At 39.9% G+C, this 72,089-nt stretch overlaps 1 protein-coding gene and 1 pseudogene across 7 annotated transcripts; both read right to left on the bottom strand.

Moving 5' to 3' along the window:
* Positions 1–8,082: 8,082 nt before the first annotated feature.
* Positions 8,083–10,002, bottom strand: LOC113832925 (annotated as a pseudogene).
* A 17,639-nt stretch (positions 10,003–27,641) lies between these two features.
* On the bottom strand, positions 27,642–59,076 carry Cpsf6 (cleavage and polyadenylation specific factor 6). Of its 7 annotated transcripts, none has more exons than XR_004772193.1 (12): positions 58,920–59,076; positions 49,694–49,903; positions 47,642–47,745; positions 45,453–45,598; positions 44,477–44,650; positions 44,241–44,351; positions 43,327–43,831; positions 42,887–43,002; positions 41,707–41,860; positions 39,055–39,247; positions 38,898–38,968; positions 27,642–32,430 (listed from the first exon to the last, which is right to left on the bottom strand). XR_004772193.1 is itself a non-coding variant. In XM_027392342.2 (11 exons), exons 1-10 carry the CDS (start codon positions 58,977–58,979, stop codon positions 39,058–39,060), a joined length of 1,770 nt encoding a protein of 589 aa, XP_027248143.1. In that variant the 5' UTR covers positions 58,980–59,076; the 3' UTR covers positions 27,642–32,430; positions 39,055–39,057. The 7 variants fall into 7 exon arrangements, 4 of the variants coding, with proteins under 4 accessions (XP_027248143.1, XP_027248145.1, XP_027248146.1 ...); XR_004772194.1 differs by lacking the exon at positions 27,642–32,430 and adding an exon at positions 34,195–38,821; XR_004772195.1 differs by lacking the exon at positions 27,642–32,430 and adding an exon at positions 34,195–38,200.
* Positions 59,077–72,089: the final 13,013 nt, after the last annotated feature.

The following is a 72,089-nucleotide window of genomic DNA, read 5'->3' as shown; positions in this document are numbered from 1 at the left end:
TCTCCTTCACAGGACCAGGGTTCAATTCCCAGCACCCATGGTGGCTCACAACTGTCCATAACTCCAGTCCCAGGGAATCCAGACACACTCTTCTGACCTCCAAGGGTAGCAGGCATGCACATAGCATACAGATATATGTGCAGGCATGCACATGGTGTACAGACATATGTGCAGGCATGCACAAGGTGTACAGACATAAGTGCAGGCATGTACATGGTGTGCAGACAAACGTGCAAGCATGTACATGGTGTGCAGACATATGTGCAGGCATGTACATGGTGTGCAGACATATGTACAGGCATGTACATGGTGTGCAGACATATGTGCAGGCATGTACATGGCATACAGACATACATGCAGCCATGCATATGGTGTACAGACATATGTGCAGGCAAAGCACCCACGCACAAAATAAAAATAAGCCTTAAAAATTTTAAATCTAAGATGTGAGTTTCCTTTTCAGATGACTGTCCAATGCGTGAGAATGCAACTAAGAATCTGCACAGCGTTTATGAACAGACGTCTGTGTTGATAGACTGATTAGTTATGTAGCCTGTCTTTACGAACACTTTCTCAGTTCTCCATTGTTTCTGCTCTTGGGACCAAAGCAAATAGAACTTTGGCTAAAAGTCTTCCTCTTTGCACATTATAAACAGATGTTTCCTTCCTATTTTAGTTATAAAATCCCTTTCTGGATTTACACAAGGGTTGGGTAATCCACATTAAGAAATATAATTAGGAAATTTTAGTGCAATCTCTAAGTAAATTTTCAAACATGTTATGAAATCCAGTCTTATTTGCAAATATCTGAAATGTTCCCATTTTTTGCTTCCTGTTTTCAAGATTTCGATTTCTGTATTAAGTGTGATCTTTGCATCTGAGGTTCCAAAAACTCTTTCCCTTCATACCTATGCAACAGAATACTCACTAAATTCTCTCATTGAGCTAGAAATTGTTTATTTCAACTTCTGAGCTGTAATAACAGTACAAACTGCTGGGAAAGTTGAGAAACTGCCACAAACTTAACAAGTAAGATGAAACGTTTTAACTTCTTTCCTTTCTCCTTTCCTTGGGCCTGGGGATCAATACCACGGTTTTGTACATTCTGGACCCCTGTTCAGCCCAAATATGTATGCATTCTTATAACAGGAGATGGTCCCCCTCCTCCCTTTACACAACACTTTTAAGTTATTTTGAACAATGATAATCATGGTAATTTAAGGTTGTTTTTGTTTTCAATTTCCCACATCTGCAGGCAAGCAATCTGCCATAGCGCTCCACCCTCAGTCCTAAGCTATGCAGATGCTCACTCTAGACCCTCTTACACTTCTCTCCCTCTCTCCTCCAGCTCTTGGAGGTGTCTAGTTGCTGGGACAGTCTACTTCTTAGTCAAGAGCAAATTGAACACACACATACACACACATATGAGGTCAAAATGGTTTTTTATTACGGGTGAGAAAACACATTCAGCAGGCACACAGAAAGAAAAGACCTTCTGCAAAACAAAGTGAAGACTTGGGAAGCAGAAGCCTACCTGCTTCTTAAGGGTTGTTTGTTTGCTTTGTTTTGTTTTAAGTCTTTGAAGGGGTTTCCTCCCCTAATTCAGGGTTAGTTTTAAGGTCTTTGTTTTAAGCTGCTGGCTTTCGTCTTGAGCCAGGAAAGTGAGGAAGAAGCCAGCCATCTTGGAAGTTCACCATCATTATTACCAAGTCATGGCCTCTTTCTCTGTGTGTCTATCAGGGATTTGAACTCATTTTCCCCTCTCAGAGGGCAACCTAACTGTTAAAGGTTGGGGGGCAGCTCAAACTGCTTCCAAGCTGGCATAGATGGTGATACATAAGGGGAAAGTCAGAGTGCCTCACAGGAGCCATGATAAAACTTAACAGATGCAAAGATCCAGGATATAAGAACATCCTGTGATGGCAGCATAGACCCTTGAAGTAGGCTATGTGAGGGAGGTAGTGTGAGGCACTTAGCATTTCTACAATCTCTACTGAGTGTAGTTAGGATGGGAAGCATGATAAGCACTCCTGGTCATTTCTTTTTTCTTTAAAGAGGGCACTCTAGATAGGAAGCTGTCTCTACAATTCACTACTTGTAGATTGGGTTTAAATCCCTGTAATCTAGATAATAATAGATACAGAAAACAACATCTAAACTTCCCTGTGTAGTTGGATTTTTTTTTTTTTTACTTTTTGCTCTTTGTGAGGCCTTCCACTCAGCTCCAAAAGTAAACACACAGAGACTTATTATTACTTACAAATGCCCAGTCTAGCTGTTGCTAGACAGCTTTCAAAAATGATCCCATCTAGCAGCGTGGTGGTGGCACACACCTTTAATCCCAGCACTCAGGAGCAGACCTCTGTCTCTGCCTGCCAGCCCCACCCAGTTCTCTCTCCTGCTTTGCTATTGGCCATTCATCTCTTTATTAGACCAATCAGGTGTTTCAGGAAGGCACAGTAACACAGCTCTACAGAGTTAAGCAAATGCATAAAAGAATGCAGCACACCTTTGAATCATTAAACAAATATTCCACAGCATCAACAACTATAACACATCTTCAACTAATATTCCACAACATCCCTCTGTTCCTGTAACCGAAAGGCAAAAGCAAGGACACCCAGAGTTCCATGGGACTGGAGCAAAAGCAGACAAGTGTGGGACAAAGGAGTATGGGGATGAGGATGATGTTCTTTTTCAGGTGGAGGCACCAGGTAGAGAGAATGGGTATTAAGACCCAACAGAACCTACATCTTTAGCCTCTTACCCAAGCAGACTGATCCTGCCTTGGCTACAGCAGCAGTTTATCTTGAGTTCCCATTGGGATCTATGGTTTACCAAGAGTCACCTCTAGACCACCACAGATCTCAAAGTGTTAGTTCCCTTTGTTATTAGGCCAGCGCTGGGGGCACATGACTAAGAAAAACCTTAGGTCTGTCCCCTCTAGAAACCAACAAATATTCTATATAAAACAATGTGTCAGAATTAAAACACAACTAAAAATAAAAAATAGAAAAAGGTGGGGGTCAGGAGAAGGGGAGGGAGGGGAACTAGGGTTAGTATGTAAAATAAAAAAGATTATAAATAAAAAGCATTTCAAAAAAGGACACCTTGGATATCTTGTGTTGCCTCCACAGTCTAATATAAAAAGAGGGCACAACAATCCCTAGTAGGCTTGGTGGAATCTGGAAGGTTTTGTTTGGTTTTGTTCTTTTGGTTTTTCAAGACAGGGTTTCTCTGTGCAACAGTCCTGGAACTTGCTCTGTAGACCAGGCTGTTATATTTTTGTTTAAATTAGATATAAAGAAAAAGAGGAAGTGCAAGATGAGACATATTAACCAGTTTATTATAAGCCCGGCAGAATAGGGAGACTAAGAGAGAAGAGGAACAGGGGTAATGGCTGACCGCCATGGCCGGTCACCATGGAGAGAGAGAAGAGAAGCAAACAGAGGGAGGAGAAGAGTGGAGAGAGAGCGAAGAAGAAGCAGAGAGAAGAGCGAGGCAGGGAAGTTGGAACTTTTAAAGGGAAGACTGTGCATGTGCACCGAGGTTCCACGCATGCCCAGAGTCCTCACGCAGGCTGTAAATGCATGGTGGGTGATGTGGTGATGGCACGTCCTTGTGCGTGCCCTGACTGTTGTCGGGGGTGAGGTCTGTCTCTTAAAGAGGTAGAGCCAATCAGCATTAAAGCCTGAACCTTTCACAGGCTGGCCTCAAACTCACAGAGTTCCACTTGCCTTTGCCTCCCAAGTACTGGGATTATAGGTGTGCACAACACACCTGGCTTTTATTTGTTTGTTTTTTGTTTTTGTTTGTTGGGTTTTGGTTTGGGGGACCTAGAAGTTTTATGAGAGGCATCATTTTGTTTTATAGCATATGGTTGCATTAATCAAGATTGTGGTGAATTCACTTGGTATTTTCTGTCTTTATAATATCATTAGCTAGTAAAGATGGTGGTCAAGTCACATGGTTGCCTCCATCTTACTGAGATCTCCAGCCAAGATGGTAGCAAACCATATGGTTGCTTTCTGATCACAGTGCGCTCCTCTCCATAGTAAAGTGATATCAGGGCCCAAGTGCCTATGGGTCACACATCTTGAATATTAAATGTGGACCACTACACCCCTTTTCTTAAAAAGACACTGAAATAGATTATTGTGGATAAAAGAGGCAGCACCTGTGGCCTGGTAGGCTGACCAAAAAAAAAAAAAAAAGCAAAGTAAGAAACAGAGGGAGCGCCGGGCAGTGGTGGCACATGCCTTTAATCTCAGCACTCGGGAGGCCGAGGCAGGTGGATCTCTGTGAGTTTGAGACCAGCTTGGTCTCCAGAGCGAGTGCCAGGATAGGCTCCAAAGCTACACAGAGAAACCCTGTCTCGAAAAACCAAAAAAAAAAAAAAAAAGAAAAAGAAAAAAAGAAAAGAAACAGAGGGAGGAACTCCATGGTCTCAGGCCAAACAAAGCAGAATCCATAGGCAACTGTTAGAGAAGCTAGAGTCAGTGTGAGGTTTCTTTCAGACATCTTCTAGAAAGAGAGAGAGAGAGAAGAAATTTAGCCACCATCCAATTTTTAGGTCAAAACTGAAAGGGGTAAACTAAACTAAAAGGCTTCACTTCTAGGAATGAAGGGACCAGTGCCTCACTCAGCCCCTACTTTAGCAGCCATAACAGGCTACAGAAAAGACACATAAGCCTCTGACACAAGCAAACTCCAGATACTCTGTCCTCCTGGAGCCTAGGGCCAAAACTGAACACAAAGAAACTCCAGACCCACCCCCTCCAAGCCTCCTAGGTACTTGGTTCCTGGGAACTGTTTGGCCACAAAAGAAACTCCAGGGGAGACCAAAACCTCCCCTATAGTCTCCAGGATATAGTTCTGAAAACTATTCTTATCTATGAACAACAGGCCACCTGCAAGAAACAAGACAAAGCCATAGAAACCACAGAATGTTCCCTGTCAGCACTGACCAGTGAGAATACCTGGTACACAGGTATTTCGTGCCAAAATATGACTTTGAGAAATTCTCCTGATTGTTCCCAAATGTCAACCAATCAGAAACCAACCCGTACCTATTGATGTAATCCTGTAACTTTTGTCTTTAAAACCTAGCAGTAGACAGGGAATTTCACCCCCTCTGGAGGCTGCTGTATCAGCTTGCTAGATGGGGTCTCTCCCAAGGTAGGATAAAACAACTAATACACCTTGTGCATTTGCATTGGTTTTCTGTCTCCCTGGTCTCTTTGGGGATCCTTGTGACATGGGCACAACAAAAACAATAATGGGTTTGTCTCCCTCTCAGAATTGGAGAAGGAACAGGGAAGGACAGGAGGTATGAACGCTTGAAAAGTCCCAAGGTTTGTCTTCACATAGAGGGACTTCCAATTCATCCTAAAGAATATGCCTGCTTCTAGCATCTGGTGTGAGGTAACATCACTGTGGAGCCAAACCTTAGGTTAATAGTGCATGTTCGTTTATGTTACCAAACAGTTTAACTTGATTCCTATGATACACAGACATTAGGGTTAGAAGGAGAGGTGTCTAAGTGGACCTTCCTCATAGAGTGAAGAAAATAAAATTACCATCCCGTTAAAACTGCCATGGTGCACACTGTGTGTTTAATCCAGCACTCGGGAGGCAGAGACAGGTGAGTTTGAGGCCACCCTGGTCTACAGAGTGAGTTCCAGAACAACCACAGTCACACAGTGAGACCCTGTCTTGGAAGGAAGAAAGAAAGAAAGAAAGAAAGAAAGAAAGAAAGAAAGAAAGAAAGAAAGAAAGAAAGAAAGAAAGAATTACCAAATTACCATCCTATTCCAGGACCGGGGCAAGGTAGCAGTAGCTCAATAGCCACACCTTCCTATCCTTTCAGGGTTTGGCGTGGTTTACACTCACCTTATGAGTCGGTGGTCCTCAGAAGAAATCCCAAGACCCCAAAAGATGTTACCATCTAGAGGTCTTGATTGAGGTCATTTTCTCTGCCAGTTAAAGAATTAAAAAGCAGGAAAATTTTCAAATCCAGCAAACAGGAGCAGACAAAATCAGGTGGTCAAAAAAAGTCTTTATTGGGGTGAGGAAACACACATGCAATAAGTACACAGAGAGAAAAGACCCTCGGCAAAGCAGAGGCGAGACCTGGGATGTCAAAGCCCTAAACGTGGATCTTTGGATAAGGGTTAGCAATCTATAGATGAGGGTTGCTATCAGAGTCTCACACAATTCTGGAAGATAGTGTGAACTAAAATCCCTGAAAAGAAGATGTTCTGCAGAGGTTGACTGAGTCGAATTTCAGCACCGTGGAGAGGTTGGAATGTTACAGGTCCAGATGATAATTACTTTCTCTTGGACTACTGCTAGCCCCAAGAGCAGCCATTTCTTGGCCACTCTGTGTTGGAACTAACATCCTGTGATGAATAGATTAAAAACCTTTGGAATCTATTAACTCAGCAGACCCGCTGGCTTCCACCATCCTCCAAACTAAGATTGTCATCAGACAGAATCTTAGGCTTATAGAAAGGCTGCCTCTATCTTGCCGTAACCACCTGATGTCTCCACCAATGTAATTTAAACTAACCTTGATTTATGACTTTCTTTTTATAAAACTATAAAAATGTAATGAAACTGCTGCATCCACATTGGAACATGGAGTTTGGGTAACCTAACCCTGTGGTCTAAATCTGAATTTAGGGAAGCTATAATTAAAAACAAGAATTGGGCTGAGACTGAAGCTCACTGGAGAGTGTGTGCTTGCTCAGTATGCCCAAGGCCCCGGCTTAGTCCTCACCACCAAACACACAGAACAGCAGGACCTGAAAACCATGAAGGTTAGGCTAATTCCTACCACAGTTATGCAATAACGCTGCATTCAGCCAAGCTTCTTTATAGGATGCTAGTTCAGAGAAACACAAGCTTTCATATTAACACACAACATCGATCTACTAACACTTGTCAGCAACCCCTGGCAAATCACGCAGGGGCTCATCAGCAATTATTCCTGTTGTAGACAAAATGAAACTAAATATAACTTTGCATCACAAGATCATTAAAATGGAAATAGAATGTTCGTGGTTTTTAAAGACTTATTCTATTTTTCAGTGTGTGTGTGGGGGGGGTATGTGCATGTGAATAGTGGTGTCCATGGAAGTCAAAAGAGGGTGTTGGACACCCCCCCCCGCCCCTCCAGCTACCATGACAGGCTGTTGTGAGCTGCCTGACATGGTGCCTGACATGGAGACTCAAACTCAAGGTCCTCTCCAGTGCTGTTATCTGCTGAGCCATCTCTCCAGCCTAAACTTTATTTTTGGTTGATTCATGGGCTCCTAGAGGGACGATGGACTGGGAATCATTCTTTGAGAAATGACAGCTAAAATCTAAAGAAAAACCATAAATAAACTTTACTAAGCATAAATACGGTTTTGTAATAATGAGGTCCGGTGACAAGGATAAGAGAAGCTGGGAGTGCAGAGTCAACAGATTAGTTTTATTGCTTCTCTGGGAAGGTAGAAAGTGGAAGGAAAATCTAACTTGAAGTTTCCATTTTTGTTGGGCAACAATGGGTAGTGGAGGATGTCCCACCAGCTGACCTGAATGAAGAGAGGGTGGTAGGAGACCCCCCTTCAACTCTGATACAACATGCTTAAGTACAGTGGGTATGTATGGTTGATAAGCAGCTAGATCCTGGGGCCCTTCAGGTAGGAGCTAGAGCTAAGTTTAGAAAAGGAAAACATTCATTTTGTAATTTAATTTCTTTAGCATTTACAACGGTAAATAGGAATTCTGATTTTAAGAAAAGAATCCACTCGGGAGGCAGAGGCAGGTGGATCTCTGTGAGTTCGAGACCAGCCTTGTCTACAAGAGCTAGTTCCAAGACAGTCTCCAAAGCCACAGAGAAACCCTGTCTCAAAAAAAAAAAAAAAAAGAAAAAGAAAAAGAAAAAAACAAACAAACAAAAAAACCCAAAAACGAAAAGAAGAGAATCCATCAATCCCTCTGCTAGAACTGCAAACATCTAAGCTTTAAACAGTAGAAGTCAGAGCTAAGCAGCAAGTGCAATTCCATATTTATAATGAGAGATTCTGGGCAAAGGAATCATAGGTAAGTCAACACTTTGACATGGGTTTCATGTAAAGTGTTGGTGATAAGGATAACTGAAAAACAGTCATGAAAAATAAAACTGAAGAAAAGAAGCTCTGTGGATATTTATGACCTGCTCATTGAACTGAGCGGATTCACTCTCACAGTTTCTCGTCCAGGGTCTCGACAAAATCCTCACTCCACCTTTTTTTTCATAGACCCGAGTACAGGTCACGTTGCTCATGACACAATCCACCACCAGCTTCCCATCCTTGACTCTTGTTATTGTGCTTTCCTTCCCATCCCAGTTCTGGTGCGGAGCCAGGGCACTGTCAGTGAAGGTGCAGAACGGCTGAGTTTTTCTGCCATCGACTGTAGTTTCATCAAACGTCCTCCCCAGGGAACAAGAAAACTGCGTCTTCTTCAAAGTGCTCTCAGTTTTAATGGTGATACTGTTGCCGTCACAAGTAAAGATGCAATCTGGTTTGGCCATGCACCCATTTTCCTAAGAGCCAGTCCTACTCCTAGCTCCTTCATGTATTCCTCAAAGCCTTGGCTCTCGGTCAGGCGCCACTTCCCCTCGAGGTCCTTAATGCTGGCCATGGCGGGCAAGCACGAAAGCAGCAGCCAGGAGACGCGGTGGCGGGGGCGCTGTCAGAATATGCTTAATTTTTAAAGAAACTGCTAGCCCATTTTCCAAATTTGTTTTAACTGCTTCTCATTTCCACCACCAGCTTGTAAAAGTGGTTCTGCAGCATCCTTGGAATCACGTGCTGTGGGCAGCCTGCTTCATTCTAGCCATTTTAACAGGTGTGCAGTGACGCGTCATGCTTTGAATTTTCATTTCTGTAATAGCTAATGATGTTGGACTCATGTGCCATTCATACATTTGTTGGCGGTGTCTATAGAAATACTCTGCCCCTTCAAATGAGGTAATTTTTTCTTATTGATGAATTTTTACTTTCACAGGCACTCGCATTGTAAATAAGCCATTTATGTGGTGTGACTCCTCTCTCCAACATCAGCTTTGGAAGAGTGGCAGTTTTTAATTACCACTAAGTCTAATTTATAGTATTCTTTTATGGGTTATGTTGACTTTAAGTCCAATGATTTTTCTGCTGTTTTCTTTCAGAAATTTTAGTTTTATGTTTCACATTTAGGTTTGTGATCTATTTTAATTGTATGCATATATGAATCCAAACCCACTTTTCCCATCTGTGTACACATGACTACATACAATTTAAGCTTGGTGTGTAACCAGAAATCAATTGTAATCTTGAATGAAATAGCAACTTCTCTGTGGTGACTGCACTGAAGTAGTTTCCAGATGCATCTACTCTTCTCTGGCAGGGTTACTGGGATGAACTAAAACAGTTTGAAATATGGTTGAGCTGTGGCTGGCTGTGTTGTGGGTTTGTTTGCTCATTTTGTTAACATTGTTTTCTACCTCCTCACTATCGTAAGGCATGAGGGACCTTCCTTCCACAGACCCTGCAATCTCAGAACTAGCAATATCCCGAGCTCTGTCTACTTGGGCTCCAGGCCCTGTTACTTTTCAGAACTGGAGGTGACAGAGTGCTACTGTAGGGATACAGTGCCAGCCTAATGAGTTGTTGGCTGTTGTCTCTGTTCTTCAGTTTAGCCTCTGCTTCTATCAGGGAAGTCTCTTGCATACACACTGCCCACCCATCCTCTGGCCTTTGGAGAGAGCAGTTTTCCTAGGCCTGCACGAAAGGTTTTCACAGAACATTGAAAATATTTGTTATAAGTGACAATTTTGTACTATTTTTCACTTTGACAAAGTTTTGATGTAGTATGCATTCACTCGTGTAGGAGAAATAATTTTTAGATTGTTTTTTCTAATCAAGGTTTCTCTCTCCCTAGAGTGTATGGAGAAAACTAAAGAGGTTCCAGAATTTTATACTGGTGGGACTTTTCTTTATTATACATTGTCATTTTTACTAAAGAGATGTGGAGCTGGGCATGGTGGCACGTACCTTTAACCCCAGCACTCAAGTGGCAAAGGCAGGTGAAGCTCTGTGAGTTAGAGGGTTACATAGTGAGTTCCAGGACAGCCAGGGCTATGGAGAGAGACCCTGTCACAAACAAGCAAACAAGCAAACAAACAAGCAAACGAAGTTGCTGTGGTGATGGACTTTCCCACGTCCTATGTTTAGAGATTCTCTCTCTTGTGAATCCTTTTTTTTTTTTTTTTTTTTTTTTTAAGGGAACCAGGACAAGTAAATGCTTTCCTATACTGTTTTCACACCTATGATTTTTCTCCATTGCGAACCTTTCATGGCATCTAAGGCAACTGTGATAAAGATGTCACATTGCTTACAGGCATGCAGTTCCTTCTTTTACACAGCTATCTGAGCAAAACTCTGTAATGAAGGGTTCCTAGATGGCTTAAATTCATTGAGTTTCCCAGATCATCACAGGCTTCAGAAACCATTAAGAGATGAAGGCGTCCCCACACTCCTTCATGAATATGGATTCTCTGCTTACTCCTCACACTCATCATTTGTGTCCTGTCTGAACTGCTACCGTCAGGTTTTTTCCTGGAATTTTAATAGACATCTTCAGTGTTCTAGTCTTCCTTGTTCTTTTTTATTGGTTTTGTTTGGGGGAACAGCCAGGTTCCTGGCATCACCCTCTTGTAACATTTCTTCTGGGAAGGACCCAGCCCATTCCTCCAGGATGAAGTTCACAGCCACCTTTTCAAAAGTCACATACTCCTTTCAGTAGTAATCCGTAATGAAGAATTGTTTGTTTGACGTGTATGGGTGCTTTGCCTGCATGTATATCTGTGCACTACGTGCATGCCTGATGTTCATGGTGGTCAGAACAGGCCAGAAGAGGATGTTGTATCCCTTAGAGCTGGAGTTACAGATGGTTGTGAGCTGCCTGAACAGCCAGTGCTCTTAAACACTGAGCAATTTCTCTAGTCCAGTGCATACATCCTTAATTCTCCAACTTAAAGGCACTGGCTGGCTGAGTGGATTACAAATCAAGGCTCCAGTCTCCTGTTGTCCTCACGATTGTTCCTGAGTTCACTGGCTACAAAGCAACGGAGGCTGAACTACCCAGGGCTATTCTCAGCAGTTAAGTCAACTAGTAGGTTTTTAAAAACTTTCCCGCCCTCTTCCCTTTGCCTTCAGAAAGTCCTTTGAACTTACAGGAATGACCACATGCCTCAAGAGGGCTCCCTCTCAACTTTTCTTTTTCCAATGTTGTTGCCCACTACCCTTGAGTAAGTAACTTTTTCTTATTTGCTTGTTTGCTTTTTCAAGACAGGGTTTCTCTGCATTGCTTTGGAGCCTGTCCTGGAACTCACTGTGTAGACCAGGCTGGCCTCGAATTCACGAAGATCCACCTCTGCCTCCCGAGTGCTGGGATCAAAGGTGCGTGCCACCAATGACCGGCAGTGAGTAACTTTTATTCTAACAAAGTGGACTATGTGTGTAGACTTCTTCTGCCAATGAATGTCTCTACCACTAAATGACCATTAAATTTCAATGAGAAAAGGCCAACTTCTCTTTACACCAATCTATAATGAGATATTCCTTCTGCTTCAGTGGTGGGTGCAGCTGTGGCCTCTTCCTTCTTCCCCAAAAGGACTCATTAACCCTCTATAGTCTGTATGTCTTTTTGTTGCTGTTTTGAGATCCAGTCTTAAGTAGCTGGCCTTGAATTGCCTATAGAGCCCAGGCTGGCCTCAAACTCCAGATCCTCAGCTCTATCTCCCAAGTCCTAGGATTACAAGGATGGTTCACTGTGCTCACTTGTGTTTCTTTCCTTCCTTTCTTTTCTTTTCTTTTCTTTTCCTTTCCCTTTCCTCCTCTCCCTTCTCCTTTCCTTCCATTCCCTTCACTTTCCTTTTGTGTGATATGTGGTATGTGTTTGTGTGTGGTGTGGTGTGGTGTTATGTGTGTAGTGTGGTGTGATGTGTGGCCTGGACACATCTATGAAGGCCAAAGGTTGACATTAGGAGTTTTCTTCAATCATTTCCACCTTGTATTTTTAACTTGGAACTCAGTGATTTCACTAGCCTGGCCAGCTAGTGAGCTCCAAGAATCCACCGGTTTTGCCTCTCCAGCATGGTGATTACAGGTCTGTACCACCCTGCCTAGCCTTTTATGTGGGCAATGAGCATTGCATTCAGATCCTCATACTTGAGTGGCAAGTACTTTACGTACTTAGCCACCTTTCCAACTTCTCTTTTCTTTATACTGTCTTTATTGCAATGACTTGATGGGATTTGTGTGTGAAAGGCTGACAGACTGGTAAAGGGAGAAAGCCCTTACAGATGTTGAGAAAAGGACAAGATCAGTGCATCAGAATTCACATTTGTCATCTCTTTTAGGGCTGAAAGAGCCTCAGTTTTCAGTGCCCAGTCCTGGGTTACCACGCTGATGCATGACAAGAACAGAGTTGGCATCCTGGCAACAGAGGTAACAGCAGAAAAATCTGTTCCATATTCTTCAGCAACAGTTGTGTCTGGGTGGTAAAAGAACTATTTTTTTTTTTTTTGCCTTTTGTAAGAAGGACTAGGCTAGCAATGGTAGCAGCTTTGCAGTCATGTAGATGCCTTTGAGACACCCATGTTCCTTATATAACCCAATAAATTGACTGGTTCACTAAGGTAGACTTGGGTGAAATAATTTCTTTGATCTGTCATCAGTGCCTTATCTGGGGTGAATAAATGTTTATATCTACCCAGGAAAAGCCATGTGACAAAACTGGTGACTACATAGGGGCTGAAAGAACCAAAGAGGAACTGGGCATTGGTGGCGTACGCCTTTAGCCCCAGCACTCGGGAGGCAGGGAGAGGCAGGCGGATCTCTGTGAGATCAAGGCCAGCCTGGTCTCCAGAGTGAGTTCCAGGACAGGCTCCAAAGCTACACTGAGAAACCCTGTCTCAAAAAACAAACAAACAAAAAGAACAAAAGAGGAGTTGAAGAGCAGTTGCTGCATCACCCCTGTGATGGATGATAAATCATGCAACTGGGCTGATCCATGTTGAGGGTGCAGCATCTGTGAGGGCAACCCGGATACAGAGGTCTGTCCTTATGTGGCAAAGGATGCTATGCCTCCTTGGTGTAGTGGCGGTGGTGTGCTCCCTGTGGTGGTTGAGAGAACACGCAACCAGAGCCAAGACATGCGAAAGTGGAGCATACTAATGGAAACTCTCAGAATGGCTGTCTCCTCAGCATGGGATGGGGTGATAGGCCTCCTTGATGCGGTCTGACATATGCGTATGGATATTTCCCCAAGATGACTACTGTGGTGGAGAATACACTACAATTTGAGACAGGACCATAAGCAGGCTGTTGTGGCCTTTGTGAGCAGTAAGACATGTAACTGAGTCATAGCTGTCTACTCAGGAAGAACTTCCCACATACAGAAATAATTACAGTGGGGAAAGGCATGTAGATGTTGTCTTTAGCAGCCTCTGATGTGGCAGGAAAGTGGGAAAGGGGAAAATGAGGAGCTGCTGTTGACCGCCATTTCAGACAGCTGGAAGGAGGCACGGGAAGGAGGGCACATGTTCTACCTGTGCTAAAGAGCCCATCCTGTGATCCAAGTACTTGGAACCCATGGAAGAATCAGACTGTGGAGGAAAAACATGAGGGCGTGACAGGTCACTCCCCAGAACTAACCTTTAATACAGAGGAAGGGATAAACAAGATTCAGTATGCAGATGCGTGTCCAGTCCAGGCAACTGTGATGATCAGGGAGTACTCTCCATCTCAGCTGCCTGAATTGGAAAAGACATTTTTTTAAAAAAAGATTTTATTTATTTATTATGTATACAGTCTTCTGCCTGCATGCCAGTAGAGGACACCAGATTTCATTCAAGGATTTCATTCCATGTGGTTGCTGGGAATTGAACTCAGGACCTCTGGAAGAATAGTCAGTGCTCTTAACTGCTGAGCCATCTCTGAAGCCCCAGGAAAAGACTTTTAATCAAGGAAAGAAAGCCCATCACAGCCCGACTTAGAGGCTGTGTACAGGGACAAGTGACATCAGTCTACATGTTGTGGAAACAGGGAAATTAAGTAATAAAACTACTCAATCCTCCTTGTGACAAAGGCTTGTCACAGCCTAAGGTAATATAATCCCACTAAGGACAGTTGGTTATCACCAGCTAAGAGCCCCATGAATATCAAGGACCAGAGATAACAAAGAAGACAGGCACTAGTTCAAGAAGGGGTTATGGGAAAGAAAGTTGGTGTTTGATGCCCAGTTCACCCAGACTTAGGAAAGGCAGATGCAGGAGGGACCTTGGGACCAACGTGAGGGTGTAATGGCTTTGCTGAGCCCCATGCTGGAGTGTGATATTTACAAGATAGGACTGGCATTGGACCTGAACCATTTAGACTAGCATATAAATTGGGTTTTCAATGTGTAACATCACTCAAAAGAAGATGAACCAAAGAAAAAGAAGATGGCTCCTATCCAAGTCACTAGGAAGGAAATGTGGCAAGATCTGTGCTGAGCTAAAGCTCTTGGGGAAATTTTTTAACAGAAAACCAGGGTACTAGTGGGCTTTAAAGCCTGAGCAACAATTCACAAAAGATACAGATAAAACAGTGCAATGGGGGGAGGGAGGGAGGAAGGGAGGGAGGGAGGAAGGGAGGGAGGGAGGGAGGGAGGGAGGGGAGGGAGGGAGGGAGGGAGGGAGGGAGGGAGACGGAGGGAGAGAGACTATCCTATAGGTGGGCGCTTATTCCCCCAGAGTATACCATGTACCTTTTCTCTTGCAGGAAAGTATACTGGGGCTGCACACTGTCTGGCCTAGGTCTCTTTCAGCTGTTGGCTGTGACTGATAGAAATGGCCATGATGCTGGACTAGTAGAGCCTGTCAATTGGGAAGTCAGCTCCGGGGTGAGGCACAGCCAGTGAGAGTGTAGCCCTACTTTTCCTTGGGTCTGAGTTATGGTGAGCAGTGCAAAACAGCCCCTGCTTTGCCCACTGGGGTGAAAGAATCACAGCAGCCTCATGGCAGCAGCACCCACTCCAAGATGCGGACAGACAGATCATACAGAATGTCTAGATTACAGATGGTGTAGTGTTCCCCCCAGGAGCATCACTGTACCCAATGGTTCTCATGATGGGACTTTCCTCCCCATGCTGTATTGATTTGCTAACATTTCTTTGTTAGTATCCCTTAGCCACCCAAAATCAATTAGGATGTACTGTACTTTGGAAATCCGGTATGATTTCATTACAGAGTGCTAAATTTGGAGTGTCTTGGAAATTAAAAAAGTATCTTGAAAACTGTAAAGTGTTAAGGAGTTTAGATACAACTCCCCCTACCCCAGTGTGTGTGTGTGTGTGTGTGTGTGTGTGTGTGTGTGTGTGTGTGTGTAAATGCATTTCTTAGAAGCAGTATTTCCTCAGTATTTCCAGGCCAGGGAGTCCTTTGAGACCACATAAAACATAACATAGCAACTGCTATTGCTATGCCAGAACTAGATAGCACTGAAGACATTGCATGCTTTAGCTACAGGGCAAGAGAAAATTGGGCCAGATCAGTTGGAGGATCTCTCCCTCTGGCCACTTGCATAGTGTTGGAAGACACTATGTTGCTGGGGGAAAGACTGTCACCAACTGTTCTGCTTGGCTATGTGCTAAAGTACCAACAAGTTGGGTAAGAGCTTTTATGGGTACAACCAACTGCTTTCCAATTAGATGTAAGAACTACCACACAGGAGGGAATTTTGTTTTATAAACCAGGGCAAAAGCCCATGCCTGGGGAAGTCATAGATGTTGTAATTTTTAAAAATGGCATTCGAGAGAAAGATGCAATGTGACAGAACTTGGGTGGAGGGGTTTTTATTAGGGGAAAGTAAATGGGAAAATGGGGGAGGAGAAGGGTAGATCAGCTTCTGGGGACAGGCAGAGAAGGAGAGAGAGACAGAGAGACAGAGGAAGAGAAAGAGGAAAATGGGAGGTGGGCAGGGCCCTTTTAAAAAAGGAACTTAGTGAATGTGCACAGGTGGTGCTCTTAGTGGCTGCAGCTGAGGACGTACCCTGTCAGAACCCCAAGGGCAGGCCAGCACAGATACCTGAATATTAACAATATGCCCCAATGGGGAAGTAACTGGATATGATATGTATGTGATGTGGCTGTCAAATTGCCTTCTAAACATTTTTGTTTACAGCCATAAATTACTATTCTGTTCAGCCTTGGTCGGGGAGGGAAACTTCCTTTCTGCAGTGGCAGTGTACTGTAGAGGCTCATAAATGGTAAGCCCCTGGTAAAGCACAATGCTGCAATGGTTCAGCTGTAAACGGAAGAAAATAATTAGATTACCCCCCATGGTTCAGGAAGCCCTGTGGAAGAGGGAACTGAAAGGATGTAAAGGAATGTGGTGTGGAGCTTTTCCCTCTCCTGCGGGGCACTCACAAGGATCACTAAGTAAAGGGAGCATACAAGCATCAGGAAGCTCTTGAAACTGAAAAGATTCACAAGGCCTCTCACCAATGCTATAAAAGCAATAACAAGGTCAAGGGAATGTAGACTCTCCAGCTGACCAAGCTGCCTGCAAGATGTGGTCAAGGGGGGTGGGGAGGGACTGGAGAGATGGCTCAGAGGTTAAGAGCATTGGCTGTTCTTCCAGAATTCCTGAGTTCAATTCCCAGCAACCACATGGTGGCTTACAACTATCTATAATGAGATCTGGGGGTCTCTTCTGGCCTGCAGGAAGAACACTGAATACATAATAAATAAGTATTTTTTTAAAAAAGATGTGGTCCAGGGATGGAGCTTTCCTAAGTTGTCACCCATCTTGATGTGGGCTTTCTGGTGATGCCCCAGTATTTTGAGTCAGCATTCCTATACGAAAATCCTCACTTGTCCCAGCCCTTGGGATGTAGAGGTGGGAAATTCTTGGTAAGTCAGTGGCCAGCTAGGTCTACAACAACTTCCAGGACAGCCATGGGTGCATGGAGAGACCAGACCCTGTCACAAACAGAAGAGAGAAAACACTCACTTGTGATTCATAATAATCCCAATAAAGTCACTGGGTCACTACACTAGACTTGGGTAGAATTGTTTTGATGGTCTGTCTTCGGTGTCTCTGTGGTGAAGAAACATCTTTTCACATCTTTCCAGGAAAAGTCACATACAGTACTTATTTCAGTAATTGTATATTGCCTAGAGACACCACAGCTACATGTGTTTGTAAACACATTTTATTATATTCTCACAAGGACAAAAATTGTTCTTCATCCAATTTCTCAGAACATATTCCTACTCTTAAGTGATGGTAGTTGGAGTATTTATCTATCCAATCAAGCTATGACTTTTACATATTATATAAATATTAATATGGCATGTTAGCTCAATTTACTTTTAAAGTAGGTACTAACAGGGAAGGATTTACTATTGTCATTTGTTGCTTTTGTATGTTTTGTAACTTGTCTTCAATTTTGCTGACTTTAATTCCCCATTTCTCTCTGTATATACTGAAGATATTTTGTGATTAACAGTACAAATACATGATATGGCTTAAAGATCTAACAATCTAAAACTGATAGCAACTTCATGCAAAAAAATCTGTTTTTATGATGCATACCTGTTTACATAAACTCCTAATAACCTATTATTCTCCTTTTATATCTCTACTGAATTACAAAATTACATGCTATGATGGCTAATTTCAATATCAACATGACACACCTGGTAAGAGGGAACTTCAACTGGAGATTTTTCTCCATCAGGTTGGCTTGTAGGAATTCCTTTGGGACATTCTCTTGATTGCTAATTGATGTACAGCTCACTGTGGCAGAACCATGCCTGGGCAAGTACGCCTGGACTATAAGAAAGGTAAATGAAACTGAGCCAGGAAGCAAGTCAGTGAGCAGCTTTCTTCCATGGTTCCTCCATGACTGTTACCTGGAATTATGAACCAAATAAAATATAGACCCTTTTCCCCTAAGGTTTTTAGACAGTGTTTATTAACGCAATAAAAAGCAAATAAGATTGGCTGCATGTTTGGGGTTGGTGAGATGACTCTGTGTAAAGGTACTTCCTGCCAAAGCTGATGACCCATTTCATCACAAGAACACACACACTTGATGCCTACATGTGCAGTTGTGTCATATGAGCTACTAAGCAGACACATATGCTCATGAACACACATCCATTACGACTGGAGGCCAGAGAGATGGCTCAGAGGTTAAGAGCACTTGTTACTTTGAAGAGGATTCTGGTTCAGTTCCCAGCACCACACGGTGGTTCACAACCATCTACAACTCCACTTCCAGGGGATATGATGTCCTCTTCTAATCTCCGTGGGCACATACACACATGCAGGCAAAACACTCATACATATAAATTTATTTTAATCATAAAACCAAGACTGGTTATATTATCTATATAGTGGTGTTTCTCACATGGATACCAACACTAATAAATATTTAAATCATTTAAAGGACTTCCTTTAGTATTTGTATCTAATGATATAACAGTAAGAATTCCGTTTATCTAGGTCTCCCTAAGTAGCTTTAGTTTCTCAACAATTTTTGCAGATATAGTATTCTTGGCTGGCAGTACTATGAATATCTCCTATCATTCTTGTATACAAGGTTTCTGCTAAGAAATTCTCCTAATAGGACCTTTCTTGTACATGTTTCCTCTTGATACTTTCAAATCCACTCTGTGGTTTCTAGCTGATTGTGATTTATCCGTGTGAAGTTATCTGGGCTTCTTTCATGAGTGTGTTCATTGCTCTGACCTTCAAGTAAGTTCTCCGCCTCTTTCTTCTAATTCTCCATTTCTAGCAATATGCTTGCTGTTTGGCTCCTTAGTGCCATAAGGCTCTCTTCATTTTTTCCTCCTCTTCTGCCTTCATGGTTTCAAAAACTGTTGCCTGTTAGGTTTGCTGATTCCTTGTCTTTAGAGACAGTGTTTCACTTCTAGGGCAGGTCTGGCTGTCCTGGAACTCACTATGTAGACCAGGCTGGCCTCAAACAAAGCTCCTCTTGCCTCTGCCTCCTAAGTGCTGGGATTAAAGCTGTGCACCACTATGTCTGGTGGGTTCATTAATTACTGTCTATATTTTATTATAGTTAGGCAAAGCTGTTCATATTTGCTACTCAATCCCTATGGCCAGATTTTCAATACAGGTATATATTCTTTAGCTCCATAACGCTTTGCTTTGTTATGGTTTATCTCTCAGTTGACATTCTCAGGGTCTTCATACAGGGATCTCCTGATTTTGCTTAGTTCTCTGTGCTTTTAATCTGTAAAGCATCCTTCCTGTGATCATTTGAATTCTCTGGCAATTGTGTATTCAATTTATTTCAAGTTGCCGTCTGGAAACGGGTGTTAGTGGTGTGCATGTGAGCCCTGCACCAGGTCTTTCATTGGGCCCAGTGCTCAATGGTCACCTACAGTGGCTGGCCAGCAAGCTATGGGGAATTCACCGCTCTCTACACTTCTCCTTACCCGCCCACCCACACACTCATACACTCCCACCACACACACCCTACTCACTGCTACCAGGGGTTTGCTTGAATGGTAGTGCTGGGATCTGGACTCAGGTCTTTGTGACTGTATACCAGGCATTTTACCACCTTAAGCATCTTCCAATCCCATTTTCTTTAATTAGTGTCTTGCTTTTCTACTGCTGTAGTATGATACCTCGACAAAGACTTACGAGACAACTGTTTCCTTCGGCTCGTAGTCCATCATGGGGAAGATAGCAGGAGCCTAAAGCTGACCACATTGCATCCAGTCAGAAAGCAGAGATGTCTATGCCCAGCCACCTTCCTTTTGATGCAGTGTGGGGCCACAACCCATGGGAGGGTGCTTCCCCTCATGTCTTCTTACCTCAACTAACCTAGTCAAGATAACCCTCAAAGACACGCCGAGTTTTATCCCCCAGATGGCTCCAGATCTCAAGTGGACTACTGAGATTAACCATCACAACCCATTGTTTCCACTTTCATCTTCATAATTTTTGTCAAGATTTCAGCCATCTTTCCCAGACTTTAGGGTCTAGTTTTACAATGCAAACTTCCCATCTGGATGTTTCCCAAGCCTTTCCTGGGAAGGTGCCCTCTCTGGGCTTGTATGTGGATTTTTAACTGGAGAAAATTGTTAAAATCTCAATTCATAAATTCCTGCTGATCTGTGCCACTGTGGTCGCTTTATGCTACAGAAATCATAGCACCATATCTCCACCTAGTGTCTGCATGTGGTACTGTTGATTTTGGTATAGTTTCCTTTCATTACTATGCCAGTGCTTGTACTCAAAACAGCATTTGGAGAAAGGGAAAAAAAATCATAAGAACCCAGAAAATATTCTGGTACAGAAAGATTATGGTCAGGCACAAAGGAGAAAGATCCACCAGTGTTACCCAAGGAGAACATTGCCCAGCAGCACACTTTTCAGCAGAGGCTGGTCATTAACAAGACATGTCTAGGTCCCAAGAGAATGAATAATGGCACATATGTGAGATGCCACATAGAAGTCGATGTTTAGATTCATTTACTTCTCACTGGCCTAAAAATACCATCACCTTAATTACATTTGAAATAAAATTCAGAGCATGGTAGTGCTCAAATGAATTTTTTCAACTCACATTATCTTTTTTCACATTTAAATTGTTCGAGAAGATTGTTTTAAAGTAGTATGCTTTTTATCATGTTTTGGGAGAAATATCTAAGACATATCATGACTTTCTAGGTATAATGGTAGCTTAAATTTACCTAGAATCCATCCTATACAATAGGCCATTGCATTGTATGTATCCTATATTATGTCAGAATGTCTATTTACAACCCAAGCAGTAAAACAGGTGAGATCTATTGTGTCAACCACATCAAGACACTACTTGGCTGTACCCTCTACTTCCCTTCCCTACCATGAATATGCTGAACTGTGTCAATTCTTTTCTTGTACTGCTTCTTCCAACTATTACTTTCCTATGCAAAAACTCCCACACTTTTGCAGTCTGGAATATACAGAAATGGAACACTGAATTTTTCTGACTTCTACAAGTCAAGATAATTTCATGATTCATTTATATGTGGTGTATTTAGTTAATAAGAGTTTTTGTTATCAGGCTACTAAATGTTTATTTATGACTTAACATTTGAGCTGTGCCCAGTTTGTTTGTTTTTTGGTCTTTTGAGACAGGGTTTCTCTGTATTGCTTTGGAGGCTGTCCTGGAACTTGCTCTGTAGACCAGGCTGGCCTCGAACTCACAGAGATCCACCTGCCTCTGCCTCCCGAGTGTTGGGATTAAAGGTGTGCGCCACCAACGGCCGGCCAAGATTTTAAAAATATTACAATACTACATTAGCTGGGCGGTGGTGGAGCACCCCTTTAATGCCACCACTCAGGAGGCAGAATCAAGCAGCTCTCTGAGTTCCAAACCAGCCTGGTCTACAATGAGTTCCAGGACAGCCAAGATTACAGAGAAACCCTTGTTTTCTAGAACAAAACAAACAACCCTATGAAAAGGTACATATTTCTCTAGTCTATACATCACAAAGAAATGCTAGGACGCTTTCCCAACATGATCTGTACCAACCTACAGCTCCAACACCAATATCTTCTACTGTACCATATCTGTGCAAAACACAGAACCAAAAAAAAAAAAAAAAAAAAAAAAAAAAACACCAAATTTCCCCTAATCTTTTAGTTGTAAAATAGCACCTGTGATCTTAATATACATCTCCTAGATTTCTAACGGGGTTGTATTTAACATTTCTGGACTATTCTTTGAAGTGTCGGTTCACATCTGTTATTGCCCCTGCCCCGACACCCAGTGTTGCATAGCCTAGGCTGGACTTGAACTCATGTTCCTCCTGCCTCAGCCTCCAAAACACTAGGGAGTGTAGTTGGGCACCATTCCACCTGGCTTATTATTCATTTTCAACGTTATATTTTCCTTATGATGGATCCATAATTTATATTATCTTATTTTTCAGTGCTGGAGACCAAACCTAAATCATTATTACACAAATACTGCTGTAGCCTGCTCAGTCCCGTTTGAATAGTCGTTAATGAATTGTGTATTTCAAGTAACTTCTCCCACTATCGAACTCCTCTTTTCATTTTAATTAGTTCTTAATGTATCCAATATTCATCTTTCCCTTTTTATTAGTCTGTACTAAAAATATAACTCTGCACCAGGTGTGGCTCATGAATGTCAATTCTAGGACTGCCAGAAATTAAGAGGCCAGCCCAAGTTACTTATGCAGTGAGTTTCAAGACAGCCTGGGCTACAATGCAAGACCTGTTTGAACAGGCAAATACAGCAAACTTCTGCAATTCAACGTCATCAATTTTTTAAAAGTAGTCTAAATTTCTCTCTAACATTATTTAGCCTACCCAGAGTTGGTATTTATACACAGTGTAAGGTAAATAGCCTGCTGTAACATCTGGATCTCAGTAGTCTGTAAAAATTCCCATTCTATCCTATCTCAAAGTTTCACACATATGGTTTCTATCGCTCCATATTGTTTCTTGGAATCTGACTACTGGACTATCCTACTTATTATGAACAAGCCCTACCACTTCTTTCCCTTCTTGGTACCCATTTGCCTCTCAACTCACATATTACACTTAACAAAATCTCTGGGATTTTAATTCAATGTGCATTCATTCTAAGAATTATTTTAGGAGAAATTGTAGTATCACAATATTATCTCTTCATAAAATAGCACATGCACTGGTCTTCATTTATCTTAATGTCTTCCAATAAAGGTTTAATACTTCCAGCAAAAGGACATCACATTTACTAATTTAACATTAGTTACACTGGTTTCTAAATTGATTCTGTATTCAATCAACATGATCAACTATTAATTCTCATTTAGCTGCAGATTCCTACACATTGTGTATGTGTATGTTTTTCGAGACAGGGTTTCTCTGTGTAGTTTTGGAGCTATCCTGGCACTCACTCTGAAGACCAGGCTGGCCTCGAACTCACAGAGATCCGCCTGCCTCTACCTCCAGAGTGCTGGGATTAAAGGTGTGCGCCACCAACGCCACATTGTATATTTGTAAACAGCTCCTAAAAATAATTGCTGTCATATTCTTCCTTGATTCCAAGATAAACAAATAACTATTGTATTTCTCACAATAATGAGGAACCCAGGGACTGGAGAGATGGCTCAATGGTTAAGAGGACCCAGATTTAATTCCCAGTACCTACATGGCAGCTCACAACTGTAACTCCAGATCCCCTTCGCACCAATGTACATAGTTACATTAATTATAAAAAAAAAAGGAGGAACCCAAATGGGTTTTAATGTACATATGCAATAGCACTGAAAAGGTGGCCAGAATACAGTCTCTACTTTATTCAGGACAGCCAATGTCTTTTAAAAAGGGCCAGTATGTGTTAACCCTTTATTGCCTTTCATAGATAGCCCAAGGTTTTCTTTAAAATTCATCACTTTTATTGTCACTAGGAGACACCTAGGACTAAGAGCAAACTATCTCCCACACTCATCAAGTCCAGACTTACCTTTGAGAACTTTATTCAGAATTGAGGACAGCACACACCTGCTTAAAACCAAACCTTAAATGAGAACCCGGGAGATGGCTCCATGGGAAAAACATTTTTTTTTAATCCCTGGGATTAAACTCAGCCCAATAACCTAAATTAAATCCGAGACCCTCACACCCACACTTTGGAGAGAACCGATTCCCTCAAAGTGTTTTCTGACCAACATACAAGGCAGGTCTCCCAAAAACTAAACATTAGTAAGTTATCTTTTAAGCCAGGCAGTGGTGATGCACACCTTTAATCCCAGCACTAAGTTAATAGTGGCAGGTAAGTTCAAGGCCAGCCCGATCCACAAACCTGTTAAGTTCCAGAACAGCCAGGGCTACCCAGAGAACCCGTCTCGAAAAACCACTCCCTTCTCGGCTGGGGGGGGGAAGCAGTTTATCTTTTAATGTTAAATGACAGCCTGGGATACAATTCAGTGGTAGAGCACTTGCCTACCACCTGTAAAACAATGGGTTTGAGCCCCAGAACGACAAAATGAACAAAATCCCAAGTAATGTTAAATGTATCCCCTACTTTAGGAAATAATGTATTTAATATCAAAATAATCTTTAAAAATAACTTCATGTATATTGGATGAATTCAGAAATCTCTTTATTAAGACAAATAAAAGACCCCCGTAATTTCATCACAATAGTCAGTCAGGACATTATGGTACCTGCTCTAATTTGAGTACGCCCTTTGGATTTAAAAATAATTTTTAGGGGGTCTGGAGAATGGCTCAGCGATTAAGAGCACTGACTGCTCTTCCAGAGGACCCAGGTTCAATTCTCAGCACCCACATGGCAGCTCACAACTGTCTACAACTCCAAGATCTGGCACCCTCACACATACATACATGCAGGCAAAACTCCAATGCACATAAAAACAAAAACAAAAAAAAATGTAGAATCTTTAGAAATGTCTAGGCTGTTAGTATGAGTCTGTCATTTGCATGCCATATAATTTAGGTGCTTTCCTAGTTTAAGGGGAATCCCAAAATGGGGAAAGCATGGAGGGAGAAAGCTGCTAGTCAAAGTGCATACCCAGTCAGGCAGATCAGAGGGTTAGTACCAGTTCACTCTTTTCTCTAAGACCCCAGCTCATGAAGTGGTACCACTCACAGTTGAGGTAACCATGTAGATAACCCCTTATAGGTATGGCCAGAGGCTTGCCTTCCAGGTGACTATATATCCTGCCATGTTAACAACCAATACTAGCTACCACAGGCTCTGAGATAAGGTCTCACTGTGCAGCCTGGATGTCCTGGAACTACGTGGACCACAGCAGGCTTGAACCTATAGATTCGAGTGCTGAGATTAAAGGTGTACATCACCATGCATGGCAGATCCTGAATCTCTCTACTGAAATGCTTTCCCAAATGAAATTATGGACTTAGCTTTTACACGATGTACAAAATATATACAAACCTATCGGTAGATGGCAGTACACTACTAACATTAGTTACAGCTCAGTTGGTAGTGCTTGCCTACTTACTACTGAAAAGTCAGACTGGCTCTCTAATGTTACAAAGCAAAACAGATAAATGACTATAAAAACCAAATGTAAAAATTATCATCGCTACAAAAACTAACAACAGTATGTGAAAACAAACAAAAAAAACAACTTATCACTGAAGATTCAAAAGTATGGGGAGAGATACATAGTTTTACATATAGCCGCAAAGGTAAATTAGGGGCAATTTAATGTGCTCAAAACTCTCAACTGTTTATTTTCTAAGTCATGTATTTGAAGAAATTACTTTTAGAAGAGATCTGCACTAAGATAAAGACACTTATTACAAATGATAAATTAATGTATCACAAGGGCATTACAATGTGAGAATGAGGTGGCAGGGTGGCTCAGGTCTATAAACCTCACAGTTGGGAGGCAGAAGCAGGACTGAGTTCAAAGGCAGTCAGAATGAGACTATGTTAAAGACCCCAGCTTACTACAGAAATGGGAAGCCACTGCAGGGACTACTGCCAATCTGTGCTATGAAGAGACTATATGATAGCAAGAGCAGAAAGCAGTGAGAATACATGGAGTGGTCCTGAGTATTCACGGATGGTAGATGTCCTAACGTATTGGGTGTGAAATGTCATAAATCAGGGTAGGGAGGACTCAACTTCTAAAATGAAAGGCACTGGTGTTAGCTCTAAGAGGAGACTGAGTAGAACAGGTAACCAGGGAGGTAGATTTGCCAAGATGTGTGAAAGTGAACATTTACAAATACATTCCCCATTATAGTTCAGTTATCAAATATGGCAATGGGGCCCGTCTTGATAGGGATGAACAAATAACTGAAAAATGAGACTCCCAAGAGCATTTTCTAGCCTCCAACCACTTTGCTACTAGTCAGGACTCAAGAGCTTCCTCTGTAAAATCTACTAGTGTAAGAATTGAAAAGCAAGAAGTACAAAACCCATTAAACAACATACTTCCTCAAATAGAGAAGCAAAGTGAAGATGACAGCCTTCATCTAAAGCTTTATCCATCTACCTTGTGAGAAACAGATGCAAGTAAGTCAGCTGCCACCAATAAGATGGAGCCTAAATTTAGATACACTTACCAAGTCTTGATAAAGTTAAAGATTAATATTACTTCTAAGTGTAAGTCACACCTATACAATATTCAATTTCTACTTCAAAGCAGGTGGTTCACTTAGTAGAAGTATGGAAAACTTATTACCTAAGTACAAACCTATAGCCTTCTGTGTATTTAGTCTCCTTTGAGAACTTTTCTTTCTTCCACCCCCCAAAAAGGTACTTTCATTATACTACTGATCTCAACAAGTTATCTTCAGTTTGCTTTCCTAAACCAAAAGTATGACTACAGCAACCAGACTCCTCACATTTCCTTATGACTGTCCAAATTCTTAGATTTAGTTTTCTCCATTTTAACTATAACTTATGACTTAACTCCAGTTCTCAACTTCAGAATTATATGATTACATGATTATCATTTCTTAGATAGCAGATACTAATGTAGTCTGTGAATGTCTTCTAATGCTCTCCATCTTAGTCACTGGTGTAACATTATACATGTTTTTCATCTTTACACCTTGTCTCTATATTCCACTAACCCTGCACACTACCTTGTATACGTTCTTTCCCCTTTTATTCCATCTCCTGATAAACAAAGTTGTGAAGTTCACTGGACTACCTACCTCATCTTCTCTTTCCCAACATAATCTGCAGTAAAGATGTTTTGAAATGCTAACTGAACTGTGCCCTTCATACACATTAGTTGCTCCCTGTGATGCTTAAGGTAATTTTAAAATTATGTGCATGTGTGCCAATGTGCTTTCGTAGAGAGGGCAACCCACAGCAGTTGGTTCTCTCCTTAGATCATGTGGGTCGTAGATCATGGGGAACTCACGTCTTCAGGATTGGCTACAGATGCCTTTCCCAGGTGAGTTATCTCACCAACTCTCAGGACTTATAAGCCTCAGGCTCTAGCATTAGTAAGTCCCATACCATTCATGGTTCTTACTACCTGCTTCCCTACTACACACAACGAACTCTCCAGCCAACAGGACTAGCCCCTCTTCACCTCAGAAAGCCAGCGTATTGATCTACCAGGTCTTCTCTTCAGGTTTCAGTACAATGTTAAGGAAATAAGCCAAAGCTTTCCTATATGAGCTGTGTGGGAACCTCATTTAATGTAAGACCCATGTGGGTAGACAAGAGGGTTCATCAGGTAAATGGACTTACCACAAAAGCCTGATGAGAAATTCCTAGAACCCAAGTAAAAAAAAAAAACAGAATAAGGCGGTGTACTCACTCATCTGATCACAAGACTGTTAGCCTGAAGTGTGCAGTAAGAAACAAGTAACATGCTATCTGAAGGTGGAAAGCAAGAACTAACTCTGGCCTGACAGTCAAGTGTCTACACAACACACAAGGGTATAATTAACTGATAACTCAAGGAGGTTGGCTTAGACAAAATACAGGTAGTCTAATCTCTGTTAAAACAGCAGTCTCCCAATAGATATCAAAGTTGAACAAAATAAATTATAAGTTAAACAAAAAGGACAAACTACGAAGTATTATCAAAACTTTGTTTTTATTTTCAATACAAGATAATACCATGCTTGTTACTAGTGCAGTTTAAGGCCAACAATGACCATATAGCAAACTGCTGAACAGTCACCTAAATGCTAAAGAAAGAAAAGACAAAGTAAACATTAAACACAAAATTGCAAGTACAAACATTTTAATAAAATGGGGATACGCCTTTTGAAAGAAGCTAATATGGAAGTCTAGCTTTCACGGACAACAAAAGGATGCCTATTCGATGGAATATCACCTTACCTTTTGCACAGAACTCTTAGGAAGTCACCACACCACATTCAATAGCTAAAATCTCAAGACTTTCTTTGGCCTTCTGATATTAGACAACTTATTTACAAAAGGTGATTATTCAATAATTCATGGGTATTGGAATATGATACAATTTTTTTGTTGCTAAGGGCTTTCCATTAAAAATTGTAAAACAATTTTGTAAGGCTGTGCTGGGCTGTAAACTACTTTGCTAATACACCATGAGATGCGAGGGAAGAAATAATGGAACTTTTCAAGGCTAAAGTCCTAAATGTTATAAGATGCAGTCCTCAAAATATATTATGATCCACCCCAAAGGGTCATTTCCCAATAAATACCACCTGAGTACTACAATTTCCAAAGTAAAAAAATAAACAAACATGAATTTATCACTGTATTTTAAAATAATTTGCATACAGAAATGCTGAGAAGTATTACGAATTTACAGTGTAGCAAAAAATACACCTTCAAAATGAACTATTTTTACTAAAATGAATGGTCTGTCCAATTATGAAATGAATGTAATTTACTCCCATGGTGGAGTTTTAAGGTATTCCCACATGAGAAACTGCTCATAGTATTCACTATCCACAGATACCATTCAAGATTTGTGTGACTTCAATTAAATTTTACCTAATTCTTTCAAAGTCCCCCACCACAGTATAATTAATGTAACACAGGAAGTCTTGAAAACACTGAAATCTGGGAATAATGTAACAAAAGTTCATACATCCCATACAAAAACCAGAGTAGCTGTATATTCAGTGAATGCCAACAACCTGTAACTTTTAAAGAAACATTGGGTTAAAACAAACCTAAACCAATCTGAATATAACACAATGGCCTGAATATTCTGAATATTCATAGTCATATTGCTTCTTTCTAATGCCAAGAAAGAAGAGTATAAGAACTTCCTCCCAGAAGCCTAGACATTTAATACATTTTCTATTTTGACTCAAAATGAAACTAATTCTAAATCTTGATTCAAATAAAATCTAAATTAAAAAAATCACATTATGAACACAAGAAATACCATATATAAGGCCACATCTCAATAAATTTATAATTTTTGGTTGAATGTTTATTTAAAAATTAGTCTAAGGCTTCTAGGAGTCAAGTTGCTAAAAAATAAATACACCAGTGTTTAAACTGAAGATTAATGTTAACACATATACTATAAGAACATAAAAATAGAATGCTTTGCTACAAAAATCCTACTTGGTAATATTTTAGCACAAAAAAATGTCTAATATGTACAATGGATAAACGTGCATTTAGTATGTACATACAACTGGGGGAATCATTTACAGAGGGCTATGGGATGCAAATGAACTTCTTGAATAAAATTTAAAAATCAGTTATCTGTGCAATAGCAAGAATCTCAACACTGTATTTTCAGTAAAGAATCAGAACATAAACTTCTTCTTTAAAAAAAGCTGAAGCTTAAAACCCAACACCAGGGCTTGTAAGATACAGATAATGCAATTACCATCTGGGTAACAAAACTAGAATGTCAATCGAGAGCACTCCAACAGAAGAGCCTTGAAGTAGCATCTCATTTTATCAAACAATGTACTTAGGTTATTGGCACATTTCAACACACAGGGAGTCTTACCCTTTTCAACAATTCCCCGTCACTATAAAGTGTTATATACCCCATGTTTATTTTTAGAACTGACTTTAAACTAGTAAAACTAAAGCAACATTCTCCATAGGAGAACAAATGAAAACAATATCTTAAGCTATACGTTGTGAATTCCAAATTGTAGTTAACTGCTTAAGAATAGTCTAGATAAAGGAGCCATTAAATGTGCTAACATATATGATCAATGGCTATGGCAAGCTACTCAAAATCTTGCTGAAAATTGACAAAACATAAGCACTTTTGAATTTACACTGAAATACTGTTTCTACAAACATATTTCCTTTACCTCAAAGCAGTATGAGTTCAAAGTGCTGCTCCAGAAGAAATAGCATGCGGGTACTTCACCACACATGAATTTATGACTCTACTGCTAGCCGAGGAATGTGACTGCACAGCACTGGACAATGCTGGGATTCGGAAAAAAAAAATCAAGCTTCTTTCCAATGCCACTAAATGAATTATCATTTTTAAGACTCCCTCACCCCCCCTTTTTTTTCCTCTCTGTTTATTTATTTGGTGTCTTTGCAAAGATTTATCTCTTTGGATTGTTTTTTACACATCAAAAACAAATTTTCAAATAACAATGGCTCCTAAACAACACAAGGGCTTTGACAAATAAAACATGGTTTGAAATTTTTACTTTTACTGCTATACATTCATGTGTTATCAGGTAGGAGACTTTGCAAAATTAGTCAAACCAAAGTTGTTTTATTTCTTCCTAACAACACTTAAAGTAATTGGCTAGCAGCAGCAAGCAACTCTAGTACACTGACACTATCTACAACCAAAGTCACTTAATGAAATAAGCCAAGCAAGGAAAAGGGTGACATAAAGGGAGCAATTGAAGGGTTCCACTGATTTAAAAAAGAGAAAAGGTAACGTGGGATTAAAATTAGTACAAAATCTCCAGTTTCATTTCAAGTATATGTATTTGTGATTCCATTTTAAAAGTGTTCAGAGAAAATTGATCTCGGACATTTTACTTACCTTTTAATCTTACTATTAACTAATTTCCCTTGTAAACATATGTATATCCAAACGTCTTCACATTAGGGTATTGTAATTAAACTATTAAAAAAAGCTAAGAAATGACAAAAACTTACAATATCTATATACAAAACAAGAAAACAGATTTTGATACAACTCTCAAATTAAAAGGCAACTTGAATTTTAACAAGATTAAACACTTAAGAAAAATCATTTCTGAGAGCTAACAGTTCTGCTAAACACCAATGATCTCTTCTTGCAAAAATACTCTGCTCACAAAATGTTTTAAATGAACTGGCAGTGGAAGGACATTTTGAAGCTAATTGTTGAGCAAGTTAAGAGCAGACAAGACGAAACTGAAAAACAGCAGAGCAAACATCTTGAGCTCTCAGAACTTCATCTCTATCTTCAGTACATAAATACCTTAAGCATTGCCCTTAAATTTAGACAAACTTTAAAAGCCAATGCCCATTATCCAAAGATCTCTCACAAGTAATAAGATCTTTAAAATATATTTAAAGCAAATTAGCTTAAGGATTTTATCTCAAATTTCTCTAGTGATTCACGTTTTTTGACTTCCTATAAAAATAGGTAATCAAGTTGACAGTCTGTCTCTGCTAATTTTGCACAACACATGCTAGCCAGGTGCTTTTAATACAGCCTTTTACTAATGCCAGCTTAAAAAAAGAATCAACTGATCAATAACTATAATCAAGCATAAATCAAGAGGATAACAGGAATATACACAGAATTCCTTGAACCATGAGGACAGGGTGTAGCTATAATCTCCCATTACTCACACTGAAGAATACAACCCAACATTAATAAATATCACACCCTTTAGAATCTCTATCCAGTAGACTACTAAGGCTTTCCCTACTCAGGATTATCTGCTGGACGGCTGTATTTACACTGTCTATGGCACCATCAGCATGAAACAGTAAATTACTGTGTCAAATCAGAATTATCAACTCTCTCTTAAATGCTAGCAGTTCACAATTAACCATCTCAGCATATCTGGGGTGTAATTGAGCTGCACTACTGTAGCAAATACATGAGTCTTTACCAAAAATGTTACAACCTCAAATTTTTCACCCCTAAAACATTGACTGAATCGCTATATCTGCCAAATTTCAGTTTTTACAAGTTTACATACCATTCAGCAAATTCACAAGCTAACTAGGTAAAAACAGCTAGAAAAGCAGAATATAGAAATATTAAATATCCATGTAATCACCTATCCTAATATCAAAATCAAGGGCGAGACACTTAATTGGTTATGTTTAATTCACTGAACGCAAGATTAGATTGATGCATATCCAAACACCCTATTGCAATGCTTTTTAAAGGACAGTAAAAATGTTGTCATAGTAACATTATCTTTAGATATTGCTGCACACAAGACTTTCCCTGAGGTGTAAACATCAAATAACTTGAACAGCTTTACACATCAGCCCCATTCAACAGTTTATTACAACACTACATCTATTGTAATCAAAGTGGTGCTGTTTACAGACATTATCATATGAACATTTTAACAAGAACAAACTACTATAAAAACAAGCATTTACTTGAAGTTTTTCCAATTGCTTGCACATTATAATGGCCAAATATATATAACCAGTAATAAAGTTGCAAAAGCTATCAACTTTTTAAATCACACAGGTTTCCTTCAAATAAAACAATTAAGCAACATAAAAAAATAAAAGTAGAGCTACTGGTTACCATTTATGCAGATTTGCTTTATTCAGATCTATTCCTGTTCAGTTTATCCATGAATCCTTACAGGTTCAGTTCAATCACAAGAAGCAAACTGCTGGACAAGCGTCACTTTTCCCCCATGAAGACTGTTTGTCTTGGAAGGTGTTCCTCTTCCTTCAGCTGTAATGTGTCAAAATTTGTGATGTAGATTTTGCTATTCCCCAGAATACACAGAAAAATGTTGGCTTAGCTATACATACACAAGTCGTGCATCTACTCACTTTTAGGTATTCTAACACAAAATAAAAAGTAACTCAAACAGTAGCTGCTTGCATAGTGGAGAAATGCTCCTAATTTACAAATTGAAAATGAGACATTCTCATTTCATTCTTTTTACATATTACTACCTTTAAAATTCATTGATTGTCATACAAAGACCATTATAATAATTTTGTGCAATTATTTTGCCAAATTTTTTAAAGAAAAAAATTATAGTAACAAATGAAAATACAGCAGCTACTGTTTCTGTGATGATGAGAACAGCCATAAATCATTTTCTAAAATATGCATACTACAAAATAAATGGGAAAATGCTTGGATTTGAATGTAGCTATTTTTTTCATTCATCCACACAATTCATTTAACAAATGCTGAACTGAATATAAAATGCAATGAAATTTACAAATAAACTGTATTTGACAGCATACATGAACTTCTGCCAATTTGTTATAAACCAATGGTGGTCCGTGTTACAAAATTTATAAATACCTTAGCATGGACATTAAATATGACATCCACATACAAATCTTTAGACATAATACAATTCTGACACATTACTTTCAATCTATTTCACCTATATCAACTAACCATCACCAACTAATGGGAATCTACAATGATAAATTTCATTGCAAACTTACATCAAGGGGGGAAGAGGAAAGCCAACAATAAAATTGATACTATAGCCTAAGGAATGTGCACACATGCGCATAAGTGTGTGTGTATGTGTAAATCCAAAGAACATTAAAAAATGATTACTGAGGCCAGGCATTGCTGGTGGCACATGCCTTTAATCCCAGCATTCAGGAGGCAGAGGCAGGTCTATCTCTGTGAGTTCGAGACCAGTCTAGTCTACAAGAGCTAGTTCCAGGACAGCCTCCAAAGCCACAGAGAAACCCTGTCTCAAAAAACCAAAAAAAAAAAAAAAAAAAGAAAGAAAGAAAGAAATATTAACTACTTAAAATAGAAATACTAAAAGGGTATTTTAATATTTTCAAAAGCATACAATGCTCAGTGGCATTCTGTCATAAAAATGTTAAAACATCCTTTGCTTAAAGCAAATTAGACATAATTTTTGTGAGAACTACAAATTTTGTGTTCAATTCTCTTTAGAAGAATCTTAAGAGTATCAGTATATATATACACATATTCATTTTCCCTAATAAAACTTTAAGTCTTAATAGTACAAAAGGGTCTTTTTCATCAAAATGTTTTCTATACATCTGTGCTTTTTAAAAACATTTAAGCTGTTTATAGCACTACCTTTTGTACTTTCACTCTCATGCTATGTTGATGAGGCTTACACAGAGGAATTATTTAACAGGAAAAAAAATCTGTAATGTCAATTTTCAAAGGTTTTATTTTATGTTACAATTCTGGTAGGTTTTTTCTCTGTAATTGATACCGAGAATGAATGCAGGACTTCACATGTGCTAAAGCCCATGACCCACTGAACAGTACACTCCCAGCACTAGTGAATTTTAAAAACAGTATGGCACCAGGAAAACACAAGGCACATGTTTTAAGCTACCAAAAAGACTGCAGAGAAACTCACAAATCCTACTGAAAAAGGAATACTATCTCCCCTAATATTTTTGATATGTTATAAAGGATCAAGAATGGATCACTGGAAAAAAAATTATGTAAAGTCACAGTGTGGGGATAGGGAAAAAAAAAAAAAAGAAGAAAGAAAATCACAATCTTTAAAGAGCCACGGGATACACATTACATGACCCTAATGGAAACTTCACTACTTTCATACATGAAATCTTGTTTGTGGGGTCACAACACATATCTTTAAGACTAATGAACTCATCTCTTGCTACATTGTGTTTTATAGAAAGGTCTTCACTAATTAATAAAATTTAAAATTTCACCATACAGACATAAATTTAGGGAATAGTCTAGAAACTTTTATTTCTAGTTCTAAACACTTTACATATAAACACAAATTTTACAATCTCAAACCGAAGCAAAATTTGAAGGCAATACAACCCATTTCCAATAATCCAATTCCATATTATAGTCTCAAATGTCTAAGTAGACATCTACATAAACAAAGATATCAAAAACCTTGGAAGTGACAAATACATTCAATGCCCATATGTTCAAAATAGTATCTGATCAAATGTCTGTCAAAGCCACACAATTACTTGCTTTAGCTGTCAGTTATAAGGGAACCTATGTAAACAGTTGTTAAATGAACTAAGACAATGAAACTACAGCTTTAAAATCTGCAAGCTAAAGCAAGCAGTATAATTTCAATACAGAGCGAAATACCTACATTTTGAGATGATGTACTATCAAACCATTATTAACAACTCAAAGTGAGTGTTTGTATGCCAACTTGGTGTATTTTAAAACTCATGGAAAATTCATGTTTTTAAGTAAAGCATCTGAATATTTATTTGATAGGATTTTCTTATAAGTTTTTATATTGTGTGTTTTCCTTAACTTCTGAAACAGGACCTTAGTATAGAGAAAGATCTGGCTAGCCAGCAGCTCCATGTATAGTATCCCCAGGCTGGCCTAGAGTTCACAGGATCCTCCTGCATCAGTCTCTCTAGGTGCAGAGGTCACACGTGGCACTGCCATACCCAGCCTCCAGCTTTTCATATTAATGGGCTGAATAAGAAAAGACCTTCACATAATTTTAGAAATCCAATGCTTTTAAATAAATAAAATTTAACCTTCTGTATCTGAAGTTCTCCTTAATGAGAACTGGAGATGAGTCAGGTAGCAGAAACATCTAAGCTTATATTAACTCATAAGTTTCTTCTCATATTGACTAGAACACAGTACATAAAAAAATAATTGTTTATTGATGGTGTTCAAAGTTTCTAGCTACCAAAAACAGTTTATGTTTTCCTATTTTTCTGATCATACTTACCCCATTTCAACTAAAGCATTTTATTATGCTACAAAATACATAATTAGGTGCTCTATGCAATTGACTACATGGTAGATATAAGCTACATCGCAAAAAAAGAAAAAAAAAATAGAAAAAGGCTTTGTGTCAAAAAGAGTCACCCCAAAAGATATGGACATTTCAAAAGGAGCTGTTATTTAAAATTCACCCACTGTCAAGAGTTAGAACCTGCTAATAACCACAGAAAGGAAACTTTCGTCTGGATAACATGAATGGCACTCTTCTTACTGGTTAGTAGGTTTCCTCTAAACAATTCTAACTGGATAGTCATTTAAAGCAAATAAAAATACTTATTCAAAACAATCCAATATACAAACTAAACAATGGTAGGAAAATTCACACTGAGATGAAGGTGAGAGTAAGGTTACTCACATTAGCATTCAATTTTTTAAAGACAGAAACATCAATTATTTGTAAACAAATAAAACTATATTCTTAAACCACAGTGAGCAAAACACACTATATATACATCCAAGGGATCACTTCCTACCCTCTCTTGTCACTTTAAGTAAGATACTGTGTAAATCAGAGAAGAAATGAGAGCCAGCACAGCAAAATAAAGCATAGAAGTTGAGATATATGGGAAACAAGGCTGGGAATGCTAGGTAGGTAACAAATGACCTAAGAGTTGTAGAAATAATTGTAAAATCTTGTTAACAGTCAGTTATTATTCACCAAGCAATGAAAAGAATTTTCACAAAAGCCTCAGTGTAACACTCCTAAGGAGATGAAACATCTTTAATATAAAAGAAATGTTTTCTCTGGGTATTCCCAAGTTAACACAAAGCTATAATAATCTAAATAAGCAACACAAAGTATCCTAAAGTAATTAAATTCAAGTTCATGACATTTATGCCAAAAGTAATCACATGCCCATACTCTTACAGTTACTTAACCCAGACTCCAAACACAGTACTTAGTAAAGAAATGCAATCATTTGAGAACATGTAAATCTCACAAATTAGAAAGAGAAGCCTGAATAAAAAGCATCTAGAAAAAAATTTGCTTTCATTATTCTTCAGTATACAACTCAATTGTTAACAAACTCCTGAGCAGGGCTATTCTAAACAAGCAGTCAGATGAATACTATCTAAAGAAAGGAACTCAACTGTAACTGTAACAGGAGCATTATTTCTGTAAGAACACAACCTTACATCTTATTTTGCTCAGAGTGGTCTGAGAATAGAGGCAAAAATACAGAATATGAAGCACAATGCATTTACACACTGAAATTTACAAAACTGTTGTATTTTTCATTGAAGTATTATCTATTGGAACTTGGATATGGAATGCTTTTAGAAAACTAATACATTTTTCAAATGAGAATGCAATTAACATTACCCAACAGTTCAAACACAAAAAAACTTAGGATGGGACAGACATTAACAGCTGCCAACATCAAGTTCCCATAACCTGACTTTTAGCCATCATCACTTGATTGTGTATTACATTATTAACTTATACAAAGACTGGTATTCACTTTATTGTTGAAGTACTCCTTATTCCATTTAAGATTTACATGAACATTCAAAAGGACTCATATTTAAAAACTTCTAAAGAGGTCAAGAGACCTTATAAGGTAATAATTTGCAAATAGGTTTGCATTCGAATATATATTTAATCCCAGCCCCCACCCTCTTACATCTACTTCCACAATAAATACTGCTTGGCACATAGCAAAGGTACAACAATCCAGGAAACCACCACCCCCTCTTACTCAACACTGGAAAGGCTTTTGTAAAAGTTTGCTTGGATGAAGGCACACAACAATATTACAACTCAATTCTGATTAATGTACAAACAAAACATGGGATTTGGGGTATGGTACACCACCGAACTGCAAAAAAACGTCAACCACTGCACACTAGGAAATTGTAGCTAATGTCTGAAAGACATGGAACTCAAATCATGATATATTTAGGTGTACACTCTTGACTGAATTATTAATTATGTAAAATTAACAATGAATTTTCAAAGGGAACATAGTTGGTTTACTAAATTAATTTAATGAAGACCCATAAGAAAACTGCTACTGATTAACTCTACGAATAAACTGGCTTACAGACTCCTTGATGGACACACTGAATTAATGAAAATGTATCCAAGTTTCACTATTCTATCTTTGGTAACTGTAAGATAGTTGATAAACTGCAAGGTCTAAGATAAATACAGCTTGTAGAACCTGTACCTTATCAAATGACAGAGAATTAGACATCAAGTAATAACGTGACCAGAATCCACTTTAAGGGATTTTTAGTAGGAATGAAAAAACTTCATTTAAAATTTAGTTTAGATTTTTGAGATGTCAATTTTTATATTCAAACTACCAATTTTATTAATTTTAAAACTATTAGATAAATGTTTTTATAATTCAAAATTTTAATACAAGATTTAACTAATAAAATGTTTCCATAAATATTCAAGGCCATAGTCAAAATGTAAGATAAAGTATTAAAATGGGCTTCCTTATAACTATCACATTACATAAAAATTAGATACCTCTTTTCTTGTGTGTTGTGTGTATGTATAATTATTAAAGAAACTGTCATAGAATTACATATACAATAAAGTCAATTACAATTTAAATATTAACAATTTTTAGAACTAGGTATTTACATATATAGGATGTTTTAGGCCTAATTTAATTCAAATATGCCATATATTATGGAGCAAAGGTGTTTGTAGAATAACCTGTCACATGCAAAAGATTCACAGTGCTCTTTCCCCACTCTTCATGAGTAAACACTGTTCACAAATATAAAATAAAATTACATGTAAAAATGAAGCATAAACAGACAACTCATTCTACTTTATGGAAAAAATGTACACAAAAGTTTAAAATACAGAAAAAAAGACAATGATTATGGCTTATGAATGAAACATCAAAGAAAATTATTTTCAGTTATTTCTAACTTGGGATGTGTGGCTTGGCACAATGTAACTTTTTAGTTATGTACCCTGAACCCACTTTACAGCTACTTTGCATATAAAAAAAAAATAATGTTCCTTTAAAAAAATCAAATGTCCATTTTTTTTTATAAAATGTATTTTTTTTTTAAGGGAAAAATACCTCTTTCAATGTTGAAAAACACCTTTTTGTATTATACCCTATTATAGTGTTAAATTTCTTAAAAAGTTTCAGGGACAAATGAAGTTAGTTCAAGGGAAGAAGGATAGAAACTTTATTTTTAAAAATCCAAGCACAAAACATTCATATCTGAAACAATTCCCTGGTGTTTTATAAATATTTTAAATCACATGAAACAGTGAATGTGATTACAAGGATCCCAATTTTTAAATTTTAGAAGTACACAATGAGTCCTCTTGATTATTTTTCTTGCTTTAAGATCACAAACAATCTGAAATCTAAAAGTCACAAATAACTCATGATACAATATTCAAGGGAAAAAAAGGTCAAAATGTTTTACCTGTGATGGCTTACCTGTTTTCAGATGTTTCCAGAAGATTAAATCAGAACAAGTACTTGGACCACTTAAAATGTAGGTATATTTACTGTATGTATAAACAACAGCCTTGGAGTTATAATTACTGTTAATAACACACACATACTGAATAGAATAATAAAATGGAATGCCCACCTTCTAACGATGACGGTATTCTCGCTCTCGGTCGCGCTCCCGGTCTCGGTCCCGATCCCGATCCCTGTGTCTCTCTCGCTCTCTGCTTCTCTCTCTGTAATAATCATCATGGCGATCTCTACTCCGAGATTTATGACGCCGACTCTTTTCCCGTGATCTACTATGGTCCCTTTCTCTTGATCGTTCACGTCTTCTAAAAGAAATTACTGGATTAATGCTCTCCTTAACTGAAAAGCTTCTAAGACATTTAATATTTAATATTTAATACCTTTCCTTTATCACTAGTTTTAATTTTCCATGGTTTCAGTTACAAGTCAACCAATCTGATAATATTAAATGTAAAATCTCAGAAATAAAACATTTTATGCCATTCTGATCAGCTGTAAGAGTGGAAAAAGGCCCAAGTGAATAAAGTTCTGAATGAATGTGTATTGTTAACACTGCCATGGTTATGTGGGGACTCAGAGGCCCCTAACAACCCCACCTAACATTGGCAAAGAAGGTTCCCATGAAGGCCAGGCTCAGGAGGGCTGGCAAGCTCCTCTCAGGAGTCCTAGTAGGAGTATTTAGGAGTAACTGATCAGTGTGTGTAAAGATCAGTGTGTGTGGGATGTTTTTAGACTGCAACCACTACTCTACAGAGACCTACCTAAGCTAGTCTTCTTCAATAATTTCACCTAATAATACATAGAAGTTCCAGGTTCCAGGTTGAAGCTGAGCAGAATCTTCCTGATGCTGGCTCTATTGAAAGTGTGTCTGTCCTTTCCTCATTCCTGTGCAGCCCCTAGTCAGGGTTCCAACAACCAAGCCACCTAGATTGTGGCAACCAGGATGAAATCTCTTACCATACTGCTCCTTCCTGCCTCACTGAGAACCATCTCTCTGTCCAGTGTACACACACTCAATACCGTATACCCACTAATTATTCAGTATCTGCCTCAAGTATCACAGTAGTACAGTGCTTATACTTAAATAACCCCAAAGTGTGATAGTGATGCTGACAGGCAATTTGGACATTGTTCCTTTCAGTGAAAAAAGTGAAAATGAAAAGTCATGCTGAAGTTGCTAAGGTTTACATTGAGCACCCATGAAATAATGAAGAAAAAAGAAATTTATGCTAATTTTGCCATTGCATCCTAAAAATTCAAATCATAGCCAAATGCATAATAATTCCATTAGTTTAAGAATCCTTCTATCATATAATTTCTTAACCAGGCAATTTAAATATGTGTTAAGCTCCTTGATCAAACTGGATGTCCTCACGAAGAAAGCATGACAAAATAGTTCGGATATGGAGACAACTTAAACAGAGCCCAAAAATAACAAAGTAAAAACTGTGTCCAATATAAACTCCTTTCTCTTAATTAAGATACTTACAGAAAAAGCCTACTAAGGACAGATACAAGACTATCACATGGGCTACTGTAGAGATAGCTCAGGAGTAAAAAACACTAGCTGCTCTTCCAGAGGACCCAGGTTCAATTCTCAGCACTCACATGGTGGTTCACAACTATTTCTATCTTTAGTTCTGAGGAATCCAAGGCCTTTTTCTAGCCTCTGTGGGCATCCAGCATGCATGGTACACAGCCATACATGCAGACAAAACACCTGCACACATGAAATCAAAATATTAAAAATGTGGCTGAGTACGGAATAAGAGGCAGGTTGATCTCTGTTAAGTTCAGGCCAGCCTGGTCTACATAGTATCAGAGACTCCAACTCAAAAGAGACAACATCATTATGTGACGATTTACCTCCCAAAATACTTAAAATCTCAAGGTTAGTAAAAATGGTTTAAAATCAACCTTTTAAAAGTGATCCATTACAAGGGCTAAAAATATGGTAAAAGCACTTGTTGCTCTTACAGAAGACCAGGGTTTGATTCCCAGTACCCACATGATGGCTCACAACTAACACAGCCATCCTAACTCTAGTTCTAGGAAACTCAATGTTCTCTTTGACTACCATAGGCACTAGCACACATGTGGAGTGCATGAATTCAGCAAAATATTCATACACATAAAATAAATAAATCTAAAATAAAAACGTTTCTATTACAAAATAGATTACCACACATTCATTCAATTCCCTCTTTCAAAAACATCCTCTATCAAGAAATGTCCCTGTCATCATTCAACATGTGTTCAGTAAGAAATGAGCACCGATAAAGAATAAATGGTTATAGCAAATACTACAAAATAAATAGAATATGACAGACTAGATTAAGTTGAAACATAAAAACATAAATGTATAGGGAGAGGGGAAAAGGAACAAATGAAATGGTTCCAAGAAGGAATCCATGTACAAAATCAGTATGGTGGTCAGTGCTTGATGTGTCCATGAACAGGGAGGCCATTTGGTTAGAGAACAGTGTGAGTGTGTATGGGAGGTTCCATCACACAGTGTGCTTGTGTACAGTTGGTCTGAGAGTAAACAAAAGCCATACAGTTCCTGGCATGAAACTTTATTCTAAGTAAGTGGACCCCTTGAAGGACTTCAGGAAACATTAACATGCCATTTAGTTACTTTAAAAAAACACTCTGACTGCTGAGTACACAGCAAGTAAAATCAGTTCCATCTTTTTTTTTTTAAGTTACACTTTTGTTGTTGTTATTAACTAATTTAAAAATACATGAGACAGGAAAGTTTTACCTTGATCCAGAGCCATAGGACTTGGACTCAATTCCATGAAGGCAATCTTGCAAAGAACTAATAAGAACTTTGCAACGATCATCTGCAGATACTTTGGATTGTTTAATTAAAGAAATTGCTGTTACCAATGTTTCAATAGCACTCCCATAATCACCTGCAGGGGAAAAGAAAAGGTTACTAGCAAACAAATTTTGTTTCCAAATTATCATCAAACCAACCATTTTGGAGTAAGAATGATGAAGCAATGACTTTTGTTCAGTGTTATGAAATTTGTAAATTGACTATTTTTGCATGCACAGGGACAGTTATTTTGCAAATATGAGAATAAATGAGCTATCTTTAGGACTCTGAGCTATTATACCAAAGTTAGTATTTAATCTTTTTACGTGTACCAGTGTTTTGCCTACATATGTCTTTGCATCACAAGCAAGCCTGGTGTCCATGGAGGCCAAAAGAGCGTCAGATACCTCGGAACTGGAGTTATCAGTGGCTGTGAGCCACCACATGGGTGCTAGGAATCAATTCTGGATCCTTTGGAGCTGCAGGCAGTGCTCTTACCTTCTAAGGTATCTCTCCAATTCCCAAAGTTAGTATTTTATTTTATTTTATATGTGTGGATATTTTGCCTACATGTATGTCTGTCTATGCACCAAGAGTGTGTTTGGTACCCAATGAGGAAAGGGGAAGATACTGGGATCACAGCACTTGCAGCCAGTGCTCTTAATCAGAGCCATCTCTCCAACCCCCAATTAATATTTAAATCTAAATACAGTAACTTAAAACTGGTGGCCTTTCTACTATACTAGCATGTATCTTCCTTCAATACTTTAAAATTCAATGACAGATAATGATTTGAGAATATACAGACTGCAGAAAGTAAACTATCTTTACAAACTGCACTTAAGCTTTGGGTTTTGATTTTTAAATTTTATTTTATGTGACTGGGTATTTTGACTGAATGTGTGTCTGTCTATGCACTACAAGCATGCCTGATGCCAGCAGAAGCCAGTAAAGGGCCTTGGAGCCTCAGAAGTTAACAAATGGTTGTGCATCAAACCAGGGTCCTTGGAAGAGCAGCCAGTTCTTAATGGCTGAGCCATCTCTCCAGTCCCTAGGCTTGGGGTTATTCTTAACATAAATAGTGATGTTAAAGAGTGGACACTGAAACAAATATACAAACCAGCACTAGCATCAGACACAGCTCTTGAAATAGCACTACTTGAGATGGCCCGATTTCTATTCATGATTTCTTCAAACTCAGCTTCACTCAAAGGTGTTCTTGCAGTATCCATTTCCCTACAAAAGACAAATAAGTGTTGTAATTCTTACTTAACAAAAGTTCTCATTTAGGAACAATGTAAACAACTCCACTAACAGGTTTTGGCATTTGCTCAGAGACAGCTGTTACTTTTCCTGACTGGAGAATGCTACTTTCCCTACCAGATCAAGTCTAAGCAAAATTCCCTTTAGCATTGTGTTCTGGCTGAAATAAAACTGCAGCTTAGAAAACTGATCTTAATGCAGGACAGAAATTATGTTTACATTTCTACAATGTAATAGATTTCATTCACGGTTCTTTATTACTGACTAGATAGTTTCATTACTAGGTGTTTAACTTACCTCCCAGGAGGACCATAGTCACCCCTATCATATGGTGGAGGTCGGCCATATGGGTCTGTTGGTGGGGGACCTCGACTATCTGATGTTGGCATGCCACTATTAGTTGGTGGAGGAAAAAAAGCCGGATTCACATGTGGAGCTGGTGGTGGGGCACCTGGAGGTGGTCCCGGAAGATGTGGAGGAGGAGCAAGTGTAAGGGGAGGCCCAAGTGGACCTGGTGGTCGAGGTGGGAAGGGGCCTGGAGGTGGAGGTGGTCCCTGCTGTGGAGGCGGTGGACCAGGAGGAGGGCCGTAGCCTGGAACTGGAGGTGGAGGCCCAGGAGGAAGTGGACCCAACGGAGGTTGCCCAAAAGGTTGTCCAGGAAAAAGAACTGGTGGTGGAGGGCGGTCTCCTCGATTGGGAGGTCCTGCTAGAGGTGGCGGCAAGACCTGACCAGGAGGTGGAGGACCTGGTGGACCAGGTGGGCCTGGGGGGCCCAAAGGTGGACGTGGTGGAGTCTGTCCAGCTACAAAATAAAGGAGAGAAAAGGAGAAAAACACTTCAATAAAGATATTAACTATTATATGCCAAGATTATACTTCTACAGCAGAACTTATAAACCATGACTCTCTCTTTAAATGAAACCCATATGGTAATGCTCTACCAACAACTACAAAGGTGAAGAGTATCCTCACAAATTTAACTATTCAAATTACAATTTGAACAGATCTGAACACCTAGAGATATTTCCCATCTTTGAGCACACACACTTCTTTCTTACAGTGAAATCACCCACCTTATATTCTACTCTGATGCCAAGCTAGAAAGTGAAACAAGGAAAAATGGTCTTGAAAGGATTTTTTAAGAGGTAAGAAAATAAGACGGATGTAAATATTCTATATATAAGTCAAGCAAGTTTGGAGAAAAATAAAGACCTTTTAGGCCAAAAATGGGTATTTCCTCTATGCTGTGCCCCATATGCCATGGAATCCTAGTTTCCAGGAACAAAGGCCGAGTTCCTTTAACAAGATGCTTGATCAAATTTCCTGGGTTCCAAAAATAGCATAACAAGGAGAGTAAGTCACATTAATAATGCATTACTTGAAAAAGAGAGAAAAGGAAAAGCGGTATTAGGCAGACATGTTTTCTCCATGATAAACTTAAGTTTTACCTGGGAAAGGTGGAGGTGGCCCTCCTGGTCCTGCTGGCCCAGGAAATCTGTCCCCACCGGGAACAGCCCCTGGGAAACGGCCCCGTCCTCTACCACCTTGTGGAAATGCTGCACGTGAACTGCCTCCTGGAGGACCAGCTTTACCTTCCCCAGACATCTGTCCTGATTGTGTAGCTGTAAACACCCAAATACTCATAAATAGCACTTATTAAAACAGTTCTCTGAATTGTAACCGTGTTATTAGAAACTACTTTAAAGTTCAATTATACTATTTGTCAATCTGCAGATGACTTGGGCCTATGCAAATAATTGGCTAGGAAAACATTCACATTTATTTAAATACTTTCTTAAAGTCTTGAAATAGTCAAGCTTAAATGGACTTTCACTGAATAAACACATTGCTTTTAAAATACCAGTACTCTACAGCAGCCAAGACAGAAATTCTTCAACAGCAATCTTAATTTCAATAGCAGATTATTTATTTTTATGCCATGCAACATATCTTCAGTAAGTTTTAAATGCTAAAAAATTAAAACAAAAGTAACCACATGTATTGCTATTAATTACATGGCTCATCCACCTTATCTTTTTTTTTTTTTTAAAAGAAGCATATAATGACATATCTCTTCTACATTTATTTACTAAGTAACAAAAGGTCTTGGTGCCGAGCAGGGGAAAAGTGACTATTTCCTAGTTATCATTAGCCTCTCTATCCCTATGGATACATATATCCATATCCCACCCCTCCTGTCTAAGATGTGAGTGACAGGACAAGAATGGAAACACTATAAAGCTCTCAAACAGTTGCACAAAGTTGGGTCTGTGACATCTAGAAAAAAAAAACCAGAATGGGAGTAGGTTTCCAGTATACTGGCCCACAGTCATAACCAATGATGAAATCAAGTTCATCCAATAAACTAAATAGTAAGTGTAATATTTAACAAATGTCAGCAACACTGCTGAGAGATGTGCTTACTTTTCCTGGACTGCATCTCAAACTGACTCAGGAACTGCTTATTGCAAGGAGTCACGACAGGATTCTGACCATGAAGCTCTCTTTTAGGCAGCAGATCCATTAACTTTTTGGATGATGCTTCAGATCCAACACCAACAAGGGCAAATCTAAAAGATGTTAAGGGGGGGTGGGAATAAAACAAGGAACTGAGACTGTCACCGTTGATTAAAAGAAGAAATGGTCCCAATTTACTCTTATAAGAAGAATAGACTCTTTCTTAAAGCTACAGAAGCTTATACTATCTTTTTTAATGTCCTGCAAAATTTTCTCACTTAAATGTGCAATTCAGTAATTTTTTTAGTATATTCATTCATGTGCTTTACAAACATCATAATGGTTCATTTCATAACATTCATTGTTACCAAAAGAGAAAACCCATAGCCCCATAGCCTCTGCCCCATCCCTACTTACTCTCATCCCTTATGGTCTGCCTCAACAGAACTTTCAAACAAATGGAATACATAATAGGACTTTACAGCCAGCTTCACTTAGTGTTCAAGGTCTAGTCATGCTATAATATGCATCACTAATTCACTTCTTTTAGTGGCTGAGTAATGTTCCATTATAGACATTGTTTTCTGGTTTTGTTTTAAATCCACCCATCAAGGTACTTGGGTTGTTTTTACTTTTTACTGCCACAAAAAGATATTTGGCATAGGGGCTGGAGAGATGACTCTTCTTCCAGATTTCAGTTTGATTCCCAGCACCCACATGGTGTTGGCTCACAACTGTTCAAAGCTCCAGTTCCAGGGGATCCAATTCCCTCCTCTGGTCTCCATGGGCATTAGATATACACAAAATACACAGACATACATGCAGCCAAAACACCCATATACAAAAAATAATCAATAATTTTTAAAAAGAAGTTACTCAGCATCATTAGCCATCAAGGTACAAACCAAAAACCATACTGAGATGTAATTTCCCACTATAATCAAAATGACAACTATTCAGTGCTGGTGAAGATGAGAAACTAATCCTCTTGCACTGATGGTGACTGTGCAGTGTGGTAGCTTCTCAAAATGTTAAACAGTCTTAGACATCCCCCCCCCCACTTAATCACTAAAAGTAGAAACCACCCAAATATGGATCATAGAAGGATCTATGTGCCACCCCATTCTATGGGACTATTACTCAGGCATAAAAGGAAATGCTAGTGCTGCTACATTGATGAACCTTGAAAATATTATACTATGTGAAGGAAGTCAGACACACAGTGCATCTTTATTACTACTTTGTTTACATGAAACACCCAGAGTAGATAAACTCTGAGGCAGAAAGTACATGAATGGCTGTCAGCAATCAATGGAGATAATGCTAATGAACCCAGGGTTTCTTTGGTGATGAAATGTTCTGAAACTAGAGATGCAATGGTTGCTTAACTTTCTAAGTATATTTCTTAAAAGTATTGTATTGTACTGTACTCATGCACATAAACTAAATGTAAAAAAAATCCAATAATGTGCCTATTATATTATTTATAATACAGTCAAGTGTAAACAACCATGATATTAAAAAATAAAGTAAGATATTTATCACTTTGTCTTCTGTTCTTTTCAATCAAACATGACAAAGTGTGAATTTTAATACCACTATTTAGGGGGAAATGTGGAAGCATATTTATTAATTATTATCTGCAAATGGTGAAATTGTAGCAATTCATTTTCTTACTTTTAGATAACTGCATTATATAATAATCCTAGCCTGTGTGTGATTTGCTGATTAGGGAAATGAAGCAAGATACCTAGATGACATTTAATCTTCATCTACCTACCTTTCTTCATTATTTTTATTTTTATGGAGCTGAAGTCCAGTCAAACCCAGAGCTATCCCACATTATGCAAGTGGTTCTACCACTGAGCCCCATCCACACTCGGCTCTTCCTCATCTCTTAACCACAGCAATGCTTCTCAGCACTGTCCTTTCCAGCTTAGAAGCAGTGTACTAAATAAATGCAGGAACAGGCCTAGTTTGTCTACAGCTGCATCTCAACCAGCACCAGCATATTTTTAAGACACAAGAAATATAAAATTTAAGTATGAACCTCTGCCTAAGATCATCCTTCTAGTGTGTTCACGTGGGTTCCCAAAGAACTAACTCAAGCTGTCAGGTTTGTACAGTTTATATTAGGAAGAAAACTAAATTCTTACCCCTTTGATTGTCCATTTGCCCGATTTTCAAAAAATTTTATCTCCAAAATATCATTTACTCCCAAAGAATGAACTGCTTCAGTTAAATCCTCATCTGTTGTCCACTGCAAGACATTTCCCCCTTATTAGCCATTAAAATAGATTCAAGCTTTTATTGTCTGAATTTAAATTTTACAGGAAAACAACTGATAAGAAAAAATTGTTTAGTGCAAGTCTAAGTATAGTTACTTCCTGTCAGTCTTCAATTTTTAAATAGCAGAAAAAAACATCTTGAATACCTAACTTCATTTCCTAATAGTTTTGGAAATAGTCAAGTACATGCTCTGGGAGACAGATACAGTTTCCTTAAGAGTTTCTGGTTTCCAGCCAGGTGTGGAGATGCACGCCTTTAATCCCAGCACTCAGGAGGCAGAGGCGGGCAGATCTCTGTGAGTTTGAGGCCAGCCTAGTCTATAGAGTGATTCCCCAGACAGCCAGGGCTACACAGAGAACCCTGTATCAGAAAAAATAAGTTTCTGGTTTCTTCCAGCTTTAAACTCCTATGATTTTAAATTTTCAATAAAACCAATCTCACTTGTAACTTCCTCCCTTTAAAAGAAAGTATCTTGTGAAACATCTTAAGTTTCACTATAATATGGAGAAACCAATATGAATAGCTACTATGTACCTTTCTTTTTATCAAATATTTCACACTTACCTAAGTCCCATTACTTTCATTTTCATTAAAGGCAATAGAGGGGATAAACAGCTTATTCAAAGTCACAAAACACAGATATATACCAACACTTAGTTATACTGCCATTGTTTCCAAGGCTGTAAAAAGATTGTTCAGACTGGATGACAGGTAACTCAATCATTTAGTTTATCTAAATAAAAAAAAAAAAGCGAGGACCGAAGAGATGGCCCATTGGACTCTAGACCCAACTCCCAACACCCACATGATGGCTCACAACTCCAGTCCCAGGAAACATGATGCCCTCTTCTGGCCTCTGAGGGCCTGCATGTATGTAGTGCAGACATGCAGACACACAAATACCTATATACATAAAATAAAAACACAAAAGCAATGTGAAGTAAAATATTTTCAAATAAAATATTCTGCTATAAACAGAATAAAAAGCAAAAATTTTGCTGTAACTTTTAAATTTTTAAAAGTAATAGTTCAGGTAAAAAAAAGTTATAGGAACACTTCAGTGATTATTCAGGTTTGATGCTAATAAGAACATTTTGGGGGGTGGATTTTCAAGACAGGGTTTCTCTGTGGCTTTGGAGCCTGTCTTGGAACTAGCTTTTGTAAACCGGGCTGGCCTTGAACTCACAGAGATCCGACTGCCTCTGCCTCCTGAGTGCTGGGATTAAAGGCGTGCACTACCACCGCCCAGAGCTAATAAGAACATTAACAGATATATTATACTATAGTTCATGAAGCACTCAACTAATAATCTTAGTCTAATGAACAACTCAATTAAAGTACAAAGTATATTCCAGGCACTGTGGCATGTGCATATAAACTTAGCACTTAAGTGCAGAAGGAGGACTGACAGGAGTTCAAAGCCAGTCTGGACTATAGTGAATAGCAGGCCAGCCAAAGTTACATAACAAGATCCATCTCAAAAACAAAACAAAACAAAAACAAAAAACAGGCAAACACAAATATTATAAAGTATACTTGTATGCATTCATTTCAAATTTAAGGACAAAAATGAAACTTAAATCTGCAATTCAAATTAGAAAATGAAGACTTTTTCTTTCTCCTATAATCTTGCATTAATTTGAGACCCCACATGAAGATTTTTCTTAGTGAAACTGGTAAGAATGCAAAAAGAGTATAAAGAAAAATGCAAACTCTTATTTAAGTATATACCTAAACCAAACTATAAAATCCAAAATTAGAATAACTGTAATGTCTTTTTAAAAGAACTTGGTTTTGCCACATAGGTTAACAAGAGAAAAACAAATACAGTAATGTCAATATTTTTTAAAACTGGGCAAAAACATGGACTACTGGAGCAGTTCAAAATGAACTACCAATAATCTGTTAACTTTACTTACCCATGTTAGATTTCCAATATACAATGCAATTCTCTTTCCAGTGTAAGTATAGACAACATTTGGTGCCGCCCCCTTTCCCACATCATCACCAACAGTTGGTGGAAGAGTATCCATGTAGTCCCGGTCTTCTGGGGCATCGCCATTATTTGCAGATGGAGAGATGACATCATCATACAAATCTATCTGATCATGCCCACCATATTCCGCCTCCTAAGACACAGAAATAATGTTCTAGATTATATGACAGTCAGAATATTAAATAAATCTGAATAGAGGTTCATTCAATGTTCTTATTTTAAAAATCTCGTACAAGACAGGAAAAGACCCAAAGACCTTAGTACAAGTCTCTTCTCACTTTAATGGATGTGTTCTTCAATGGTGGCTTTAATGTCTTCCTTGAAAGTAAAGTATTCTTAGAAGTAACAACACATAAATGAAAACAACTGTTTCAAAAGAATAGTTGTCCTAAGACTGTCACGAATAAAAAATCAGAGGTATTATAAGTCTTTAATATGTGACCACAGGCAAAAACCCCAGTATTTTCTTTGGTAATCAGATGGATCTTGTTTACCTACTCTGAGAAAGCTACTATTTTATAAGCTAAGCCACAGAAATGGGACCAAAAAGGGCGGGGGGACATATACATGTTTCAAAGTCTTAAATATTTAGTGGGACAAAAAATAAATAAAACTATTCAAGCCAGGCATTGATGGTGTATACCTTTAATCCCAGCACTCGGGAGGCAGAGGCAGGTGGATCTCTGTGAGTTCAAGACTAGCCTGGTCTACAATAGCTAGTTCCAGAACAGCCTCCAAAGCCACAGAGAAACTCTATCTCAGAAGAACAAAACAAAACTATTCAAAGTAATATCTTGTAATAGCTACATTATTCTCAGTAGACAAAGAACTACTAAATCTATTCAAAGTAATACCTTGCAATAATTGTATTACTCTCAGTAGACAAAGAGCTACTGCTTAACTTTTAAAATCTACCCAAGTGAAAAATAATCCACATAGAATCTAGTAAAACTTGTGTCACTGTCACAGAAGAATTAAAGCAATGCTAGGATGTTACTTACATGCCTAAGTGATAAGTCAGGCAGAAGAGAAATGGATGTGAGGGGAAAAAAAAAAAGGTAATTCAATTTGTAAATAGTAAATATCCCTTTTTTAAGACTAAGTAAGTATATCAATATCAATGTGAACTATTTTACCCTTCTGAGGTAAATTTGAGATAAACTAAAAATAATACAAAACAAATTAAGAGTTCAGATGTAATGGCTTAATTCAAGTTCTCCCATGTATACAATGCAATCTACTAAGAACTGTCATATGGCATACAAGAGTTAGTTTTAGGGACTATAATATGATAATGACCAAGAAAAAAAAACTTTTTGTTATATCTGATCATCTAAGTTTCTTAAAATTTATCAAGCTGGGCGGTGGTGGCACAAGTCATTAATCCCAACACTCAGGAGGCAAAGGCAGGCAGACCTCTGTGAGTTCAAATACAACCAACCAAACAATCAAGCTATTACAAACAAAAAAATCAAGCTATTACATACGAACTTTACTCACTAGAAGGCAGGATGTCTGTAAGATTTATTTAATAAAAAGACCTAAAATACCAAGGTAAATCAAAGAACAAAAAGCCACCTTCAGCAAAAGGCAGAAACTAAGACCACTATGAATAATGCATTGATTTTAATGAACAATGCCAAAATGATAAGTAATTGGTTTTTATTAAACAAAGAAGCACATGCAAACTGAGCTGACAGTAAAATTACAAAAAAGGAATGTAAGCTTGGTGACGAAGTTTCAAGGTAGCCAAAACTTCTGATGATGTGGCTGCAAAGTGGCTCCATACACTTAAGCTTCCCACAAAGGGTAGTGAGCACTTTAAAACTCTTTTGCAATCCAGTTCTGTACACCAAGTAAAATTATTATAATTATTCTATCTTCAACAGAGATTAATCAAATACAGTTGGAGGGAGAGTAAAAAGGAATGCAAGAGTTACTGAATACAAGACTAAAAAGTATTTAAGTTTCTACTTTCATTTACAGGAAAAGATTAAAATATAATGTGATTTTTCACTGGTTTTAAATGTAGGAAAATATTTAAGTAGATAATCATTTACAGGCAGTAATTGAAACTACACTAACCTGGTGCATTACAATCACTAATTTTTTTTTTATGTTCATGACTTCCTATGTGACACCAACCACATTTTCCATATTCATAATACTCTACCACTGTTTAGGATCAGGCATTTTGTCTGTAGTTGGACTGCTTCCAATCCAACTTGAGTGATGCTGAGATACGGTCCTGGGGTTTGATCTCCACGTGAACTAGTTAGCTTCTCTTTGTTCCAGGGCCACAGCCTGTGTTAACCCCAATGGTATACATTGGACTTGGTGAAAAAAAAATAATGAAGCTGAATACATAATTGTCATTGCTAAGAATGCAATTCAAACAATACTCTTACTGGTATCTGCAGTCTTCCTTTTTTAGCTTCATTATTTTAAGTACTGTTCACATTTTAAAGAAAATCCAGAACACATGTAACCGTTTCTATTTAAAGTGAAAATGAGCATATTCAGAAATTATGCAAAATGCCTCACAGGTCACATATAAAAATGAACTCACAAACCCTACTAAACAAACTAAAAGGTTTCTACTTTGTCAAAGAAAGCCAACAACATCAATTTCTGCTATGTGAAAGGTCTTTTTCAAAGACATTTCAATGGCATTCTAAAATGCAAAATTTCAATATATCCTAACCGTTTCAAATTCCAAAAGCAATCTGTTTCTCACCCATGTTTCTAGACCCTAATCATCAATAAAGTGCCATCTCTAACTTCTATCAAGAACAGCTCTTAGGCAGGGAATAATGCCAAATGTCTTTAATCCCAGCACTTGAAGGCAGATGCAGGTGAATTACAAAACCATTTCCAGGACGAGAGAGAGAGAGAGAGAGAGAGAGAGAGAGAGAGGAGGGAGAGGGAGGGAGGGAGGGAGGGAGGGAGGGAGGGAGGACAACTCTTAGGGTTTGTGAAAAGAGTAACAAAGTATTTTCTTTCAATTCCTACTATTCTAAATCACTACAATCATTCTAATGACATGCAGTTATCAAAATCCAGTAATGGCTGTACACTCAGCTTTGGCAATCCTAGCAGTTGGGAGGCTGGAGCAGAAGACTGCCATAAATTTGAGGCCAGCCTGGGACACTTGCTTTGAAAAAAGATAAAAGAAATAAGGGGGTGGGGGAGAAAGTGGGAGGGGTACACTTCTCCTTTACAATATAGGACTGTTTTCTTCCTACAAGATACACAAATCTGTTGCCAGTGAGAGAATACACTTAAAAAGTATGATGGGGAGAGATGGCTCAGAGGTTAGGAGCACTGGCTGCTCTTCCTGAGGATCCGGGTCCATTTCCCAGCACCCACATAGCAGCTTACAATTGTCTGCAACTCCAGTTCCAAGAAACCTGGCACCCTCATACAGACATACATTTAGGTAAAATAAAAATTTTAAAAGGTATGATGGATAGAAAAATGATGAAATTCCCTTTCATTTTCTCTCTTTGTTTTTAAGATTTATTTATTTATTATGTATACAAGATTCTGCCTCCATATATGCCTGCATGCCAGAAAAGGGCACCATATCTCATTACAGATGTTTGTGAGCCACCATGTGGTTGCTGAGAATTGAACTCAGGACCTCTGGAAGAGCAGTCAGTGCTCTTAACCTCTGAGCCATCTCTCCAGTCCCCCATTCATTTCCTTAAGGCAATGTTTTAATCTTTTTATTAGCACTATCTTCTTCAAGTTATTAGACAATTTTCCCCTAATCACACTCTATACATTTTTTAAAGATTTATTTATTATGTATACAGTGTTCTGTCTGAGCATATCCCTGCAGGCCAGAAGAGGGCACCAGATCTCATTACAGATAGTTGTGAATTTAACTCAGGACCTCTGGAAGAACAGCAAGTGCTCTTAAACTCTGAGCCATCTCTCCAGCCCCCACCCCATACATTTTTAATACCACAGATAAGTTGTATTTAATGTATACCATTATTGGGATTATTCTGATAGAGATATTAAAAGTATTCATTTTCCCTGATAGGCCCAAACTGGTTTTGGTGTTCCTAGAATCACAGTTAATACCATATGTACATTGTTAGATACTACCAGTAAAGGACAGCACCAATTTCAAAATACCCTTATTTTAAAAAAGTATTAACAGCCATTCCTTTTAAAGAACTCTAAGAGATGGGGGAGTTATACCCTCATTACAAAGGTTGTTCAATGCCATGTGAAAAATTAGCACATAAAACCCAGTAGCAAGAGACTGGTTCCAACATATCCCCAACCCACTCAAGAACACCAAAAACCTGCAGATGTTTAAGCCTCTTATATAAAATGGTGCAGTGTTTACCTATAAACTATACTTCCTCTCATATACTTTAATCTCTAGATTTCTTAAAAATTCTAACACAGTAAATGATTATGGAAAAGTGATTATGCTGTACTGGTTTAGGGAATAACGGTAAGAAGTCTGTACATATGCAATGCATGTGCAATGTCACCCAGGCAGTATTTTAGATCCCAGCTGAATTCTTGGATATAGAAAATGTGGATCCTTTTTTTCCCCAGAAAACATTATTTTATGAGTATGCTAAGCATATTAAATGTTATAATTCCTGCAGAATGCTAAATTAGATCTTAACAGCCCCTATTGATTTATCTTTCAACTATTTTCATTAAGTTATCATAAGGTTCCACAAGAAAAATAGTTCATTTACAATAAACAATGACTAAGTATAAATTGAAATGATTCAACAAAATTTTACAAAAGAGGACATCTAAATCCTTAATTCCAAAACTGACCCAACCCCAGTCATTACTCCATTTACTGGTTTTTTGTTTTTGTTTTTTTTTTTTTTGGTTTGAGATAGGGTTTCTCTGTGTAGCTTTGGAGCCTATCCTGGCACTTGCTCTGGAGACCAGGCTGGCCTCAAACTCACAGAGATCCACCTGCCTCTGCCTCCCGAGTGCTGGGTCCATTTACTTTTAAAGTAAGTAGATCAACTAAATCAGCACTGCTTACGATCAATAACCCACAGTTTGACAGACCAGATACTACTAAATTCTACATTAAAAGCACCTGACCCCCAGATAAACAAAATATATACTATTTGGATTACAGAATATAACTTGAGCATATCTAACTTTAAAAAAAAAAAAACAACAGGATACTCAAAAAGTTTTGGACTTTGGGGTTTGACAGATGGCTCAGGGGTTAAGAGCACTGTCTAGAAACCTGGGTTCCTAGCACCCATATGGTGGCTCACAACCATCTGCAACTCCAATTCCAAAGGATCTGATGCCTTCCTCTGACCTCCACTGGCACCAGGAATGCACATACAAATACATACATGCAGGCAAAAACACTCATACACATAAAAGAATAAATCTGGAGGGGAGCATTCTGCTTTCTGCTTAACTGAAAGTCAGTAGTAATAAATGCACAGATTCAGTAGTTCAAATTCTCCTTCCATGGAGAAACTATTCTCCATTTGGCCACATCCAAAACCTTTTAAGATCCAAGCTGCCCATATGATTCTATGCCTTCTTGTCTTCATTCTCCATTCTTAAAAATCACCTAGTACAGAAAGTAAATGCACTTAGTCTCATCCCATCCCAAATTAAAGCGTTTAATACTCATGTCTCATACTTCATGCAATCAATATTGTGCTTTGCCAAAATGCAAAACAAGACCAGTGACTACACACAGAATTTCAGAGAATACAAAATACAATTAAAACTGCAGCTCACAGCCAGGCGTCGGTGGCTCTTCCTTTAATCTCAGCACTCGGGAGGCAGAGCCAGGCTCTGCAGACCAGTCTGGCCTCAAACTCAGAGATCCTGCCTGCCTGCCTCTGCCTCCCAAATGCTGGGATTAAAGGCGTACACAAACACAGCCCAGAAAAATTAAAAAAAAAAAAACTAATATGTATAAATGTTTAGAAATCAAAATAACTAAAAATTGCTAATGATTAGTTCTGAAAAATATTTGCTCAACTACAATCAAATATCATATTGGTAACTACAGCAGCTAGTAGAAATAAGGCTACCACCTAGTAAGAGAAAAGAGAATAACAGGGATGCAGGACAGGAGTATAAGGTGTTTGCCTATCATGTGCAAGGGCCTGAGTGGAAGGAAAAGAACTGAGCCTGATGGCTAGCACAGATTTGGGATCCCAGCACTGGAGAGGCTGAGGCAGCAGTTGTACCACAAGTTCTAGGTCAACATGAGCTACAAGACAGAAAAACAAGCAAGAGGGAGATTAAATCAATCAACAACTTTGTTGTTGCTTCTAATTCTGGGTAGGATCTCATGAAAACACTTCAATGGTAGTAACATCTATAGAAAACATGACAAATCTCAAAATAACTGACAATCTTTTGGTGGCTACTTTTTTGTTCGGGAATTCAGAGCAAGCACTAACATACCTCTGGAGTGAACATACAGCTCAGTGGTAGAGTGCTTGCTTACCTAGATGTGCAAGGGCCTGGGTTCAGTCCCCAGAGCTGCAAACAAGGGATTTTGGAAAAAGCCTCTACTTACCCTTCCAATTAATCTATCTAAACCTACAAAGATTTTCCTTGTAAAATTACACAACCATGTAGCAGACACATGTCTGCTACAAGTCAATGAAAAGCTACACTTATAAAAAGGAGGCCTACAAAGTAGTTCCTCACTGGAATCAAAAAAGTGTTATCTTTTCTTGACCTCTTGCTAGCTAGCACCACATCCAGTTATATCATAAGTATACTGTCCTTCCTAAATTAAGTATTCAACAGTCTGAACATATTTCATAGAGATAACGAAGAAAGCTTATCTTTCTTTTCTTTGGGAGACAGGCTCTCACACTGTAGTCCAGGCAGGCCTCAAACTCAAGAGATCAACTGTCCTCTAACCACAGGGCCACCTTCTCCAGCCTCTAAACACATCTTTTGTTCTCTATTGTGAGCAGTAGTTTTAATTGTACTTGGTGTTCTCTGAAATTGTGTAGACACTAATCTTGTTCTCCATTTACTATTTAAAATAGGCATAGTTTTATAAGCTTATTTTGCATTTTGGTAAAGCACAACTTTGGTTGCTGGGATTTAAAGTTTGTGCCACCATGACCAATTGAGAAACCTTAATTTCTAAAACTGTATCCCAATTCCTCCTTACTGAGAGCACAAAAACAAAGCAATATGTTCTCTTAGTGAAAAAAGTGAATGATAGCCAGGCAGTTGTGGCTCACACCTTTAATCCCAGAACTCTGGAGGCAGAGTCAGGCAGATCTGAGTTCTGAGTTTGAAGTCAGCCTGGTCTACACAGTGAGTTCTAGGACATTCAGGGATACACAGAAAAACTCTGTCTTGGGAAAAAACTATTTTTAAAAAAAGCTAATGAAGACTGTTTCAAACTTTTATTTTTCCTTTAGTCACAGTTATGACAGTGTTTTGGAAATGCTACATGTCATGATAGATGAAAGGGGGGGGGATCCGGAGGTCTTAACTAATCTACTATTTCTGTAGCACTCAAAAGAAAATTTCTAAGTTGTAACTAACAACTCAGGCACGATAAAAAACAGATTTTCAAACTTAACGTTTTATTGCAACGGGTTAATTACATTTAAAAATATCTAGTGTCTAAGTCAGCAGTAATTAAACCCTATCAAAATTTGCTTCTCTTTTTCTAATACTTAAACCAGAGGCACACTGTCATTGTTGAAAAACAAAGCAAGTAAGGATTTAAGAGTTTCCATTGTTTTGTTTTTTTAAATCTTGCATCCCTAGTCATAAATACGATTATTAGAAGGTAAGCTATTAATCAATTGCATCTTATTAAGCTTCTCCTCTGAACCTGGGACATTTTTATAAATAAAAAATTAAAAAGAAAAAACCCACAGCTTTTAGCAGCACTGTCGTTGGATGCAACTTGGGGAAAAAAAAAAGTGACGTGAACATACAAAATGCAATAAAAATATGGAGAGGACTAAGAGGCTAAACGTTACTAACTCCGGTAACTAGACCTGTCCAAGGATGTTCACCATCAGACATCCCAGCTAGTTCTAGGCGACCGTGGCCGGTGAGACCGGAAAACCTGATACTTCTCACTTTCTCAAGCCTTTCAAATCGTGAAGTAGGGCCCCACCGGGCTAACACTCGGCTTTCAAAACACAGTCACCTCCACGACGGCTCGTAAGCAAGCTATCACACGGTAAGAATGTCGGGTGGACGTTCTCCGTTTCAGCCTCCGGGATCTGTTAGCGAGAGACCACCATCTTTTTGTTCTGTCCAACCACCGAGCATCCAAGTCTTTAGCGCAAGCCATTTATCTTCCCAGATTATTATTTCCCTTCACAAAGGCCAAGGACCGGGCCTCAAAGGCCCCCGCAAGCCCTCGGTGGCCACGGCGGGCCATCGCACCGTGAGACTTTTTCAAAATGAACTCAGTGGGTCCAGAAGTCAGATGACTTGTTGCAGACGTACCCACACCTAAGCCGCCTTCCCTCCCCGCCTCGGGGACCGGGGCACCACGCAGAAACCTGTCGCCAACGCGAGCAAAGGAGCCCGGGAGACCCGGCGCGCGGGATACAAAGGGCTGTGAACGCGGCCTTCCATGAGGGCGACCGTGCGCCGACAAGAAACACAAAATGGAGCGACGGGAGGAATCGGAACCCAGCGGCGGCAGGGCCGGGATGGAGGCGACGGGCGGGCGGGCGGGCGAGCGGGCGCGCGCCGGGCCAGCCAGGGCTGCTTCCCCCCACCATCAGGCGGGCGGCGGGGGAGGGGGCGCGGCGGCCCGTTCTCCCCGCCCCGCACACGCGGCCTAGCTCGGCGGGAAGCGCCCGCCGCCGTAGCCAACAATGGGGCGTGAGGCCGCCTCGAGGGAAGGGAGGGCGGGCGAGCCGGCGAGCGGGCGGCTGCACGGCGACCGGGCCCCGCGCTCCAGAGCCCGCGGCCCGCATAAACGACGCGCGAGAACAAGGGGTGAGGGGGCGCCGCGCCGCGCACACACTCACACAGCGGCGCGGCCCAGAGGCGCCAAGGGCGCACGGTCTGCAGCCGAGCCCGGCTCGCGGCCCTCCCGCGGCGACCCTGGTGGCGAGCGTCCAGGCCGCCGCAGCGTCGGCGTCCGTGGCGGAGCCCAGACCCTCCCGTACCTGATTGAACTCTTCGCCCACATCCGCGTAAATGTCTATGTGGTCCACGCCGTCCGCCATCTTCCCTCGGCCTGGGCCGCCGCCGCTGCCGCCGCCTCCTCCTGCAGGTCGGCCCGCCGAGGCAGCAGCAGCGGATCTAGCGGTGGGGGCGGGGCGCGATACGTCACTTCCGAGGGGCGGAGACCAGGGCGTAGCGGCCCCAGCGGGCGGGCCTGGGGACCCGGCGGAGGGCTCGCTGCGGCTCCCAGGGCGCTCACTGGTTCTTTTGTGTGCTGGTTTAAGCGGCAGGATGGCGGGGTGGCACAGGAAATTGCCATCCCGCATGCCGGGACAACCCGCTTCTGTCCGGAGACTACGGTTTCAAGCTGCTTCTTGCACTTTTTTCTTTAAAAAACAAAAAATTTACGTTTTCAGCTTTTCCTATTTTTTTTTTTTTTGCTTCTGAGGCTTCGAGAGGTGGGAGTTATTATGTGTACACAATCAAAAGCAAAATGTGATGGCCGGGGCAATGTCTTATTTCTGCTTCTAAAAGACAACCGAATTTTGTGTATTTGTGTACCTTGAGTTATTTGTGTATTTCATGCCTGCATCTCTTTTCTGTATACAGTCGGTTGTCTTTTCGCTTCTTCCCTTATCCTCCTCCTTCCTCCCCCATTGCCCTTGCTTTTTTTTTTTCCTCTTTATGTGTGCAGAAGGTTTTCTTTCGAGGCTTCTAACTTCCTTTTAGAGCTCATGCAACAAAGCAAACATATCTTAAATCTAGGAACTCCTGAATTCAGAATGCTGAGCTAGAAGGGAAATTTAAAAAGGTGTCCAAACATCCCATTTTACAGATAGAGAACTAAGGCCTAATAGAACATAAGTGATTTAACTAGGGGTTATGTGGCTCGTAAAGGTACACACACACCTTCTTGCACCGGTACGTGATTCAGAGACCTCTCTCTTATTTCCAACAGCCTCACCCATTTCTTTCCTTCCCATTGAAAAACTCACCAGGCCTGGCTCATTCAGGTAAAGATCCTAGCTGTGTTTTGTTTTTGTTTCAAGATCCTAGCTGTGAAGGCTAGCACTCTCATGAATCTCATGAATAAAAGAGAGAACCAACTCCTATTAAGTAATCCTCCATCTACTCAGCGCCTCTGGCTACCCCCAACCCCACCAACAAATAAATGAATATTGGTTTGTTTTTTAAAGGGCACCAGATGCAGATTGGTCTGGAATCATCAATAAACCAAGTAACATCTGTTCTTGTTATGGCTATTAAAGCTTGGTGGCTACCAGAAGGTGGTGGTGGCATGTGCCTTTAATCCCTGCACTCTAGAGGCAGAGGCAGGTGGATCTCCATGACTTTGAAGCCAGCCTGGTCTACAAAGTGAGTTCCAGGACAGCCAGGGCCACACAAAGAAACCCTGTCTTTACCCCCCCCCCAAAAAAAAAGTTTTGATGATTTTTCAAATGTAACTTCAGAGTACCTTTTTACTTGACAATTTTCAAAATTTGAAAGATTGGTGTAAATTAGAAAGGAAAAATCTAATAACTCTAGCTCTTATTTTTACTTTTACTTTTTTTCATTGTTGTTTTTTTGAGACATGGTTTCTCTGTGGCTTTGGAGGCTCACCTGGAACTAGCTCTTGTAGATCTGGCTGGTCTTGAACGCACAGAGATCCACCTGCCTCTGCCTCCTGAGCTCTGGGATTAAAGGCGTGCACCACCACCACCTGGCTAGGTTTACTTATTTACTTATGCTGTGCCTATGCATGTTGTGTGGACAGGTTCATGCCATGGTTCATGTATGGAAGTCAGAGGATGGCTTTGGCTTTATGAGTCATTTTTCTCCTTCCATTGTGTGGATACTTTGATCTTGATTTTTGTTTGTTTGTTTAAGATAGGGTTTCTCTGTGTAGCCCTGGCTATACTGGAACTCACTTTGTAGACCAGGCTGGCCTGGAACTCAGAACTCAGAGATCTGCCTGATTCTGGCTCCCAAGGGCTAGAATTAAAGGCATGTACCACCATGCCCAACTATCATCATAATTTCTTGATGGATGTTCTAAATTTTTTTTTGTCTCAAGTCTACATGGAATAAAAAGTCCAAATGTCTTTAAAAGAAATTAAACAATTGTGTGTTACATGTTGCACATAAACTGTCTTTCCACCTCCCTGTGCTAGTTTCTTATTGCTACTGTAACAACTTAGTAACAATGCCAGGGCCTGAAACAACACAGATTTACTATCCTACAGTTCTGGGGGTCAGAAGTCCAATATAGGTTTACAAGGTGGCTCCAGTTACCTCTTCTGTTGCTGTAGTAAAACACTCTGACCAAAAGCCACTTAGGAGGAAAGGGTATTAGGGTTCTCTAGAATAACAGAACTTATAGAATGTTCTCTCTCTCTCTCTCTCTATATATATATATATATATATATATATTCGAGGCCAGCCTGGTCTATAAAGCTACACATAGAAACACTGTAACACTGTAGTAATAATAGAAGAAGAAGAAATTCCCACTTCAAATTAAGCAACAATCCCTCACAGATATGCCCTGACTTTTGGGGTTTTAGTTAATTCCAGATGTGGTCAAGTTGACAACCAAGAGTGCCATCACAAAGGATCTTTATTTTTAATGTTTATTTTTATTTCATTTGCATTGGCATTTTGCCTGCATCCATGTCTGTATGAGGGTGTCAGATCCCCTAGACCTGGAGTTACAGACAGTTGTGAGGTGTCAGGTAGTTACTCGGAATTGAACTCGGGTCCTTCTTTAGAGCAGTCAGTGTTCTCAACCACTGAGCCATCTCTCCAGCCCCCACCAAGGTTTTGGTTTTTTGTTTTATTTGAGACAGGGTTTCTCTGTGACTTTGGAGGCTGTCCTGGAACTAGCTATTGTAGACCAGGCTGGCCTCGAACTCACAGAGATCAGCCTCCCTCTGCCTCCCGAGCACTGGGATTAAAGTTGTGTGCCACCACCACCTGGCTCCACAAAGGGTTTTTTTTTTTTTTTTTTTTTTTTGTATTATACTTTCAGGTCTATCATTGAGGGATGGCAAGACAATGGAGGAATGCTGCTTACTGCCTGGCTCTTAGGCTCATGCTCAGCTTGGTAGTTTGTTTGCCTACTTGTTTTTATACAGGCCGGGTCCACCAGCCTAGGGATGGTGCCTCCCAGACTAGACTGGACCCTCCCACATTATTCATTTGTCAAGATGGCCTCTCACAGACCTCGGCACAGAACAATTTTATTTAGGCAATTCCTCAATTGAATGTCCTATTTCCAGGCAGCTCTGGTTTGTGTCAAGTTGACAAAAAACAAGCAGCCCAAGGCCTAATGAAATATTTTAGGAAGTCTGTGATGTATCTGCCTATTTTCAAAAATACAAGACAGGGCTCTCTTTTCTTTATCTTTTTCACCTGTGCAGCCATCAAAACCTTCTGGTTCAAATAATTGTTGTACAACAAAACAGGCAGCTGTCTTAGTTCCAATCACAAAACTAAGGAGAAAGCAACCAATTGCCTCACTTAAAAAAATTCATTGCCCAGTGGGTAGTGGTGATGGTTGTGGCACACGCCTTTAATCCTAGCATTCTGGAGGCAGAGGCAGGTGGATCTCTGTGAGTTCAAGGCCAGCCTGGTCTACAGAGTGAGTTCCCAGACAGGCTCTAAAGCTACAGAGAAACCCTGCCTCAGGAAAAAAAAGAAAAGAAAAAAAAAAAAAAAAGAATCCTTGGGGAAAAAAAACAGTGATTGTTTTGCTGAAGGGACATTGTAGCCATACTATGACCTAGGACACAAGATGCATCAGGCACACCTGAGGCTCTTGTATTATGTGTATTGCAAATGATACATAATAAAGGACTGGAGTCATGGGGGTGTGTAATGTTCTTCTTTAGTAAGATGTGTAAATTAAATTATCGACCTTGGTATAAGGAAATAGTTTGTGTAACAATCAATAAATACACCTCTGTATAGCTGTTCGGGAGTTTAGTCCATCAGAGAGGCTGGCCCTTCCTGCTGCTACATAGGCCTTAAAATTTCATCTTGGAGTGCCTTCTTTCTTCCGCTAACCCACACTACAGGGTGTACCCTGACGCTTTAATTTTGTGAGTTTTTTAAAATATATTTTAGATATTAACTCCCAGTAAGATAAAACACTAGGAAGACTCTTCTCCCTGTAGGCTGTGTCTTCACTCCATTGTTTCTGTTTGCTGCACCAAAGCCTCTTTACTTTATGCAAATGCGTTTGTCACTCTTGCTTTTATTTCAAGGACTACTAGAGTCTTTGCAGCACGCCTTTCATCCCAGCTCTCGGGAGGCAGAGGCAGGCAGAGCTCTGTGAGTTCGAGGCCAGCCTGGTCTCCAGAGCCAGTGCCAGGATAGGCTCCAAAGCTACAGAGAAACCCTGTCCCGAAAAAAAAAGAAAAGAAAAGAAAAGAAAAAAAAGGTCTTTGCAAACACTGTGTCCTGAAATGTTTTCCTCTAGTACTTTTGTCATTTCAGGACATACATGAAATCTGTTTTGAGTTGGCTTTCATGCGGGATCTGCTTTTCTTCTTCTGTAGGTGGATATTCATTTTTCATTTCTGATGACAGAGCCCATCAGCTAACTTCTGATTGGTTCCTTGCCACATGGAGGTATCTGGCTTCCTAGTGCTTCCTTGTGTCTAGGAGGTCAGGTAAGGTCAGGAAGCTCAGCACATGCCACTGAGTCAGAGGCCTACATCATGGCTGCCAAAGCAAGGGCTGGGTGAGGGTCTGGTCCCTTCAGTATCAGGGTATATTATTTAATGTTCATGTGATGTACGGTTTCTATTATCTCTCTGCCTACTTCTTATTCCATCATGGTTTATTAGATATAACCAATCCCATGTCTCTAATCCCAGCACTCAGGGGGCCGAGACAAGCAGCTCTCTGGGAGTTTCAGGACAGCAGGGCCACAAAGTGAGAACATGTCTGGGAAAAAAATTGAAAAAAGGTACTATCTTGATTATTTTGTATTTGTCAAAACTTGCTTTATAGCCTAAACTGTCATCAGTTTTCTATTTTGTAGAAAGTTCCATGAGATGCTGAGGAAAATATGTGATCCATGGCTACTGGATAAAATATTCTGTGGGTGTCTGTTAAATCCCTTTGGTCTTCCGTGAAGCTTAACGGAGAGGATTTCATTTTTAACTCAATGATCTAGATCTAAGGATGAGGTATTGAAGTCTCCCCCCCTCCCCCAATCACTTTATCTAGAACTGTCTGTCCTTTTATATCCAGTAGTGACCATTTTATGACTTTGGCTGCACCAACATTTAGTACATACATGAGGTTTATCTGGGTTTTCAACTTCAGTTTCTCAAAGTCACAATTGTTCTTAGTGGCCAGAGTAGTTCCGTCTCAATAGAACCCCACCCCAGATAAGCATTATAGCGCTCCAGAACAAAAGGATGCACAAATGGATTTCCATGCCAATGCTGATTGGCCATACTAGAGAAGCCACTATGATGCAAATCACCCAAGATTTAAGGCTTATGAATTTGTCCTGTGGCTAGGAATGCTAGCCTGGGTCACCTTGCACTGGGGCTCCTCCCTTCCTAGAGCAGAGAGCATACTAGGTTTCTTCATGCCACCTTTCTGTTTCTCTCTGCTTTTCATCAGACCATGTGTCTTTCATAATTCCAGATCTTTCTGTCTTTGGAATAAAGTTTGTTTTGTTACTTACACTTAATTTTTTTTTCTTTTGAGATAGGGTTTCTCTGTGTAGCTCTGGCTGTTCCAGAACTCACTCTGGAGACAAGGCTGCTCGCAAACTCACAAAAATTCACCTGACTCTGCCTCCCTGAGTGCTGGGATTAAAGATATGCTCTGACTGTTGTCAGAGGGCAGGGTCTGTCTCTTAAAGAGGTAGAGCCGATCAGCAGTAAAGCCTGAACATTTCATTCCCACCTCTACTTATTATTTAAAAAGGTGGGGTGTTAGACATGGCAGGTTAAGGAATAAGGGCATCAAATTCTCAAGACTGCTTCCTGCTGACCATCTTTGGGGGACCTGAAAAGGTTGGGATGCTGCCACGTCCTGGGGTAGCTGGTTGTCATTGCAGTCCAGGCTGTATGGAACTCCCTGGCACCTCTTAGACCTGGCAAGATGTTGACAGCAGAGGACAAGGTTAAGTTTAGAAAAAAATTTTTTTCTTGGGTCCTGTCACTTGAGGGGAAGATTATAAGATGAGGGAGGGGTTCCCAAGGAGTCCCAACATGAGGGAAGGGAGTCCTGAGACTAGGGAACGATTGAATAACTGGATTGAATCTAACCTGTTTGTTTGGATCCAATTCAGCTCCCTGGAACTTACAAGAATACTTAGAGTTTGTGGAAACATAAGTATTAGACACATTAGTGGCATATTCTTGTTAGAAGCAACTTGGCTGAAAGCATTAACATTTTAAAATTGACAGATATTTTTTAGGACAATGAAAAGCATCTTAGTCTTGACCTTGTAGTTATGATCCTATAGTGGTATTGTAGAACTTTACTATGAACAGTAGCATGAGAAATAGAGAAATCAGGAACATATTTCAATGTCTCAACTCACTTTATCATCACTTAAGCCTTTTTATCCTCAGACCTTCATAACTTGCATTTATCCACCATGTTAGCCCTTTCCATCCTCAGACCTTTGTAACTTACATTTTTAGACCTTCATATGCCTTACACTTTCCTATCTTACATAGATAAACCCTAAAATACCTGTTCCTGAAATCTGTTTTGCTTTAAGCTGGCAAGACTACTAGTCGTCAAAAGCATCAGAGTTCTTGAGAAGGATAAGATTTTACCTGAATTAATGATTAAAGAATAACTGAGACTTGCCAGCAGGCTGTATGGACAGCCATCCCCAAGGTCTTCCATCCATAGTAGCGGGCTGCAGGACACCTGCCTTCTTGCTGATAGCATGTGACCTGTGGATTACAGACTCTAGGAAGACTGGCCTACCGTTGGCCCAAGCAACTCAGGGAAAGTCGATTCCACTGTCCTCTTGTCCATGGTCTGGAGTACTTTGTAGCAGTTGAGATGAAGGGCAGGGTTGCTCAGTGACCAGCGTTGTCACTGACTTGAGATGAAGTTTCTTCAGTGCCCATCAGTCTTCTTGGTGGAAATGGGATGGAGCCAGCAGCTGGCCTATCTCTCTGTTATAGAAAGCTTTTTAACAAAACATTTTAAATGCCATATTCTCTAGATCTCTGAGCATTTGAGGGTTGTCTGTCTGTTTAGTACCTTAGCAGTCAAAAGCTTGCCTTTAGTTAGAGAAAAATCCCCTTTTTGTAATAAAAAAGCTTTACCTTTGTAAATGGCCTACAGGATGGACTGAGTGGTACAAATATTTTGTTAATTTGAAATAGACCTTTGTGATTTTAAACTTTCATCATCATTTAAAGATACATGAGTTAAATTTAAGTTGTATAGACTTAGCTTATATTTTAAGTATAGTTAAATTAGACCTTTATTACTTTAAATGTTTACCATCAATTCAAGATACATAGCAATTTAGACATATGAGACTTAGCACAGTTTATTTTAAGTTATACATAGAGTTAGGTAAGTATAAAGTTAAATTACAGGTACAGAGACAAGCAGGACTAGATAACAGTAAAAGGGGAACCAGAATATAATCTCTGATCAGTATATTGTAGCAAACAGACAGGAGATTTAAAGGGACAGAGTAGACTTACAGAGGACCCTGGAAAGACACAGTATTCTGTAAACAAGCCATGAGCAACAGAGCCAGTGCAAGAAGAAATCACAGACAAAAAAATAAAACAAAATAAAATAAAAAGCAAAAAGATCTGGCAGCCAGGTTTGCTATCACAGGCCGTTGGAGTGGGTGTGCCTACAGGCAGGTCACATGGCCAAGATGGCATCGATCATAAGCCGCTTTTTTGTCTATTTACCTGCCTGTTGGCTGCAACCAGAAAGGTTCTTATGCAATTCTCATGGGTGAGGCCAACAAAAATGGCAAAATCCACTCTCTGGAAGCTTGTCAGCTCAGAAGTGGTACCAGGGCCATGCCCGAAAGACACAGGAGTCTGATGGGGAGCTCAGCAGCCACAATACCAAGGAGGACCCAGCAGTCTGAAACAAAACACACCGCTCCCTGAGCAGGGTGCTAGACCTGACCTGTGGGAGATGCACCCAACAAGTGAAAGAAGAAATCAGAGACAAAAAATATAAAGCAAGATGTCTGGTGGCAGTGATTGCCTGTGCAAGTCACTGAACTGAGTGGGCAGGCCTAAGCTAGGTCACATGGTCAGGATGGTAGCCCCCAGGTCAGACCACATGGCCAAGATGCCGGCCCCTGTAAGCACATTCTCAACTGTCAGAAGTTTTTCTCCATGAGTGAGGCAGTAAGATGTGTGAAACCAGTAGGACACTGGAGTCCAAACAGCACAACATCCAAAAAGACCACCATAGGTCTGGGAAACGAATGCACCAGTCTATGGACAGTGCTAGGGTACAAAACCCAAAATATCCCTCATGGATCTGAACCAAAAACCTCAAACCTCATTCGTGTAGAAAAATGAAACCAAACAAACAAACAAACAAAAACCTCTCAGAGCATCTCAAGCAGACACTGCCAACCAAGAAGAAACACAGTCAGAGATAGAACAGAAGATGAGGGACATTCCCAGGTGAAAGAACATTCCCACTGGGAGACAGAAGAACTCCGCTCATTTACCTGCTCGCTGGCAGTAACCGAAAGGTCCTGTAAAATGTATTTCCCACCAGGCGTTGGTGGCACATGCTTTAATCCCAGCACTTGGGAGGCAGAGGCAGGCAGATCTCTGTGAGTTCAAAGCCAGCCTGGTCTCCAGAGGAGTGCCAAGATAGGCTCCAAAGCTACACAGAGAAACCCTGTCTCGAAAAACCAAAAAAAAAAAAAAAAATGTATTTCCCATGGGCAAGGCCAAAAATGGCACAGATTGTTCTGTCTAAGAGCACCCAGCAGAAACCCTGAAAGAGGCTCAGCAATCAGAAACCGAAAAATGGACCCAGTAGACCAAAAGGCAGTGAACTCCAAAATGGAGTGCTGGGTCTGCCCCATGGGAAGAGGTAGGGGTATCTTACCGGATTGCAGTACACAGGCAGATGAGTGAGTTCCAGAGATCCTTAGTTTGAAAAGTGGCAAGTTGAAGTGTACAGAGTCCCAGCATCTCAGGCCATTGCAGGCAGGAGGAAGTGTCAGGAAAAACCGAGATGGAAAGCGGGTTATGAGTTCAGATTTTAAGATCCCCAAAATTTCCTGTGCCCCTGGCAGGAGAGGTTACAGAGAAAGCCTATCCCGCCAGCAAGCTGTGAGAGCTTATGGAGAGAGCCTAAATCACTTGGGCGCCAAATGTTATGTTTTTGTTTAAATTAGATATAAAGAAAAAGAGGAGGCACAAGATGAGACATATTAGCCAGTTTATTAGAAGCCCAGCAGAGTAGGGAGACTAAAAGAGAAGAGGAACAGGGGTAATGGCTGACCACCATGGCAGGTTGCCATAGAGAGGCAGAGAAAGCTTGTAGGTGGGAGAAGAGAAGAGCAGATCGAAGAAGCAGCAGAGAGAGAGTGAAGCAGGGAAGTTGGAACTTTTAAAGGGAAGACTGCACATGCACCCTGAAGTTCTTCACATGTCCAGAGTCCTCACACCGGCTGTAAATGCATGGTGGGTGATGTGGTGATGGCACATCCCTGTGTATGCCCTGACTGTTGTCAGAGGGCGGGGTCTGTCTCTTAAAGAGGTAGAGCCGATCAGCTGTAAAGCCTGAACCTTTCACCTAGCCCTGGCCTCAGAGTCTCTGGTATAGTCTCTTCCAAATGCCCCTGTTTTCTCTCTGTGTGTCGATGTCTCTCTTTGAGATAAGGTTTCTCTGTAGCCCTGGTTGTCCTGGAACTTGCTCTATAGAACAGGCTGTCCTGGAACTCACAGAGATCCACCTGCCTCTGCCTCACTAGTGCTAGAATTAAAGGCATGTACCCCTGATGCTGCTGCCACTGCCACCACTGCCACTATCTGGCCTTCTGGTAGACTCTTACAAGCAGGCACAATTGATCTGATAGAGATGGTGGCTTTTTTGTTCAGAAGAGCAACTGTCTACAACAGGGACATAGGTTGATCTAAATGTGTTCAAGTATCCTAGGCACTAGGACTGTGTGGAGGAGAAACAAATTTAAAATATATGGAGCTGTAATAAACACTATTCTGTAGAAAACTAGTTTCATTGTTGTTTGTAAAGGGCACAATAAAGAAACTTCTGAGCTAGGCAGTGGTGGCACACACCTTTAATCCCAGCACTTTGGAGGCAGAGTCAGGCAGATCTCCGTGAGCTAGAGGCCAGCCTGGTCTATAAAGTGAGTTCCAGGACAGACTCCAAAGCTACGGAGATACCCTATCTCAAAAAAAAAAAAAAAAGAAAAGAAAAAGAAAGGGAGGGAGGAGACAGACAGACAGACAGACAGACAGACAGACACACACACACACACAGAGCAGAGAGAGAGAGAGAGAGAGAGAGAGAGAGAGAGAGAGAGAGAGAGAGAGAAACTATCGAAATGGCTGGTCCATATTTAATGGCTTTAATTGTAGATAAGAGAGAGAAAATATCCAGAAGCAACTGGAAGAGTCCAGAGAAGAGAGGGTGTGGGGAGGAAAAAAGAAGACTGGACATGGTCAGGGTTACCTGGGGGATGATAGTCAGCAAACACCAGAGAATTTTGGTGATAGCAAGAGGCAAAATGCAATACTATCAACATAGGTAGAAATACTTCTTCAACATCAACAAACACTTTGGGGAAATTGAGACTCAACTCAATCTGTGGTGGTTTGAATGAAAACGGCCCCATACGCTCCTAGAAAGTGGCATTATTTGAAAGGATTAGGAGGTGTGTTCTTGTTAGAGTCTTGTTAGTGTCCTTACTGGAGGAAGTGTGTCACTGGGAGTGGGCTTTGAGGCTTAGATGATCAAGCTAGGCCCAATAGTTCTCTGTCTTCCTGCTGCCTGTGGATCCAGATGTAGAACTCTTAGCTACCTCTCCAGCACCATGTCTGCCTGCATGCTGTCATGCTTTCCACCATGATGATAATATATTGGACTAAACCTCTGAACTGTAAGCCAGCCCAGTTAAATGTTTTCCTTTATAAGAGATGCCACAGTCATGGTGTCTCTTCATAGTAATAAAGTCCTAACTAAGACACATACTGTAAAAATTTTTCCTCAACATATATAACAACTAAAAACTTGTAGAAATTATGACAAAATTTATTCACTTTACTACTCAACCAATGTTTTACTGTAACAGCTTGGTCTCGGCCACTCTGTAAATAAGATTCCATCATGATACAATGGGATCATGACACAGTGGGATGCAGTGTGGAAAGATGTGTGGTACACCTTGGTTTGAGGTCCTACTCTGGTACTTTTACAGAGGGCAGGTGTTGTTTTGTTTTTATTTATTTATGTTGGGAAACAGGTCTTACTGTGTTTTGACAGATTTCTTTTTTTTTAAAAAAAAAAAAAAGATCTTATTTATTTATTATGTATACAGTGTTCTGTCTGTGTGCCAGAAGAGGGCACCAGATCTCATGCAGATGGTTGTGAGCCACCGTGTGGTGGCTGGGAATTGAACTCAGGACCTCTGGAAGAGCAGTGCTCTTAACCTCTGAGCCATCTCTCCAGCCCGTTACTGTGTTTTGTAGATTGATTTCTAACCCTTGGGCTGAAGCAATCCTTTCTCAGCCAACAAGGTAAGGCCATAGGCATGAGCCACCACACCTCCCGGTTGTGCCATTTAAGCAAGAGCTGCTTAACCTCCAGCGACCTATTTGGAAGAAAAAAAAAAAAAAAAAAAAAAAAAAAAACAGAGATAATAATACCTTCCTCAAGTGGGATATTTATTGGTGACAAGGGGATGGAAAAGAGCCAATGATTATTGTGTACAAAGCAATTTATACCAGCCACTGAGGTAAATGCTTCACAAGCATCAACTCAAATTACAAACTGTGTTCAGAGGAGAAGTGATAATCCTTGAGCGGGGACATAGACATCACTTTGAAAATCCCTAGGAAGTTGTGTCAGCCAAAAGCTGGGAGGAAGCAAATGGCACACTCTATGGGTGAAATAGGAGGAGACTATAATGGAGTAACCATTTATGAGGTATGTCAGGTCAAGTAGAAAGAAATGAGTGATGAAACTCTGTAGGCCAAGCAACCAAGAGCAAGGAGCCTGCAAGGAGAGTCATCAAGTAATCAGTAACTAGGGGGTGGGGAGGGAGCGGGGTGGAAACAGGAAAGGGACACCTGACCCTACTGTGGCCTTTGGTACAAGCATAAAATGGTGAGATACTAGAGAGTAAAATTCCTGTATCACTGGGCTCATGACCTTAAATCTGTTTCCATGGGCCTTTAATCCCAGCACTCAGGAGGCAGAGGCAAGCTGATATCTGTGAGTTCGAGGCCACCCTGGTCTACAAAGTGAGTAATAGCCCTGCGTTCAGAAGCACATACTGTTGGTCACAGTTACCGAACTGCATGAAAAAGCTTAAGGTAAAAGAAATCATTGTGGGGACTGAAGAGTTGGCTCATCGGTTAAGAGCACTGGCTATTCTTTCATAGGCCCTGAGTTTAATTCCCAGCACACACATGGCGGCTCACAAACATCTATAACTGTGGTCTCATGAGATCAGATGACTATTTTCTTATGTGCAGATAGATGTACATGCAGACAAAGTATCCATATGCATAAAATAAATAAATCTTAAAAAAGAAAACACTGGGACTGGGCATTGGTGGCACATGTCTTTAATCCCAGCACTCGGGAGGCAGAGGCAGGCGGAGCTCTGTGAGTTCGAGGCCAGCCTGGTCTCCAGAACCAGTGCCAGGATAGGCTCCAAAGCTACACAGAGAAACCCTGTCTCGAAAAAACCAAAAGAAAAAAAAAAGAAAGAAAGAAAACACTGGGTAAAAATAACTATTAACACGTGAGGTATTTTCTTGAGTATTTCTCTAACTCCCCACCCCCTTCCACTGGAAATACCTTTCATCTATTTATATCTCATAAAAATTAATATGCAAGAATTATAGAGAATGTGTATAGAATGCTGAAAGCAGAAGGATGGACAGCATGACAGCAACAGATAATACCTCTGCTTCATATCTATCTTT

Source organism: Cricetulus griseus (genome assembly GCF_003668045.3).
Source record: "Cricetulus griseus strain 17A/GY chromosome 1 unlocalized genomic scaffold, alternate assembly CriGri-PICRH-1.0 chr1_0, whole genome shotgun sequence".
Classification (NCBI taxonomy): Eukaryota; Metazoa; Chordata; class Mammalia; order Rodentia; family Cricetidae; genus Cricetulus; species Cricetulus griseus.
The sequence above is the reverse complement of the archived record's forward strand: the minus strand, read 5'-3'. Positions and strand labels throughout refer to the sequence as shown.

What these genes read in the sequence shown, in the direction of transcription:
- Cpsf6 (XM_027392342.2), bottom strand. Translation starts at nt 58,979, where the DNA reads ATGGCGGACGGCGTGGACCACATAGACATTTACGCGGATGTGGGCGAA. An exon ending in ATATTGGAAATCTAACATGG is followed by an intron (nt 47,746 to 49,693) that starts GTAAGTAAAGTT and finishes AATGTCTTGCAG; the next exon opens with TGGACAACAGATGAGGATTT. An exon ending in GACTATGGTCCTCCTGGGAG is followed by an intron (nt 43,003 to 43,326) that starts GTAAGTTAAACA and finishes TGTCTTTTGTAG; the next exon opens with GGAAATGGATACTGCAAGAA.